Genomic DNA, 72,089 nt, shown 5'->3' with positions numbered 1-72,089 from the left:
TAGACCATTCAGCCGCTCGAGCTTGCTCCGCTATTCAATTTGTTCATGGCTGATCAATTTCTGAGTTGAATTCCACACTCCCATCTATGCCTGATAATCTTAGATTCCCTTGCCTAACAAGAATCTATCTACCCCTGCCTTAAAAATATTCAATTACCCCACCTCCACCACCTTCTGAGGCAGAGAATTCCAAAGTTGCACAACCCTCGGAGAGAAAGAAATCTCATCTCTGTCCTAAAATGGCGACCCCTAATTCGAAAACAGCACCCCTGAGTTCTGAACTCATCCACAAGAGGAAACATCCTTTCCCCATCCACTTGTTAAGACCATTCAGGATGTTATACACTTCAATCAAGTCTCCCCTCACTCTTCTAAACTCCAGTGAAGAAAAGCCCAGTCTGTCCAACCTTTCCTCATAAGACAACCCACTCATTCCAGGTATCAATCTAATAAACCTCCTGTGAAACGCCTCCAACACATTTACTTCCTTCCTTAAATATGGAGACTAAAACTGCACGCAGTATTCAAGATGTGGTCACACCAATGCCCTGTGAAACTGAAGCAGAACATTCTTCCATTTATTTTCAATTCCTCTCATGATAAAGGATAGTATTCCATTTTCCTTCTTGATGACTTGCTGTACCTGCATACTAACTTTTCATGACTCATGCACCAGAACACCTAGATCCCTCTGCACCTCGGAATTATGCAGTTGTTCTCCATTTAAGTAATACTTTGTTTTTTAAATCTTCCAGACAAAGTGAACAACTTCACATTTTTTCACATTATACTTCATCTGCCAGATTTCTGACCACTCACTCAACCATCTATCAAGGTCTGCAACCTCCTTCTGTCCTCTTCACAACACACTTTCCTACCGATCTGTGTGTCATCTGTAAATTTAACTGCCATGCCATTGCTCCCCTCATCTAGGTCATGGATATAAACTGTAAAAAGTTGTGGGCCCAGCACAGACCCCTGTGTTACTCCACTTAACACATCCTCCCGATCAGAATGTTTTCTGTCAGCCAGCCAATCTTCTATCCATGCTAATTAAGTTACCCACTACACCATGAACTCCTGCTTTTCACAATAACCTTTCATGTGACACCTTGACAAAGGCCTTCTTGAAAACCAAATACTGTATGTCAATGGGCTCTCCTTTATCCCCAGTGCATTTTCCTCCTTGAAAGAACTCTAATACTTTGGTTAACCATGATTTTCCTTTCACATAGCCATGCTGAACATTTCCAATGACCTTGTGTTTTTCTAAAGGCCCAGCTATAGCCTCCTTAATGATCAATTCTAATGCCTTCCCTGAATCAGGGGTCAAGCTAACTATCCTATAGTTACCCAATTTCTGCCTCCCCACCTTCTTGAATAGAAGGGTTATATTTGCTACTTTCCAGTCTGATGGAACCTTTCTAGAATCTAGCGAATCTTGAAAAAATAAGGAGTCAACTATTTCAGCAGCCATAACTTTAAGGACCCGAGGATGAAGCCCATCAGGACCCAGAGACTTGTCAGCCAGCAGCTCCATCAGTTTATTCAGTACCACTTCCCTGGTGATTGTAACTTCACCAAGTTCCTCTCTTCCTTGCACCTCCTGATTTACTGCTATTACTGAAATATTTTGTGTATCCTCTGGTGAAGACAGAAGCCAAATATTTGTTCATTTCAACCACCATTTCTTTATTATCTACTATTAACTCCCCATTCTCATTCTCTAAAGGACCAACACTCACTTTACTTACACTTTTCCTTTTTAAATACCTTTGGAAACTCTTGCTATCCGTTTTTCCATTTCTAGCTAGTTTGCTGTCATAATCTAATTTATTTTACCCTGATTAACCTTTCAGTCATTCTCTGCCATTCATTACATTCTGACCAATCATCTGACCTGCCACTTGTCTTTGCACAATTATATGCTTTTTCCTTAAGGTTGAGGCTATCCTTAACTTCTTTAGTTAACAATGGATGGTGGGTCCTCCCCTTGGAATTTTACTTTACTGTAGGTATATAATTCCTTTGAGTTTTCAGAAATATCACCTTAAATGTCTGCTACTGCTTCTCTATTGATTTATCTCCTAGCCTAGTAACCCAGTTCAATTCAGCCAGCTCAGCTTTCATGCCCACATAGTTGTCCTTATTTAAGTTTAAAATACTAGTCTTAAACCCACTCCTCTCAATTTCAAACTGGATGCAAAATTCAGTCATATTGTGGTTGCTGCTACCAAGAGGTGCCTTTACACTGAGGTCATTAATTAATCCTGTCAAATTACACAATACCAAATCTCATATAACCTGGTTCCAGAATGTACTGCTCGAAGAAACGATCTCAAAAGCATTCTATGAACTCCTCGTCAAGGCTGCTATTACCAATCTCATTTTTCCAGTTTATATGTTGAATAAAATCCCCATTATTATTTCCATCCCTTTATCACAAGCACCCAAAATTTGTTCTTGTATACTTCACCCTACATTGTCATTATTGCTCGGTGGCCAGTACACAACTCCTACTAGTGACTTCTTTCCCCGACTATTCCTCATCATCACCCAAACCGATTCTACATCCTGATCTCCTGAACCAAGGTCATCTCTAACTATTGCACCAATGCCATCCTTGATTAACAGTGCAACCCCTTCATCTTTATCTAGCTTCCTATTCTTCTTGAATGCTGTATACCCCTCAATATTCAGGACCCAACCATTGTTATCTTGCAACCATGTCTCTGTAATGGCTATTAAATCATCTTTATTTACTTCAATGTGCACTATCTGTTCCTCTACCTTGTTATGAATGCTATGTGCATTCACATACAGAGCCTTATATTTTTGTTATCTTTGTAACACCTCGTGTTGACTGTTGCTGTGTTCTTAGGTTTTTTTCTCTCTGTCCCTTCCACCATTCACTGGTCTTCATTTCCCATATTACTATTCTGCTCTCTTACCTTGACTCTGCCCCTTGATTTGTTGCACCTACCCAAGCTTGATCCCTCTACCCCTTTGTTTCATTCAAAGCCCTCTCTACTTCCCTAGTTATGCAGTTTGCCAGAACACTGGTCCCAGCACGTTTCCCTCTCAATTCCCTAGTCTACAATTTATCTCTGTCAGTTTCTGATTTTGAGTGTGAGTATATCTGTACCTGTTTTATGTGAGAACCGTCTTATTCTGTATCTTTCAGATTTTGATGTGTCTGTATGTCTGGCTTGCACTTGGTCCCCATCAGTTTAGGGTATGTGAGTGTGGATTTGACTGTTAATATTACATTCTTGGGAAAATATGCGTGGGGGTTTACACTTCATCTTTGAGTGTCTAGTAAGGTTTAATCTGTGCCCTTAAATTTCTAATGTGTAGCTGTGGTTTTTATCCTGTCGCAGTCACTATCTGTTATAAGAGTAAGGGGTACATTCTGGTTTTTGATTGTGGATTTTTCACCACATCTCTACATTGACTCGGATGTGAATGTGATTTTTAATCTCTACATGCCAGTTTCTGACATATGGCTCTGAGGTTTAATTTGTACATGTCATTCTCAGGTATGTGACTGCCAATTTTATTCTGAACCTCTCAGTTTCCTTTACCTGTGTGCGAGTTTTAGTCGGTATCTGGTATAAGAGTCTTCTTCCTTATGCGTATGTTTTGTTTTGTATTTGTCAGTGTCTGAAGTGCCAATTGTCAGGTTTTCTTGGTACCTGTCACTCTCTGTTATGCATAACAGACTTTCCCTCTCTAACTGTAAATTTCTTGCAATTCACTATGGATTTCACTCTGTGTCTGTCAGTCTCTGGTAGTTAAGTGTGGTTTTTATACTTCATCTCCTAATTTCTGATATGTGAATGGAGATTTTAATCTGTACCTTTTGGCTTCTAGTGTGCGAGTCTGTGTTTCAATCTGTATCTACCAGTTTCTCATATGTGAGGGTGGCATTTATTCTGTACCAGTTACTTTCTGAAATGTGTGAAGGTTTCAATCTTTCCCTGTCAGTTTCTGGTATGTGAATGTGGGTTTATTCTGGATCTTTCAATCTTTGGAATTTGAGTACATTCTTTATCCTATACCTTTTTGCTTCTGTTAAGTGAATGAAGGATTAGATCTGTACCTGTCCATTGATAGTAAATGAATATCTGTTTTAGTCTGTACCTGGCAGTTTATGGCAAAGTAAGGTGGTTTATTTCTCTACCTGCCAGATTCTGATATGTGACTGTTGTTTTATTCTGTACCTGTTATTTTCTGTGATATGAATCTGGTTTTTGATCTGTATCTGTCAGTTACTGTTACTTGACAGAGTTTCACTTTGCACCAGTTGGTTTCTGGTATGTGAGTGTCAGTTTTAAGTTGTACCTGTAAAGTTAAGGTATGACAGTGTGGGTTTATTCTGTATCTTTCAAACTCTGGTGTGTGATATGGGTTTTTTTTTCTCTGAATCTTTCGATTTCTGGTCTGTAAGTTTGTGTTCTTATCTGCATCTTACAGTTCCTTATAGGTGTCTGTGTGCACATTTCCTTTTTCTGCAGCTATTAACGTCTGCTACGTGAGTATGTGTAATGTGTGAAGACCAAGGCAAAATATTGGTATAAATTATTTGCCATTTCCCTGTTCCCCATTATCAGTTCTCCAGTTGCATCCTCTGAGGTCGCCTCACTCACTTTAGCTATTCTCGTAATTTTATATACCCAGAGAAGCTCTCGCTGTTTGTTTATATATTTCTTGCCAATTTACTGTCAGAATCAATGTTCCCCCTCTTTATTAACTTTTTAGTCATCCGTTGCTGATTCCTAAAATATTCCCAATTCCCTGGCCCACCACTAGTTTTTGCCTCTCTGTATGCCTTAGTTTTTGATTGGATATTCTCCTTGGCAGCATTTATTAACCACAGATGGTTCATCCTTCTCTTTTTGACTGGGATAAATTTTTGCTCAGCATTATGAAATATCTGTTTAAATATCTGCCACTGCTCATCCACTGACCTTCCCCTTAGTCCATTTTCCAAGCCCGCTTTAGACAACTCTTTCTTCATACCACAGCAATTGCCCTTGTTTCAGTTGAGGACACTGGTTTGAGACCCGAGTTGCTCGCCCTCAAACTGAATTTGAAATTCTACCATGTTGTGATCACTACCCCATAGAGGATCCTTCACTACAATATCTCTTGTTAATCCTATCACATTACACATTACTAGATCCAAAATAACCTGTTCCCGGGTATGTTCTGCAATGTATTGATCGAAGTAACAGTCCCTGATGCACTCTACAAATTCACCTTCCATATTACCTCTGCCAATCTGATTTCTCCTGTCAATATGCAGATTAAAATCATTCGTGACTATTGTAGCACCCTTCTTACACAGCTCCATTATTTCCCGATTTATACTTTGTCCTATCGTGAGACAGCTCTTCGGGGGCCTATGGATGACTCCCACCTGTGACTTCTTCCCTTTGCTATTCTTTATTTCCACCCAAACTGATTCCACATCATGATCTATTGCACCTATTTCACGACTCAACACCACACTGATACCTTCCTTTATTAACAAAGCTACCCCACCTCCTTTTCCTTTCAGCCTATTTTTCCAGAGCATTGTATAACCTTGAATATTGAGTTTCCAGTCTTGGTCACCCTGCAACTACGTCTCTGTAATAGCTATCAAGTCACATTCATTTATTTCTATTTGTGCCGCCAACTGATCTATCTTGTTACAAATGCTGTGTGCATTCAGATAAAGAGGCTTTGACTTTTTATCATTATTATTCATTCTGGTTCTAATTTCTGCTGAACTCTTCTGCTTATATTAGCTGCACCTTCCTGTCATACTTTGATTACCGTTTGCCTCTTCACTACTCTGCACCTCTGTTCTCTCGTTCCTTTTTGATTTTTTAAACTTCCCTTCAATTGAACGCCACCCCCCACCCCACACTAATAAATTTAAAGTCCTATCTAGAACCCTAGTTATATGATTCGCCAGGACATTGGTCCCAGCATGGTCCAAATGAAGCCTGTCCCAGTGGAACAGCTCTCTCCTTTCCCAGTACTGGTGCCAGTGCCCCAGGAATTGGAACCCGTTTCTCCCACACCAATCTTTGAGCCATACGTTTCCCTCTATAATCTGATTTACCCTACACCAATTTGCACATTGCTCTGGTAGCATTCTGGAGAGTATTACCTTTCTGGTTCTGCTTTTTAATTTAGCCCCGAGCTGCTCATTGGCCCTCAGCAGAAGCGGATTCCTTGTCCTACCGATGTGGACCAAGACAGCTGGATCCTTCCCCTCCCACTCCAAGTTACTCTCCAGTCAAGAAGAGATGTCGTTAATCTCGGCACCAGGTAGGCAACACAGCCTTTGGGACTCCCTGTTATTGATGCCAGAGAATGGAATCTTTTCCCCTAAATCTGCAATCCCCTATTACTAATCCCCCCACTTGAATAGCGCTCTGAACCACGGTGCTGTGGACAGTTTGCTCATCCTCCCCTACAGCCTGTGCCCTCGTCCACACAGGGAGCAAGAAGCTCATACCTATTGGATAAGGGCTAATGATATGTATATGAATGTGGGCCACATTCTGGACTTTCAGTCTCTGGTCCTATGTGTGAATGGAGGGTTTATTCTGAATTTGAGAGTCTCTGGTACTGAATGTGTGTTTGGAACGCATTCCTTATGTGTCTGTCTATGGGGGAGTTTGTAAGTGTGGCAGACATTCTGGATCTGCCAGTATCTCTACTGTGCACACAGGATAGACACATTCAATATATGTAAGTTACTGATACTGTGTCTGTATATGTGATTCATTCCTGATCTGTGAGGCTCTGGCACCCTGTTTGACTGTAGGATTCACTCTGCATCTATGAGTCTTTGTGCTGTATGTGAGTTGAGATACTGCTGTATTCAGGACTTAATATATATTTCAGGCATTGTGTTGTCAACGCTTTGTTTCACACATTAATGTATCAATATGTGTTTACTTGTGTTTAATTTAAAATATGGATTAATGATATTTTATTGCTGTAGGTTTTATTCAATTCTTGTTTGTGAGTTGCAGCTTGGTATCCAATTTGTAGCTCTGCAAAAGCAATTGTGAATGACAATCTTTCAATTTTCGAGCATGACCTGATATGTAATGTCAAATTCCATCGATTTGTGGAGAATGAATTATTCCTGTATGTTTTTGTCTGACCCTTAGTGACATGTCTGGACTGGTGTGTAATTTGTAGCTCAGTTTATATTGTTGGGTACGTTATTGGGATTCATTCTGTAGCTTTCAATTCGGTACATTTGTTCAGTTCTACTTGAGATTTGGTATTTGAATTGTAACCAAGGCAACACAATGTATTTAAATCTGATAATGTGTGTGTTTTTGGACTGTGATTGATATATCTACCAGTCAGTTGGAGTGAAATAGAAACAAATACTATCTCTAATGCTCTGTTTGACTATTGAATTGATAATGTGTCTCTTTGGGATCTGTGTTGGTCTGACTACTTCTTTTGTTTGTTGCAGTGGAAATGATGACCTGACCGTGTCACTGTGCTTTGTGAGTTACACTGTACCTACTGTGTATTGGAACGAGCTGGATGCACGTTTCCTTCTGTCGAGGAGTCATGCCTTTCCTTCTGGTTCCTTCAAGTGTTTGCCTGCAGGAAAAGAAAGGTAACTCTTATACTTGAATAACAGCTGAGTGAGAAGACAGAAAAGTGATCAAAGTAATCTTTTCAACAATAATCATTCTGAACAATCACAAAAGGAAAGTCAACAGCACAAGCAGTGTCAGTGTCTGAGTCCACTGCAGTACTCTGCTTCTGCTTGCCAGATATTTTATTTATTTTTTTATTTAGAGATACAGCACTGAAACAGGCCCTTCGGCCCACCGAGTCTGTGCCGACCATCAACCACCCATTTATACTAATCCTGCACGAATCCCATATTCCTACCACATCCTCACCTGTCCCTATATTTCCCTACAACCTACCTATACGAGGGGCAATTTGGAGCGGTTTTATAACAATTTTGTGAATTTCAAAAACACCCCAAGCCCCGCACTGCTCCATGAATTGGAATACCCGATCGAGTAGTGACATTTGTGTAAGCCAGATTTCTATTTCCATGTCCCATTGTTCAACGGACAACAAGTAAGCACTGTTTAAAAAAGTGTCTTTAATCTTCTCACCTGGTCCCTTCAAAGCTGCCGCATCTTTATTGTTCAGCCATTTTTTTCTGCTGTTCACTATCCAATAACAATAAATAGTGAGATACTGGATCTGAACCAGGAACATTCATTACTGAAGAAGGGTCACTGACCTGAAACGTTAACTCTGCTTCTCTCTCCAAAGATGTGAACAGACCTGCTGAGTATTTCCAAGATTTCTTGTTTTTATTTCAGATTTCCAGCATCCGCAGTATTTTGCTTTTTATTATCACATTCATTACTGTTTGGAGAGAGAAATCAGCAATGATTTTCAATAGTGAGTTCATCATATTCTGTCTCTCTCTCCCTGTCCAGACACTGCCTGAGAAAGACCTCTCCCTTCCCCCCCGGCTCACTCCATGTTCCAGGACCAGTTCCAGCTCCACAATGCACATTACAAACTGTCCCCCACTCCCGCTGAATGTACCCGGTAATCAATGCTAATCTATGAGCACATCGGCAGACGCGGGCCCAAATCTGTTGTACTGCTGTGAGCAGACACTGTTTGTTCACTTACCCCAGGCTTGTAATGTCTCCATTTGCAGCTGATTTAAACAATCACAGTGAATGGTGCTCAGAGGCAGAGCTGGGGGATGGGGTGCACATGCGCTCTTCTCCGCATTATGACATCATATTCGACAGGCCTATATCGCGCGTGAGCAGATCTCTGCAGCGAGAGCGGGAACAGGCGAGAGGAGCCGGGAGATAAAAGGAGCCGAAGCCAGAGACCAGAAGCAGCAGCGAGAGCCGCTCGGTTCTGTTCTGTGGACCTGCTTGACCAGCAAAAGGTGAAGTGTGACGTCACAGGAGAGCTGCTCAGTGATTGGTGGGTATTTCTTTCTTCCATTTGAGCAGTGGGAGTGGTGAGAGTGCGAGCCAGGGGGCAGCCGGGAAGGTAAGTTTCACTATAAAGTACTTACCTCGTGATTGGGCGGACACGGACACAGGGACTGCTGGGTAAGTGAACTTATATATTCAGGCAGTGGTTAAACCTGAAACACTACACGTGTAGTGTCTCCCACCCATCCTCCTCCTCCTCCTCTAACCAAAAAAAAAGGACTCTTGTGTGGAGGGTTCGGTCAGGTAAGTTTTTTCCTTTATTTTTTTAAATCTCTTTTGTCAATTTAGAGCAGAGGGGATGGAAGCTCGGGCAGTTGCTTGCTCCTCTGACAGGATGTGGGAGGTACGGGTCACCACTTGTTTAATATTGGCAGGCATCAAGATCGGCGCAGGCTTGGAGGGCCGAATGGCCTGTTCCTGTGCTGTACTGTTCTTTGAGGCAGTTCAGAGGAGGTTCACTGGACTGATTCCAGAGATGAAAGGTTTGTCTTATGAAGAGAGATTGAGCAGTTTAGGCCTTTGCTCTCTAGTGTTTAGAAGAATGAGGGTAGATCTAATTGAGGGATATATAAGATGATTAAGGGGATTGACAAAGTAGACAGAGAGGATGTTTCCTCATGTGAGGCAATCTAGAATGAGAGGCCATAGTTTCAGAATAAGGGGGAGCAGATTAAAAACAGAGATGAGGAGAAATTACTTCTCTCAAAGGGTCGTGAGACTGTGGAATTCACTACCCCACATTGTGCTGGATGATGGGACGTTGAGTAAAGTTAAGGAGGAGATGGTCAGATTTTCAATTAATAATGGGTTGAATGGTTATGGAGAATGGGAAGGAAAGTGGAGTTGAGGACGAAATGAGATCAGCCATGGTTGTATTGGATGGCGGGGTAGGTTTGAGGGGCTGAATTCTTCCTCCATTTCTCACCATCTCTTGCTCTCTCACTCTCTCCCTCTCACCTATTTTCTCTCAGTCTCTCCATCTCTCTATCACTCTCTCTCCATCTCTGTCCAATTGAGGAAATTCTTCCTCCATTTCTCTCCATCTCTAGCTCTCTCACTCTCTCCCTCTCACCTGTTTTCTCTCAGTCTCTCCATCACTCTCTCTCCATCTCTGTCCAATTGAGATTCTGCCTCCATTTCTCACCATCTCTTGCTCTCTCACTCTCACCTATTTTCTCTCAGTCTCTCCATCTCTCTATCACTCTCTCTTCATCTCTGTCCAATTGAGGAAATTCTTCCTCCATTTCTCTCCATCTCTTGCTCTCTCACTCTCACCTATTTTCTCTCAGTCTCTCCATCTCTCTATGATTCTTTCAAGCTCAGTTCTTCCTCTCTCTCTTTTCTATTTCCGTCTCTATTACTTGCTCTCCAACTGTCTTGCTCTGTCTGTCCATGTTGGGTCCCTTTAACAGTTTGGGACAGTTCTGCTGGTGCAGGGTCCCTTTAAGAGTCTGGTGCTGACCCCCTCCCCCACCCCATGGGGGATGGGGTCACAAGACGCCCAAACCGCGGCTGCGCGGAGGCTGGAGGCAGCTTTTGACCCCTTGACCTCCAGACACGTGGGGCGAGGCAGCCAATGAGACCTCACTGACGCCAAGGCACAAGGGGTCATCAGCCGCCATGTTTGCGTGACGTCACAAGCCGGCCACTTATTTCCGCAAACAGCAGCTGAAAGGAAAAGAAGAAGCGGCTTCAGCTCTCGATCTCGAGGGAGGAAAGTTGAATGTCTGAGCCGGGGGAGAATATAAAAAAGCGGCGGTTAACGCTCTTGTGGAGATGCGCATGTGCGGAGCATCTTCCCAGAGTGCAGCGCGGCCTTTTCCGCAGAAAGGGGCCGTTCCCCATCGAACGGCATTGTGGGAACCGCAGGACGCCATTGCTCCCTCATTAACTCAGTTAAAATTAACTCATTCCCTTTCAGCTCTCTATCCCTTCTTTTCTTATTGCAGGCGGACATGGGCTTTTTTGGCATCCATTACACCATCCCAGGTCTGATCAGATAGTCTGTCCCTTCGTAATCGATTTCCCGTCCCTCCAACAGCTTGTGCTTGTTGTTGGCTTTTCTCTTACTGAAATGGTTGCTGAATTTGTTGGTCTTTTTCTCCTGGCTTCATAGCTAACCCTCTCTCCTAGTGTCAGAGATAGCAGGAGGGAGAGAGAGAGGAAGACGGAGAAAGACACAGAGAACAACCCCAGCTTCTCCAATCTATCCACGTAACTGAAGTCCCTCATCCCTGGAACCTTGCTCGTGAATCTTTTATGTATCCTCTCTAAAGCCCCCACATCCTTCCGAAAGTATGGTGTCCAGAATTGGACACAATACTAGATGAGGATGAAGCAGTGTTTTATAAAGCTTCATCATAACCTCCTTGCTTTTATACTCTCAGTGTCTATTTACAAAGCCTGCATCCCATATGCCTTTTAACCACTTTCTCAACTCGCCCTGCCACCTTCAATTTGTGCACAGACATCCCCAGGTGTCTCTGTTTCTGCACCCACTTCCTTCTCTTCTGAGGTTCCCATGACAGAGAGGGACAGAAGGACAGGGAGGTCTAGAAATAAGGAGGGAGAGAGAGAGCAAACAAACAGGAAACACATATGGGAACACCACCACCTGCAAGTTTCCCTTCCAGTCTCACACCATCCTGACTTGGAACTATATCACCATTCCTTCACTGTCACTGGGTCAAAATCCTGGATCTCACTTCCTAACAGCACTGTGGGTGTATCTACCCCACATGGACTGCAGCGGTTCAAGAAGGTTCAACAGCAATTCGTGATGGACAATAAAATGCTGGCATAGCCAGTAATGCACACATCCAACAAATGAATAAAAAATAACAATTTGGCACCAAGTCACTAAAGGGGAGACCACTGGAGGGACAGAGACAGAGAGAGGAGAGAGATGGAGTGACAGGGAGGGAAGGACAGATGGAGGGATAGAGAGAGAGTGACAGAGAGAGAGGCAGAGACAGAGATAGAAGGAGAAAGATGGAGAGACAGAGAGGGAAAGACAGATGGAGGAACAGAGAGAGATACAGAGATAGGAGAGAGAGGGAGTGTCAGGGAGGGAAGGACAGATGGAGGGATACAGGGATAGAGAGAGAGACAGAGATAGAAGGAGAGAGAGGGAGTGACAGAGAGACAGGTAGAGAGAGATAGAAGGAGAGAGAGGGAGTGACAAGGAGGGAAAGACAGATGGAAAGACAGAGAGAGAGACAGAGAAAGAAGGAGAGAGAGGGAAAGACAGATGGAGGGACAGAGAGAGAAGGAGAGAGAGGGACTGTCAGGGCGGAAAAGACAGATGAAGGGTCAGAGTGTTCGGTGCTGTATCACTCTGTGACTCTAAGTACTCCAGATGATTCTCACCAAGGCCTTGTATAACTGCAGTAAGACATCTGTGCTCCTGTACTCAAATCCTCTTGCAACGAAGGCCAACATACCATTTTCCTTCCTAATTGCTTGCTGCACCTGAATGCTTGCTTTCAGCGACTGATGTACAAGGACACCCAGGTCTCATTGCACCTCCCCCTTTCCCTATCTATCACTATTCAGATAATAATCTGCTTTACTGTTTTAAAACCAAAGTGGATAACTTCACTTTTATCCAATTTATATTTCATCTGCGACACAGTTGCCTACTCACCCAACTTGTCCAAATCACATTGGAGCCTTTTGCATCCTCCTCACAGCTCACAATCCCCCCCCCCCCACAAACCCCACCCCCAGCTCTGTGTCATCTGCAAACCTGGAAATGTTACATTTACTTCCCTCATCCAAGTCTGTAAGATATATTGTGAATAGCTGGGGCTCAAGCACAGTTTCCTGCAGTACCCCACTGGACCCTGCCTGTCACCCAGAAATATACCCATTTATTCCTGCTCTGTTTCCTGTCTGTCAACTAATTCCCAATCCCTGCCAGTATATTACCCCCAATCCCATGTGCTTTAATTTTGCACACTAACCTCTTATGTGGGACCTTGTCAAAAGCCTTCTGAAAATCTAAATGCACCACATCCACTAGTTCTCCATTATCGAGTCTGCTAGTTACATCCTCAAAAAACTCCAGTGGATTTGTTAAGCATGACTTCTCTTTCGTAAAACTATCACATCCTTTATAATAGACTCCAGCATTTTCCCCACGACTGATGTAAGGTTCTGTCTGTAATTCCTTTTTTTTTCTCTCCCTCCTTGTTTTAAATAGTGGGGTTACATTTTCCACCCTCCAATCTGTACAAACTGCTCCAGAGTCTACAGAACTTTGGAATATCCGGTACTTCATATGTATCTCAGGCATTGTGGTGACAACTCTTTGTTTCACACGTTAATGTATCAATATGTATTTACTTGTGTTTAATTTAAAATATGGATTAACAATGTTTTATTGCTGTAGGTTTTATTCAATTCTTGTTTGTGAGTTGTAGCTTTTTATCCAATTTGTATCTCTGCAAAAGCAATTGTGAATGACAATCTTTCAATTTTAGAGTATGACCTGACATGTAATGTTAAATTCCATCAGTTTGTAGTAAATGAACTAATCCTGTATGTTTTTGTCTGACCCTTAGTGACATGTTTACACTGGTGTGTAATTTGTAGCTCAGTTTATATTGTGGGGTATGTTATTGGGATTCATTCTGTAGCTTTCAATCAGGTACATTTTGTCTGTTCTGTTTAAGATTTTGTATTTGAATTGTAGCCAAGCTGACACAGTGTATTTAAATCAGATAATGTGTGTGGTTTTGGACTGTGATTCATGTATCTATCAGTCAGTTGCAGAGAAATAGAAACAAATACTATCTCTATGCTCTGTTTGACTATTGGATTGATAATGTGTCTCTTTGGGATCAGTGTGGGTCTGACTACTTCTTTTGTTTGTTACAGTGGAAATGATGACCTGACCGTGTCACTGTGCTTTGTGACTGATACTGTACCTAATATGTGTTGGAACGAGCTGGAGGTACTTTTCCATCTATTGACGAGTCATGACTTTCGTTCTGGTTCCTTCGAGTGTTTGCCTGGCAGAAAAAAAAGGTAACTCTTACACTTGAAGAACAGGTGAGTGAGAAGACACAAAAGTAATCAATGTAATATTTTCAATAATAATCATTCTGAGCAATCACAAAAGGAAAGTTCACACATAAGTGAGCGAGTGAGCAGCTGGGAAGGTCAGTTTGAAAGTAAACTTAATTTCCTTTTGTTTCCGGCGGAGGCCGGGGGGCTGCTGGGTAAGTAAAACACTATATATTTGGGCGGTTTCTGAACCCGAGACACCACACTTGTAGTGTCTCCCACCCGCCCTCCTCCTCTAACCAAAAAAAAAGGACTCGGTGGGGTGTTTATAAGGTAAGGCTTTTTCCATTTCTCTGGTTTTATCGTGATTGGTAAAAACTTTTCGTTCCTTTTTCATTTAACTAAGTTAAGCTTAAGATTAAAAATGGCAGGAGATCTCAGACCCGTGTCATGCTCCTCTTGCTCAATGTGGGAGCTCAGGGACATGACTGATGTCCCTGACTCCTTCACGTGCAGGAAGTATGTCCAACTGCAGCTCTTGTTAGACCGCATGACGGCTCTCGAGCTGCGGATGGACTCACTTTGGAGCATCTGCGATGCTGAGGAGGTCATGGATAGCACGTTTAGTGAATTGGTCACACCGCAGATTAGGATTGCTGAGGGAGAAAGGGAATGGGTGACCAAAAGGCAGAGAAAGAGCAGGAAGGCAGCGCAGGAGTCCCCTGCGGTCATCTCCCTCCAAAACAAGTATACCGTTTTGGATACTGTTGAGGGAGATGGCTCACCAGGGGAAGGCAGCAGTAGCCAGGTCCATGGCACCGTGGCTGGCTCTGCTGTTCAGAAGGGCGGGAAAAAGAGTGGAAGGGCTATAGTCGTAGGGGATTCGATTGTAAGGGGAGTAGATAGGCGGTTCTGTGGTCGAAAACGAGGCTCCCGAATGTTATGTTGCCTCTCAGGTGCACGGGTCAGGGATGTCTCAGATCGGCTGCAGAACATTCTAAAGGGGGAGGGTGAACAGCCAGTTGTCATTGTGCACATAGGCACCAATGATATAGGTAAAAAACGGGATGAGGTCCTACAAGCAGAGTTTAGGGAGTTAGGAGCCAAGTTAAAAAGCAGGACCTCAGAGGTAGTAATCTCAGGATTGCTACCAGTGCCACGTGATAGTCAGAGTAAAAATGAAAGAATAGTCAGGATGAACGCGTGGCTTGAGAGATGGTGCAGGAAGGAGGGGTTCAGATTTTTGGGACATTGGGACCGGTTCTGGGGGAGGTGGGACTATTACAAATTGGACGGTCTACACCTGGGCCGGACTGGAACCAATGTCCTTGGGGGTGCTTTTGCTAACGCTGTTGGGGAGGGTTTAAACTAATGTGGCAGGGGGATGGGAACCAATTGAGGTCAGTTGACAGTAAGGAGGTAGTAACAAAAGCCTGTAAGGAACTAGATAATGAAATCAGTGTGACTAAGGGGAAGAACAGGCAGGGAGCAGATGATGAATATAAAGGGACTGGTGGTCTGAGGTGCATTTGTTTTAATGCAAGAAGTGTAATAGGTAAGGCAGATGAACTTAGGGCTTGGATTAGTACCTGGGAGTATGATGTTATTGCTATTACTGAGACTTGGTTAAGGGAAGGGCATGATTGGCAACTAAATAACCCAGGATACCGATGCTTCAGGCGGGATAGAGAGGGAGGTAAAAGGGGTGGAGGAGTTGCATTACTGGTCAAAGAGGATATCACAGCTGTGCTGAAGGAGGGCACTATGGAGGACTCGAGCAGTGAGGCAATATGGACAGAACTCAGAAATAGGAAGGGTGCGGTAACAATGTTGGGGCTGTACTACAGGCCTCCCATAAGCGAGCGTGAGATAGAGGTACAAATATGTAAACAGATTATGGAAAGATGTAGGAGCAACAGGGTGGTGGTGATAGGAGATTTTAATTTTCCCAACATTGACTGGGATTCGCTTAGTGTTAGAGGTCCAGATGGAGCAGAATTTGTAAGGAGCATCCAGGAGGGTTTTCTAGAGCAGTATGTAAATAGTCCAACTCGGGAAGGGGCCATACTGGACCTGGTGTTGGGGAATGAGCCCGGCCAGGTTGTTGAAGTTTCAGTAGGGGACTACTTTGGGAATAGTGATCACAATTCCGTAAGCTTTAAAATACTCATGGACAAAGACGAGAGTGATCCTAAAGGAAGAGTGCTAAATTGGGGGAAGGCCAACTATACCAAAATTCGGCAGGAGCTGGGGAATGTAGATTGGGAGCAGCTGTTTGAAGGTAAATCCACATGTGATATGTAGGAGGCTTTTAAAGAGAGGTTGATTAGCGTGCAGGAGAGACATGTTCCTGTGAAAATGAGGGATAGAAATGGCAAGATTAGGGAACCATGGATGACAGGTGAAATTGTGAGACTAGCTCAGAGGAAAAAGGAAGCATACATAAGGTCTAGGCGGCTGATGAAAGACGAAGCTTTGAAAGAATATCGGGAATGTAGGACCAATCTGAAACGAGGAATTAAGAGGGCTAAAAGGGGTCATGAAATATCTTTAGCATACAGGGTTAAGGAAAATCCCAAAGCCTTTTATTCATATATAAGGAGAAAGAGGGTAACTAGAGAAAGGATTGGCCCACTAAAGGACAAAGGAGGAATGTTATGCTTGGACTCAGAGAAAATGGGTGAGATTCTAAACGAGTACTTTGCATCGGTATTCACCGAGGAGAGGGACATGACGGATGTTGAGGTTAGGAACAGATGTTTGATTACTCGAGGTCAAGTCGGCATAAGGAGGGAGGAAGTGTTGGGTATTCTAAAGGGCATTAAGGTGGACAAGTCCCCAGGTCCGGATGGGATCTATCCCAGGTTACTGAGGGAAGCGAGAGAGGAAATAGCTGGGGCCTTAACAGATATCTTTGCAGCATCCTTAAACACGGGTGAGGTCCCGGAGGACTGGAGAATTGCTAATGTTGTCCCCTTATTTAAGAAGGGTAGCAGGGATAATCCAGGTAATTATAGACCGGTGAGCCTGACGTCAGTGGTAGGGAAGCTGCTGGAGAAGATACTGAGGGATAGGATCTATTCCCATTTGGAAGAAAATGGGCTTATCAGTGATAGGCAACATGGTTTTGTGCAGGGAAGGTCATGTCTTACCAACTTAATAGAATTCTTTGAGGAAGTGACAAAGTTGATTGATGAGGGAAGGGCTGTCGATGTCATATACATGGACTTCAGTAAGGCGTTTGATAAGGTTCCCCATGGCAGGCTGATGGAGAAAGTGAAGACGCATGGGGTCCAAGGTGTACTAGCTAGATGGATAAAGAACTGGCTGGGCAACAGGAGACAGAGAGTAGCAGTAGAAGGGAGTTTCTCAAAATGGAGACGTGTGACCAGTGGTGTTCCACAGGGATCCGTGCTGGGACCACTGTTGTTTGTGATATACATTAATGATTTGGAGGAAGGTATAGGTGGACTGATTAGCAAGTTTGCAGACGACACTATGATTGGTGGAGTAGCAGATAGTGAAGGGGACTGTCAGAGAATACAGCAGAATATAGATAGATTGGAGAGTTGGGCAGAGAAATGGCAGATGGAGTTCAATCAGGGCAAATGCGAGGTGATGCATTTTGGAAGATCCAATTCAAGAGTGAACTATACAGTAAATGGAAAAGTCCTGGGGAAAATTGATGTCCAGAGAGATTTGGGTGTTCAGGTCCACTGTTCCCTGAAGGTGGCAACGCAGGTAAATAGAGTGGTCAAGAAGGCATACGGCATGCTTTCCTTCATCGGACGGGGTATTGAGTAAAAGAGTTGGCAGGTCATGTTACAGTTGTATAGGACTTTGGTTCGGCCACATTTGGAATACTGCGTACAGTTCTGGTCGCCACATTATCAAAAGGATGTGGATGCTTTGGAGAGGGTGCAGAGGAGGTTCACCAGGATGTTGCCTGGTATGGAGGGCGCTAGCTGTGAAGAGAGGTTGAGTAGATTAGGATTATTTTCATTAGAAAGACGGAGGTTGAGGGGGGACCTGATTGAGGTGTACAAAATCATGAGAGGTATAGACAGGGTGGATAGCAAGAGGCTTTTTCCCCCAGAGTGGGGGATTCAATTACTAGAGGACACGAGTTCAAAGTGAAAGGGGAAAAGTTCAGGGGGGATATGCGTGGAAAGTTCTTTACGCAGAGGGTGGTGGGTGCCTGGAACGCGTTGCCAGCGGAGGTGGTAGATGCGGGCACGATGGCGTCTTTTAAGATGTATCTAGACAGATACATGAATGGGCAGGATGAAAAGAGATACAGAACCTTAGAAAATAGGCGACATGTTTAGATAGAGGATCTGGATCGGCGCAGGCTTGGAGGGCCGAAGGGCCTGTTCCTGTGCTGTAATTATCTTTGTTCTTTTGTTCTTTGTTATGCATTTACTCCCTCCACCACCAGTGCACAGTGTGTCCCATCTAAAAGATGTACTGCATCAACCTGAGGAAGTACCGTACAACAGCACCTTCCAAACCCATGACATCTGCTACTGACTGGAACATGGGCAGCAAGCTTATGAGAACATTACCACCTGCAATTTCATCTCTAGTTTGCACAACATCCTGACTTCAAAAATATAACACCATTCCTTCATCATCACTCAGCCCAAATTCTGGAACTCCCACTTTTATGAATGACATTCGTTCTGTAGCTGTTCATCAATGGTACATTCTGAGTGTAGAACGTATTCTGCATCTGCCACTCTGAAAGACAGGATCGGTTTGTTTATATTTTAGGAACAATGAAGGAGCTCTTACACACCTAGATCTGTCCAAATATCTGTCCCTCTTTGTATGGTATGTGTGTGAGGGATTCATTCTTTATCTCAGAATGTGGAATGTGACTATTTTGTTTTTTTCTCTGTCACTTACTGATATGTGCATGTGCACTTTTCACTCTATCTGCAGCTTCTGATGTGAGTGGATTGTTTTATGTACCTGTCATTTACTGATGAATTGAACGGTGGTTTTGGTTTGTATCACTCACTTTCTCTTACGTGAATATGAGTATTCCTTCGTACTTGTCAATTACTGGTATTGAAGTAAGATCTTTAAACTGCACCTAATACAAAGCAAAATACTGTTAATGCTGGAAATTGGAAATAAAAGCAGAAAATTCGGTAAATACACAGCAGGACTGCCAGCATCTGTGGAGACAGAAACAGAATTAGCCTTTCAGGTCAATGACCTTTCATCAGAAAGGTCTGTCCTGATCAAAGGTCATTGACCTGAAATGTGAACGGAATTTCTCTCTCCACAGGTGCTACCAGACTTGCAGAGTATTTCCAGCATTTTCCATTTTCATTTACACTGTACATGGACATGTACATTTTCTGGCAAGTGAATGTGGGATCAATATTTAACCTTTCAGTTCTGATATGCAAATGAGGATTTTACCCAACATGTTGTCAGTTCCTGCAGTGCAAATATCTGATTTATTCTGTAACTTTATGATTGTGGTAATTGATTGTGGGTTTGACCCTGCATCTACCAGTCTCTGTAATGTGAATGTGGCTATTACTCTGTATTTATCTGTGCACAATTTGTGAGTGTTTGTTTTCCTCTCTGTGTCTGTTTCTGACATGTAAATGTGGATTCTGCTATGTACCTCAGTTACTTTATGTGTATGTGCTTTATTCTGTTTCTGTCCATCTGTTGTGAGTGTAATATTTTCCCTGTACCTATCAGCATCACACTTCTTTGTATGGCCATTATTCTGCACTTGTTGGTTTATGGTAGTGCTTGAATTATTCTTTCCCTCTCATTCCCTGATATGCTACTGTAAATTTTCCTCTTCACTTGTCAGATTCCACTCTGTGATAATGTTGTTTCACTGTCTGTCTGCGTCTGTATGCTATTGTAAGATTTACTGTGTGCCCATCAGCTTCTGGTATTTAATTATGGAGTTCACATTGTAACATTCAATTTGATCTGTGTGAATCTGCTTCTGCCTTGAACTGACAGTTTCTATTCTGTAAGTGTACATTTACAAGTGCACTTGTTAATTTCTGCTAAATAACTGTTTGTTTTACTCTGTGCATGTCAGTTGCTGCAATGGGAAGATGGGAAAGGTTTTTAATTCTGAAAATGGCTATTACTGATAAGTGAGTGTGGGTTTTACTCTGTAACCCTCATTCTCTGGTATTTGAGTTTGTGTCTTTTTCTTCCGGTTAGCTGTTACGCTCACTTCTCTGAAGTAAACCTCCTTTGAACCGCCTCCAACACATTTACTTCCTTCCTTAAAGAAGGAGACCAAAACTGCACACAGTATTCTAGATGTGGTCTCACCAATGACCTGTATAACTGAAGTATAACAGGCTTGTCATTTTCAATTCCTCTCATAATAACTTTTTTGACTCATGCACGAGAACACCTAGATCCCTCTGCACCCCAGAATTCTGCAGTCACGCTACACTGATGTATCTTTTGATCTCCCTGACAAAGTGAACAACTTCACATTTTCTCACATTGTACATCATCTGCCAGATTTCTGCCCTGTCACTCAACCTATCTATATCAATCTGCAACCTCCTTCTGTCCTCTTAACAACATACTTTCCTACCTATCTTTGTTTCATCTGCAAATTTAGCTGCCATGCCATCGCTTCCCTCATCTAAATCATTGATATAAATTGTAAAAAGTGGAGATCCCAGCACTCATCACATCCTGTCAATCAGAAAAGGACCCATTTATGCATTCTCTGTTTTCTGCCAGCCAGTCAATCTTCTATCCATGCCAATATGTTACCCACTGCGCCATGAGCTCATACATTGCACAATAACCTTTTATGTGGCACCTTGTCAAATACCTTCTGGAAATCCAAGTACTTTATGTCAAAGGGTACCCCTTTATCCACACCGCATGTTAGTCCTTCAAAGAACTTCAATAAATCAGTTAAACATGATTTCCTCTTCACAAAACCATGCTGAATATTCCTGATGACCTTGTGTTTTTCAAAATGCCCAGCTATAGCCTCCTCATTGATCAATTCTACCACCTTCTTGATCACAGGGGTTAAGCTATAGGGGTCTATAGTTACCCTGATGAAGGGTCACTGACCTGAAATGTTAACTCTGCATCTCTCTCCACAGATACTGCCAGACCTGCTGAGTATTTCCCACATTTATTGTTTTTATTTCAAATTTCCAGCATCTGCAGTATTTTGCTTGAAGATTACTATAGTTACCCTTTCTCTGCCTCCCTACCTTCTCGAATAGAGGGGTTATATTTTCTACAGTCCAATCTGAAGCAACCTTTCCCGAATCTTGCGAATTTTGAAAAATTAACACCCACAAATCTATTACTTCAGTAGCCACCATTTTAAGACACTAGGATGAACACCAACAGGACCCAGGGACTTGTCAGCCCACAGCTCCATCAGTTTACTCAGTGCTGCTTCCCTGGTGATTGTAATTTCAACAAGTTCCTCTCTTCCATCCACCTCTTGATTTACAGCTATTACGGGAATGATTTTTGTCTCCGCTATTGTTAAGACAGAAGGAATTTTTTTATTCATTTCCTCTGCCGTTTTCTTATTACCAAACTTTAACTCCCAATTTTCATTCCATAGAGGACCAACACTCAATTTACTTAAACTTTTCCTTTTCAAATACCTGCAGAAACCCTTGCTATCCGTTTTTAGATTTCTAGCTAGCTTACTCCCATGCTCTAATTTCTTTTCTCCTGATTAACCTTTGGTCAGAATATATAGAATGGCACAGAATGACTCAATCATCTGACCTGCCATTCATCTTTGCACAATTCTCTGCCTTTTCATTCAGGTTGATGCCTTCCTTAACTTCTTTAATCAACCATGGATGGGGGATCCTCCCCTTGGAATTATTCTTTATAGTAGGGATATACTTATTTTAAGTATTCTGAAATATCCACTTAAATGTCTGCCACTGCTTCTCAATTGAACTATCTCCTGGCCCAGTAACCCAGTTCACTTCAGCTAGCTCAGCTTTTATGCCCACATAGTTGCCCTTATTTAAGTTTCCAATACTAGTCTTAGACACACTCCTCTCACTTTTAAACTGGATGCAAACTTCAGTCACATTGTGATCATTGCTACCAAGAGGTGCCTTTATCTGAGGTCATTAATTAATCCTGTCAAATTGGACAATATCCAGTCGAAAATAACCTGTTCGGCGGATGGTTCTGGAACATGCTGCTCGAAGAAACGATCTCAAAAGCACTCTATGAACTCCTCATACAGGCTTCGATTACCAATCTGATTTTTTCCAGTTTATATGTTGACTAAAATCACCCATGATTATTTCCATCCCTTTATCACAAGCACCCATTAGTTATTCTTGAAGACTTCATCCTACATTGTGATTACTGTCTGGGGGCCTGTCGACGACTCCCACGAGTGCCTTTTCCTCCGACTATTCCTCATCTCCAGCCAAACCGATTCTACATCCTGATCTCCTGAACCAAGGTCAGGTCTAACTATTGCAACAATACGATCCTTGATTAACAGTGCCACCCCTCCACCTTTACCACGCTTCCTATTCTTCTTGAATGTTATATATCCATCAATATTGAGGACCCAATCCTTGTCATCCTGCAACCATGTCTCCATAATGGCTATGAGATCATATTTATTTCCTTCAACGTGTGCTATCAGTTCCTCTACTTTGTTATGAACGCTACGTGCATTCAGATAAAGAGCCTTTGGTTTAACCTTTTTGTTATCTTTGTCACATCTAGTGTTGACTGTCGGTCTGCTCTTCGTTTTTTTTCCCTCTTTGCCCCTTCCTGCCATTCACTGGCCTTCATTTCCCCTGTTACTATTGTGTTCTCCTGCACTGACTCTAACCCTTGATTTGTTACATCTACTAAAGCTTGATCCCTCTACCCTTTTGTTTAGATCAAGTACCTCTCTACATCCCGAGTTATATGGTTTTCTCGAACACTGGTCCCAGCTCAGTTCAGGTAGAGACTGTCCGAACGGTACAGCCTCCACTTTCCCTAGTACTGGTGCCAGTGCCCCACAAACTGAACCTGACTTCTCCCACACCAGTCTTGGCGGGTGTAAGTTTCACTGTATATCTCTCAATCCCTAGTCTACAATTTACCTCTGTCAGTTTTGGATTTTGAGTGTGGCTTTATCTGCACCTGTCAGTTTGTTTTATGTGAGAAACATCTTATTCAGTACCTTTCAGCTTCTTGTGTGTAAAAGTATCTGGGTTGTACTTTGGCCCCATCAGTATATGGTATGTGAGTGCGGATTTGAAAGTTAATATTGCATTCTTGTGTACATGAGTGGGAGTTCACACTTTATCTTTGATTGTCTAGTAGCCAATTTAAGGTTTGACTTGTGCCCTTAAATGTCTCATGTGTAGCTGAGGCTTTTAACCTCTCTCTGTCACTGTCTGGTATAAGAGTAAGAGTTTCAGTCTGGTTTTTGAGTGTGGATTTTCCACCACATCTCTCCATGCTCTCGGATGTGAATGTGATATTTAATCTGTGATGCCAGTTTCTGACATGTGGCTGTGTGGTTTACTTTGTACATTGTCATTCTCTGATATGTGACTGCCAATTTTATTCTGAACCTGTCTGTTTTTCATTTCTGTTTGTGTGAGTTTTAACCTGTATCTGTCAGTATCTGGTATATGAATCTTCTTAATTATGTGCATGTTGATCTGTATCTGTGAGGGTCTGAAGTGCAATTGTTAGGTTTTCTTTGTACCTGTCAGTGTCTCTTATGGATGAGAGACTTTCACTCTCTAACTGTTAATTTCTTGCAATTCATTATGGATTTCACACAGTCTCTGTCAGTTAAGTCTGGCATTTTTACTGTATCTCCTAATTTCTGATATGTGAATGTTGGTTTCTCCTAGGTGAGTCTTTTTACAATCTGTTTCTGCCAGTTTCTCATACGTGAGGGTGGCATTTATTCTGTACCTGTTACTTTCCGAAATGTGGGAAGAATTTACTCTTTCCCTGTCAGTTGCTGATATGTGAATATGGGTTTATTCTGGATCTTTCAATCTTTGGAATTTGAGTCCATGCTTTACCCTATATCTGTTTGCTTCTGTTAAGTGAATGAGGGATTAAATCTGTTCCAGTGCATTGATTGTATATGAATGTAGTTTTCAGTCTGTACCTGTCAGTTTATGAAAATGAAGGTGATTTTATTTATCTTTCTGCCAGATTTTGTTATGTGACTGTTGATTTATTCTGTACCTGTTATTTTCTAGGATATGATTGTGGTTTTTGATCTGTACCTGTCAGTTTCTATTACTTGAGTGAGTTTTACTTTGCACCAGTTGTCTTCTGTTATGTGAGTGTCAGTTCGAAGCTGCACCGGTAAAGTTAAGGTAATATAGTGTGGTTTTATTCTGTATCTTTCAAACTCTAGTGTGTGACATGTGGCCTTTCTCTGAATCTGTCGATTTCTGCTCTGTAATTGTACGTTTTAAACTGCAACATACAGTTCCTGATAGGTGTGTGAGCACATTTTCTTTTTTCTGCAGCTATCTATGTCTACTACAATGTCTATGTGTGTTATTCCTAGATTTCAATTTCTGTTATTGAAGAATTGATTTTCCTTTGTACTTCTCAGTCTCTGCAATGTGTCCATGTCTGTTACTGGTAACTGTCTGTCTCTGTTAGGTGACTCTGGTTTTATTCTCTATCTGACAGTCTCTTGCCTGTGAGTGGTTTTATTTTCTTCTCTGTATCTGTCAGTTTCCTTTCTGTGGCTGAATGTTTTAATCTTTACTTAAACTTTTTAATAATTTGTAAATGTGAATTTCACTTTGTGCCTGTCTGTTTACATTATATGAATGTGTTTATTTTTATTTTGTCAACATCAGTTTCAGGCATGTGAGGGTGAGATTCACTGTCTCCAGGATGCACCCTCTTGTGAGATTGACAGAGTGCCTTTTACTCTGATAGTGGGTTCTGCTTTTGAACTTGACCTAACTTTCAGCAGTATTGATTTGGAATGGATTGGATACAATGTCTGTCTCTTCTGATTTGTTTGATTGCTGAATTGGAAATGTGTCTCTAAACTTAGGATCAGTGAGAGTTTGACTACATCTGCTTCTTGTGACAATGCCATGAACTGAAGGCCTATGGGAGTGTTACTGTACCTTGTCTGTGATGGAAGGAGCCGACTGCACTTGCCCTTGTGCCTGGGAATCATCACATTCATTCTGCTCCCTTGAACTATTTGCCGACAGAAAGGAAGAAAACTATGTCTTGTAAGTCACGATCAGTTGAGTTGGAAGCTAGAAAAGAGATTAATGTAACATTTCAATTAATAATATTTATGACTAATCACAAAGGCAAACCAAAAATACAAAGAATATCACTGTCTGATTCCACTGCAGCTCTCAGCATCTGCTGACGAGGTGTCTTGGCAGTTTCACAGCAATTTTGGGACATCCAGAAACAAGCCAACATCTACACTGCTCCAAGGTTGGGACGACCTGATGGAGCAGGGATATTTGTGCAGGTCAGGTTTCTATTTCCATCTGGCATTATAATGTAATCACCTAAGAACTAGGAGCAGGAGTCAGCCATTCAGCCTCTCCAGCCTGATCCACCATTCAATAAAATCATGTCTGATTTGATCTTGGCTTCAGCTCCATTATCCTTGCCTGGCTAAAAACCCATTACTCCCTTGTAGATAAAAAAACTCATCCTGGAATATATTTAATCATCAGTATCCACTGCTCTCTTAGGTATAGAATTCCTTAGATTAACGACGCTTTGAGAGATGAAATTCTTCCTTACCTCCGTCTAAAATGGGAGACCCCTTATTCTGAAACTGTGCGGCGTGGTTCTTGATTCCCTCAAGAGGGGAGATATCTTTGCAGCATCTACTCTGTCAAGACCCCTCAGAATCTTACATTTTTTCGATAAGATTAGATCTGATTATTACAAACTCCAATGAGTGTAACACAACCTGCTCAGCCTTTTCCTCACAACGCAACCTGTTCATCGCAGGAAGCAACCGAACGAACCTTGCCTGAACTGCATCCAATGCACGTATATATCCCTCATGAGCGAAGGAGACCACAACTGTATCCAATACTCCAGGTGAGGTCTCAACAACACCCTGCAGAGTTGGAGAAAGACTTTCCTACATTTATATTCCATCCCCCTTGCAATAAATGCCAACAGTCAGGCTCTGTTTTCACTATTCACTTTTCAATAACAACAAACAGCGTGAAATAGGAGCTAAACCAGGGACAAGTATTACAGGATGAGGAGAGAAAACAGCCATGAATTTCAACAGCAGCTTCTTCACCTTTTGTCTCACTTACGCAGTGCACACGCAGCCCGAGAAATACCTCTGCCTTCCGCCGCTCACTCCATGTTACAGAACCACTTCCTGCCTCACTCTGTCTCTTGCAAACAAATGACGTTCAGCAGCCGAGCTGGCGCAAGGAAGCGCATGCGCTCCAAAGGTAAGCAATAATTAGCGGTGTGGGCGGGGCCATACCGCGCATGCGCTTCTTTAGGCAACGTTGTGAAATTCAATAAAATCAATTGGAACTTTATCCAGTTGAGTTTTTTCACATTTTGAGCAATGAAACCGGGGCTGTGGGTAAGATAGTGATGTTTCCCTTCTGGGAGATTACCCCTTTGTGAAATTCAATTTGAGATTATTCTCTGCAGTATGTTTGCCCAGTTTCTCAAAGCAATCCTTCAAGGGAGTCGGTGTGTTTGCTGGGATCGCGCAGGATTTAATATCTGACAGTAACAGTCCTAGATTCATGTAATCACATTGAAAATGTCTGTCACTGAGTGTCAGAGCGAACGGTTCGAGCTGAAACATTGCAGAGACCTCAACAGGGCAGAAAAAAAGTTACATTTGGGACATTGTGTGACTCACTTTCGGACACGTCCTCAGATTGTGAGATTAATAATGTGGCTGCTTGTGGCACCATATAAGTGAGAGATAAGTTTGTATCGTCGGTCTCCCCGGGTGGATCTTTCGAGATAAAACGAATCTGACATTTCAGCCCACAACTCAATAATTACAGGCCAGTCAGTCTAACCTCAATAGTGAGCAAAATATTGGAATCATTCTGAGAGACAGGATAAACTGTCACTTAGAAAGGCATCGATTAGTCAAGAATAGTCAGCGTGGATTTGTGAAGGGAAGATCTCGTCTGACCAACTTGATCCAATTTCTTGAAGAAGTAACAAGGAAGTTGTATGAGGGCACTGTAGTTGATGTGGTCTACATGGAGTTTAACAAGGATTTTGACAAGTTCCCACATAGCAGACTGTTTCAAAAAGTAAAATCCCGGGGGATCCAGGAAAATACAGTAAGCTGGATGTAAATTAGGTTCAGTGGCAGGCAATAAAGGGTAATTATTAACGGGTGTTTTTGCGATTGGAGGGCTGTTTCCATTGGCGTTCCGCTCAGTACTGGGTCACCTGCTCATTGTGGTATATATTAATGATTTGGACGTAAATGTAGGGGACATGATCAAGAAGCTTACAGACGACACAAAAATTGGTCGTGTGATAGAAAGCGAGGAGGATTGCTGTAGGCTGCAAGAAGATATTGATGCTCTGGACATATGGGCAAAAAAATGACAAATGGAATAAAATTCGGATAAGTGTGAGGCGATGCATTTTGGGAGGTCAAACAAGGCAAAGGAATACATGATTAATGGGAATATACTGAGTTGTGTAGAGAATGTGAGGGACCTTGGAGTAAATGTCCACTGACCCAGAAGGTAGGAGGACAGGTCGACAAGGTGGTTAAGAAGGCATATGGAATCCTTCCCTTTATTAGCTGAGGTCTAGAATATAATAGCAGGAAGGTTATCCTGGAAATATATCAATCATTGGTTAGGCCACAACTTGAGGACTGTGTGCAGTTCTCGTCACCTCATTATAGAAGTGATGTAATTGCTTTCACATGCGTTCAAGTCCTGGGAAGAAGGAATTTTCCTCCACACAAGATCAGGACGCAGGTTGTTCAACCTTGCCCGTCTGAGTGCGAAGTCCAAAGTACGGAAAGTCCTCATCAGGGAACTCCTCTTTGCTGACGATGCTGCTTTAACATCTCACACTGAAGAGTGCCTGCAGAGTCTCATCGACAGGTTTGTGGCTGCCTGCAATGAATTTGGCCTAACCATCAGCCTCAGGAAAACGAACATCATGGGGCAGGACGTCAGAAATGCTCCATCCCTCAATATTAGCGACCACGCTCTGGAAGTGGTTCAAGAGTTCACCTACCGCGGCTCAACTATCACCAGTAACCTGCCTCTAGATGCAGAAATCAACAAGCGCATGGGAAAGGCTTCCACTGCTATGTCCAGACTGGCCAAGCGAGTGTGGGAAAATGGCGCACTGACACGGAACACAAAAGTCCGAGTGTATCAAGCCTGTGTCCTCAGTACCTTGCTCTATGGCAGCGAGGCCTGGACAACGTATGTCAGCCAAGAGCGACGTCTCAATTCATTCCATCTTCGCTGCCTCCGGAGAATACTTGGCATCAGGTGGCAGGACCGTATCTCCAACACAGAAGTCCTCGAGGCGGCCAACATCCCCAGCTTATACACACTACTGAGTCAGCGTTGCTTGAGATGGCTTGGCCATGTGAGCTGCATGGAAGATGGCAGGATCCCCAAAGACACATTGTACAGCGAGCTCGCCACTGGTATCAGACACATCGGCCGTCCATGTCTCCGCTTTAAAGACGTCTGCAAACGCGACATGAAATCCTGTGACATTGATCACAAGTCGTGGGAGTCAGTTGCCAGCGTTCGCCAGAGCTGGCGGACAGCCATAAAGGCGGGGCTAAAGTGTGGTGAGTTCCTGCAGTTGGCAGGAAATAAGATCGAGGCACATGGGAAGAGCCAACTGTGTAACAGCCCCAACAATCAATTTTTTCTGCAGCACCTGTGGAAGAGCCTGTCACTCTAGAATTGTCCTTTATAGCCACTCCAGGCACTGCTCCACACACCACTGACCACATCCATTGTCTGTGGAGATAAGGAGGCCAAAGAAGAATTGAATTATAGAGGGTACAGAGGAGATTTACAAGGATGTTGCCGGGACTGGAAAAAATGCAGCTATGAGGAAAGATTGGGTGGGCTGGGACTGTTCCCCTTGGAACAGAGAATGGTAGATCTGATTGAAATGTACAACATTTTGAGAGGCCTGGATAGAGTGGATGTCAAGGGCCTATTTACCTTCGTAGGGAGCTCAGTGACGAGGGGACAAAGACTTAAAGTGTTTGGTAGAAAGATTAGAGGGGAGATAAGGGAAAGTTTTCCTCACCCAGCAATGCAAAACTGGGCATCCATGAGGCTCTGTGGGCCATTCGGATTAATGTGTACAGTGCTGGTCTCCTTATTTAAGGAACGGTTTAAATGCGTTGGAGGCAGTACAGAGAAGGTTTACTAGGCTAATGCCTGGAATGGACGGGCTGTCTTACGAGGAAGGATTGGACAAGCTAGGCTTGTATCCACTGGAATTTAGAAGAGTAAGATGTGACTTGATTGAAACATATAAGATCCTGAGGGGTCTTGACAGGGTGGATGTGGAAAGGATGTTTCCCCTTGTGGGAGAATCTATAACTAGGGGTCACTGTTTAGAAATAAGGGGTCGCAAATTTAAGACAGAGATAAGGAGATTTGTATTTTCTTTCGGAGGCTCGTGAGCCTTTGGAATTCTCATCCTCGATATAAGCGGAGTCTTTGAATATTTTTAAGGCAGAGTAAATAGTTTCTTCACGAGCAAGGGAGTGGAGGATTACCGGGGGGTGGTGGAAATGTGAAGTAATCAGTAGAGACAAAAACGTATTGAATGGCATGGCAGAGCAGGCTCGAAGGACCGAGTGGCCTACTCCTGATCATAATTCGTATGTTCGTACATGAGGATCGAGTTACCAACAGCAGCAGAATTGTACTCAACTGCAATCTGTAATTTCATGGCCCGGCATATCCCCCACTCGGCCATTACCATCAAGGCAGGAGACCAAACGTGGTTCAATGAAGAGTACAGCAGAGCATGCCAGGAGCAGCACCCGGCATACCTCAAAATGAGGTGTCAACCTGGGGAAGCTACAACACAGGATTATTTGGGGGCCAAATTGCGTAAGCAGCATGCGATAGACAGAGCCAAGTGATCTCATAACCAACAGATCAGATCTAAGCTCTGCAATCCTGTCACATCATCCTGACTTAGAATTATATTGCTGTTCATTCACTGTCGCTGTGTCAAAATCCTGGAACTCCCTTCCTAACCTCACTATGGCTGTACCTACCTCACATGGAGTGCAGCAGTTCAAGAAGCCATTTCACCACAACCTCCTCAAGGGCAGTGAGGGATGGGCAATAAATGCTGGCCGAGCCAGCAACACCCACATCATATGAATGAATTTGAAAAAAAAGTGTGGCGGTTAGTTATTTAGTTAGAGATACAGCACTGAAACAGGCCCTTCGGCCCACCGAGTCTGTGCCGACCATCAACCACCCATTTTATACTAATCCGACACGAATTCCATATTCCTACCACATCCCCACCTGTCCCTATATTTCTCTAACACCTACCTATACTAGGGACAATTTATAATGGCCAATTTACCTGTCAACCTGCAAGTCTTTTGGCATGTGGGAGGAAACCGGAGCACCCGGTTCTGGAACTCACTACCTGAAAGGGTAGTTGAGGCATAAACCTTCAACTCACACAAAAGAGGTCTGGATATGCATCTCAAGTGCCGTAATCTGCGGGTTACGGACCAAATGCTGGCAGCTGGGATTAGAATAGGTGGAATTCTTTTCGGCTGGCACAGACACGATGGGCCAAGTGGCTTCTTTCTGTGCCATAAAATTTCGATGCTTCTGTGATTCTAAGTGACTACATATCTCTCTATCTCACCATCCTCCAAGCCTCTCCCCCAATCCAGATCTTTCTCTCTCTCTGCCTTTTTCTCGCTATTGATGCTGTCTCTCTCCCGCTGCCTTTGGTGCTGTATCTATGTTGGAGATACAGTTACTGAGTGTTATATGTATGCATTCTATTGCAGTACTGATAGTCTCTCTCTCTGAATATTCAGGTGAAGGTGAAATACTGTTATTCAGTGTGAAAGGGACACACAGTTGGAAATTGTAAGACTGAAACGGTCTGTCTCCCTCCCTCTCTCACCCCTCTCTCTCTTTCACTCTCCCTCTCTCTGTCGCTCTGTTGTTGTATATGAAAGAGGAATGAAGTTACTGAGCGTGTTATGGACACGCTGAAGAGACGTACGGTATTGGAACAGTGAACACGCCACCGGTGCCGCAGGTGAGACGGTCACTGTCACTTCTCCGCTCGGATGTTCGAATCTGACGGTGTATTTATCCATCTTCAGTCCTGAAACTAAGCACGGAGAGAACCAGCCTGTCACTGCCTGGAACAAAATAAAAACACTGTGTATGAATGTGGGATTATTGTGCAACTGGACGTCTCTCCTTGAGAATGGGATGTCCAGGACACCTAGAAAAAAATATGGATGGAAATACCCGCCGCGAATCCGCAGCACAGGCCGAGCGGAGGGGAAATCCTGTCCTGGAAACGCAAAATTGAGCGAACAGTTCGGCCTGAGATTGTGTGGATGTGAATATTGTGGAAGAGAGTGTATTAAAGGGGCGGGCGCGTTAGTCTAATGCCACTGTGTTTGTGGGTCTGGTCTCATCGCCGGATTTCCGAGTCCCTCTTGTGTAAAATGACAAGATTTTCCAGTCAAAGAAGCACTTTGCTCCCCTTCTAATCCTCAATGTGGGAATTCAGTGTTGTTTGTTTGTTTATTTCAAGATTTTAGTCGAAAAGTATGGAACATGTCAGCGATCGGCTGAGAGAGAGTCATCAGTGCAGCAATGAAACGGGTTTCAGTCGAAAATGGAGTCTTTACTTCAAGTGAAACCTTTGTGACAGCAAACATTCTGATGTCAGAGACAGGAAGGATCTAGCCTGGGACTCTGGAATACCCGAATTTCAGTGGAATTGGAGAGTTTAGGACCAGAGAGAAACACAGAGAGGCAGCAGGAGCCGGGAGCTGACAGCAGGTTGTCTCCGCCCCGTCCGCTCGCTGCCTTTAAGTGGCTCAGTGCCGCCACCACCAGCTTCATTTCTGACCCAGTTCTGACTGACAGAGAGACTTTGTGCAGAGTCCTGGACATGACCGAGACTGCAGCCGCCGAAACGGCTCCTCCAGCCGCCGCCGCTCAAGTCAAGACTCCCAAGAAGAAGAAGGCGGCTCCCCGGAAGGGGTCAGGCGGTCCCAAGTTGGGCGAACTGATCCTCAAGACTGTGGCGGAATGCAGTGTCCGCAGTGGGATGTCACTGCAGGCAATAAAGAAGGCTCTGCGTGTTAAAGGTGTCGATGTGGAGAAGAGCAAGTTCCCAATCAAGCAAAGTATCAAGCGGCTTGTGGCGAAAGACTTCCTGGTGCAGACGAAGGGCACGGGGGCCTCCGGCAGCTTCAAAATCGCGAAACAGGAAAAGAAGGGAAATGTGGTGAAGAAGATTAAGACAGGAGCAGCCAAGAGATCTTTAGTGAAGAAAACAGCTGCCAAGAAACAGATAACAAAGAAAACAGCCAAGAAATCCCCAGGGAAGAAAATAGTCGCCAAGAAAGTGAGCAGCAAGAAGACAGCAGCCAAGAAAGTGAGCACCAAGAAGGCGGCAACGCCAAAGAAGGCGGTAAAGAAAGCAACGCTTCCAAAAAAATCTCCAGCGAAGAATGCCAATAAAACCAAGAGGGCCACGGGCGGAAAGCCGCCCAAGAAAGTTCAATCATCAAGGGGCGGGAAGAAGCCGAAAGCAGCAAAGGCTCAGAAAGCAGCCCCCGGAAAGAAGTGAGACAGCACGGGAAACTTGTAGACATCTGAACCCAAAGGCTCTTTTCAGAGCCACCCACGTCTCTCAGGAAAGAGCTGATCCCCCGAACAAATGATCCCTGTCCCGCAGTCGTGTGCACATTTCACCTAGAAATGATTTGAAGTAAATCCAGGTTCCCTGGTGACTCTCAACCCAGCCCTTCCTCACTCTCTGCAACAAATCAGGGATGTCCGGGCCTCACTGTACCCGGGTATATGTTCGGTGAAGTCTCAGTTCATGCTCGTTTCAGGGCGACAGACAGTAACACAGTAACAAGGGCGAGATACCCCGCGTCACATCTCAAACCCCAATACATGATTTTGTATAATTCAGCTGGGGTTCGGTTTCAGTTAACTGCTCAATCCGTCTGGGAGGAGAGGTGTGCGGAAACAGGTTGACTTGTGATCGGAAGCACTGCACTTAGGCTTGTATATTACTAACTTTTATTTGTTACAGATCCGTATTTAGACCGCCGGTTTTCTGTTATCATTGGCGATCAAGGCCGAATCGCCATGTTTTATGCTGAGCTCTCATGTCGAGAACTGTTTTTTTTTGAATTGGCGGTTCGAGCAAGTGGGAGGCGGAGCGAGAGGATCAAAGACATTTCTCTGCTCTGTCTGTCACTCAGTTTCCTCCAGACCCGCCTCTGGCTCTCTGTCTCTTTCTCAGTCAGGTCGGGGCAGGCTGGATAAAAAGGCAGCAGAAACTACTCGTTTTTCATTCAGAATCGGTTTGTCTGAAGAAGCGTCATGACAGGAAGAGGTAAAGGAGGCAAAGGACTGGGCAAAGGCGGAGCAAAGCGGCACCGCAAAGTGCTTCGTGATAACATCCAGGGCATCACCAAGCCAGCAATTCGCCGCCTGGCTCGCCGTGGCGGAGTGAAGCGCATCTCGGGTTTGATCTATGAGGAGACCCGCGGGGTGCTGAAGGTTTTCCTGGAGAATGTGATCAGAGATGCGGTCACCTACACTGAGCACGCCAAGCGCAAGACGGTCACCGCCATGGATGTGGTGTACGCTCTGAAACGCCAGGGCCGCACTCTCTATGGATTCGGCGGCTAAACAAATCCACCTTGTCTACCAAAAACAAAAGGCTCTTATAAGAGCCACCCAAAACCTCATATAGAGATAAGTGACCTTGAAACTGCAGCGGGGATGTCTTGGGATGTGAAATTGTTGTAGCTCATCCAATGTTATGTGGACTTTATCAGATCAGTATTGCATTCTCTTATAGTCACTTTACGTGTCGCACATTTTTTCACTGTCTTCTTCTGTTCCATGTTTAATAACCGCGTCATGAATTAAAAGGTTGCATTTGATAATGTCCATTGCCGACCTGAACTGCCGGTAAAGATGTAGAAAAGGATTTACTCCCGTTAGAGTAAGAAATGGCCGGAGCTTTATTCCCGCCAAAGACCGAACAGGGAATGAATCCCAATTCAAACCGTGTTGGAAGACACAGAGGGGGATCCAGGGCGGAAAAAAATGACGCAAAAGCAGAGATTTTATAATCGTTCCCGCCAAATTAGGTTTTTTTTGCGTCGTTTATAATTTGAAAATGGCGGGCTTTTTGAAATTGATTCAATTTCAGTTGCAGTTCAACCGGATGTTGCCGGGACTGGAAAAAATGCAGCTATGAGGAAAGATTGAATGGGCCGTGGTTGTTTTCTGTGGCACAGAGAATGCTGAGGAGAGATCTGATTTGAATTGGATAACATTTTGAGAGGCCTGGATAGAGTGTAGGTGAAGGGCCAATTTACCTTAATACAGAGGTCACTGACTAGGGGTCAAAGACTTCAAGCATTTGGTAGAATAATTCGAGGGAAGATGAGGACAAGGTTATTTTCCCCTCTCATCTAGAGGATGGTGGGGGTCTGGAACTCAATGCCTGAAAGGGTAGTTGAGGCAGAAACCTTCAAATCATTCAAAAGAAGTCTGGATATGCACTTCAAGTGCATATTCTACAGGATTACAGACCAAATGCTGGCAGGTGGGATTAGAATGGGTGGAGAGCTTTCCGGCTGGCACAGACACGATGGTCCAAGTGGCTTCTTTCTGTGCCATAAACTTTCAATGATTTTCAGAAAAGAGAAGGCTGAGGGGGGACATGATTGAGGGATCCAAAATTATGAAGGTCATTGATAGGTTAGACAGGAGAAAACTTCTTGTTTTCCCTTAGCGAAGATATCAATAAGTAGGGGGAATAGATGTAAGGTAAGGGGCAGGAGGTTTAATGGAGATGTGAGGGGGAAAGAAACACTCATCATGTGGTTGGAATCTGGAACACACTGCCTGAATAGGTGGTAGAGGCAGGAACCCTCACAACATTTAAGAGGTATTTAGAAGAGCACTTGAAACGCCATAGAATACAAGAATACGGGCCAAGTGCTGGAAAATGGGATTAGAATAGTTAGATGATTGAAGAAATACTTGCAGGTTTATAGGTCAATTGCCCCTAGTGAAGATAGATGGTAGGAGAACGGTGGGGATGCCGTAGGGAATATGGGATTAATGTAGGATTAGTATAAATGGGTGGTTGTTGGTCGGCACAGACTCGGTGGGCCGAAGGGTCTGTTTCTGTGCTGTGTTACTCCATGATTCGATATTTAGTTATCGCGTCATGAATTAAACGGTTGCATTTGATAAAGTCCATTGACGACCTGAACTGCCGGTGAAGATGATGGATTTATTCCCGTTCGAGTCAGCAATGACCGGAGCTTTATTGCCGCCAGACAGCGAACATGGAATTAACTCCAATTCAAACCGTGTGGGAGGACAGAAGGGGATCTGGAGCGGGAAAAAATGACGCTACAAGCAGTGAGATTTTATAATTGTTCCCGATAATTTAGGTTTTCCTTCATTACGTAATTTGCTCGTTTGAAATTGGCGGGCTTTTTGAAATTTATGAAATTTCAGTTGCAGTTCAACCAATCAGGGAGCAGCAATTCCCGACGCCCATTCACTTCCCAAAGCGAGTTTCAAACTGAAATGAAGGACGGGGCTGCATCCAGTCACAACACTAGGGCGGTCCCTCAACTGTCTTAAATAGGCAGTCCCTGAGCAGCCTCCGCATTAACAGCGAATTTGTTCCAAGATAATGGCCAGAACCAAGCAGACAGCGCGCAAATCGACCGGAGGGAAAGCTCCCCGCAAGCAGCTGGCTACCAAAGCGGCCCGCAAGAGCGCTCCAGCCACGGGCGGAGTGAAGAAGCCTCACCGTTACAGACCCGGCACTGTGGCTCTGAGGGAGATCCGCCGCTACCAGAAATCCACCGAGCTGCTCATCCGCAAACTGCCCTTCCAGCGCCTGGTGCGGGAGATCGCACAGGACTTCAAGACAGACCTGCGCTTCCAGAGCTCTGCCGTCATGGCCCTGCAGGAGGCCAGCGAGGCTTACCTGGTGGGGCTCTTTGAGGACACCAACCTGTGCGCCATCCACGCCAAGCGAGTCACCATCATGCCCAAAGACATCCAGCTGGCACGCCGCATCCGCGGGGAGCGAGCCTAAACTGACCCTGCCCGGAACTGAGTTCGGCATCAAATACCACAACGGCTCTTTTAAGAGCCACCAAATCGACAAAAGAAAGAGTTGTGATCTCTTGTTCATTCCGGCACATAAACGTCTCAGAGGGATTTGACCACTTATTTACTCAAAGCCGGGAGACACAAATACTTCTGTCTGCATTCCGAAAGTGCCTTTCGAATATGGGCTGAGGCAATTTGAATGTATTTCATCTGATGAGCAGCTAAATGCCAAAATCCAGTACACTTCATTCCAACACAAAACAACGATAACAGTGTAATATTACAGTCTTTCAGACAGTAACCAGCCCTTTCACAGATAAAGTGGGTGGCTCTGAAAAGAGCCTTTGGGTTCACAGATTCAAGTCAGGCCGCTTCACTTGCCCTTCGTGCTCGGAGCGCTGGTTTTCTTGGGCAGCAGCACGGCCTGGATATTAGGCAGCACCCCGCCCTGAGCGATGGTCACCCCTCCCAGCAGCTTGTTCAGCTCCTCGTCGTTGCGGACGGCCAGCTGCAGGTGTCTGGGGATGATACGGCTCTTCTTGTTGTCCCGGGCCGCGTTGCCGGCCAGCTCGAGGATTTCAGCTGTCAGATACTCGAGCACAGCAGCCAGATAGACCGGGGCTCCGGCACCCACCCGCTCAGCATAGTTCCCCTTTCTGAGGTGGCGGTGAACACGGCCGACCGGGAACTGCAATCCAGCCCGGGAGGAGCGAGACTTGGGTTTGGCCCGAGATTTACCACCGGTCTTCCCTCTTCCAGACATTGACACAATCTCACAAACACTTTCACCAAGAATGCTGAGATCCGCCCACATTCCTCCTCCTTGTACCTTCTGGAGGAATGGTGTTGGGGACACTGCTGATTGGTCAGTCAGCACTCGGTGTCATTGTGCTGTACATGTTACCAATCAGAGAGCTGCTCAATTCACCAATCACAAGAATTGAGAGCGAAAAATAAGAGCGTGAATTTGTCAGCCTCCCAACGATTTTTCACATTTGAAAAGCCCGCCAATATATTTGGAAAACAAGGGGCGGCTTCAATGTTGAATATTACATTTATAGGTCATATTGTTTTACAGAAAACATTGTAAAAACTTTTTATTTTTTTTATTCCACATTTTGTCCCTGATTGTTCTAGATTCGCTTTTGTAATCCGCCATGTATTCTGCTTTATTCTTTTCTTTTTATGATACTGTCTGTAACCAGCGGCTGAAAGCCTCATTCACAGTATCCTGCAACCGGACACATTTCAGGTCAATTTTCATAATAATTCTACATCACTGATTATAGATTGATCCCTTTTCGTGGAGGACAAAAGAGGAGTAGAGATATTCTGTGTTATGTGCCAAAAAATCTATCTGCCGACATCCCTGACCTTCTGACTCCCTCTGTTACTGTCTCTTCAATTATTTCCATTTTGTTGGAACTGGCCTGTTACTTTTTCATTCTCTACATATCATTCCACCGCACATCTATTTAGGCCCAGGCAGACTAGGTGGTCGGGTGGTTAACGCGATTGACAACTAAGTCATTGAGCTCTGCCTGCGTCACTTCAAATCGTTTGTCTGTGAAATGTTTCTTTTAGCTGGTTGTCACTGAAGAGCACCGACTTCAGATGTCTTTTTAAGAATGTGCTGGGTCTTTCATTCTGAGCAAGAACAAAGAACAGTACAGCACAGGAACAGGCCCTCCAAGCCTGCGCCGATCTTGATGCCTGCCTAAACTAAAACCTTCTGCACTTCCGGGGTCCATATCCCTCTATTCCCATCCTATTCATGTATTTAATTAAAAGCAAAATACTGCGGATGCTGGAAATCTGAAACAAAAACAAGAAATGCTGGATTCACTCAGCAGGTCTGGCAGCATCTGAGTTCCGAAGAAGGGTCACTGACCCGAAACGTTAACTCTGCTTCTCTTTCCACAGATGCTGCCAGACCTGCTGAGTGAATCCAGCATTTCTTGTTTTTGTTTCTATTCATGTATTTGTCAAGTTGCCTCTTAAACGTCTCTGTGGTACCTGCTTCCACCACCTCCCCCGGCAACAAGTTCCAGGCACTCACCACCCTCTGTGTAAGGATCTTGCCTCGCACATCCCTTCTAAACTTTGCCCCTCTCACCTTAAACCTATGTCCCCAGGAAATTGACTCTTCCACCCTGGGGAAAAATCTTCTGATTATCCACTCTGTCCATGCCACTCATAACTTTGTAAACCTCAATCCTGTCGCCCCTCTACCTCCGTCGTTCCAGTGAAAACAATCCGAGTTTATCCAACCTCCACTCATAGCTAATGTCCTCCAGACCAGGCAACATCCTGGTAAACCTCTTCTGTACCCACTCCAAAGCCTCCACGTCCTACTGGGAGTGTGGCGACCAGAATTGCACGTGTGGCCTAACTAAAGTTCTGTACAGCTGCAGCGTGACTTGCCAATATTTATACTCTATGCCCCGAATGATGAAGGCAAGCATGCTATATGTCTTCTTGACTACCTGATCCACCTGCGTTGCCACTTTCAGTGACCTGTGGACCTGTACGCCCAGATCTCTCTGCCTGTCAATACTCCTAAGGGTTCTGCCACTTACTGGTTAATTCCCACCAGTATTAGATCTTCCAAAATGCATTACCTCACATTTGTCTGGATTAAACTCCATCTGCCACGATGGAAGACGAGAAAGAACTTTTTATGTACTGAATGGTAATGACCTGGAACTCACTGACCACAAGGGTGGAAGAAGCTGAGGCAGTTAATGACGTCAAGAGGATATTGGGATGGCATCTGAAGGAAATAAACTTGCAGAGCGACAAGGATCGTGTGGGGAAATGAGTGTGACTGGATTCATCTATGGAGAGCTGGCATGGAGTCGATGGGCCCAATGGTTTCCTTCTGTGCTGGAAATATCTGTACGTTTACTATTTGTTTGAGACTGTAACATGATTATTTTAAAGGCTTTTTCAATATATAGTAGCCATAAAAAGAAACCACAGGTCCATTTTATGTGAGAACTGCATGGATGATGAGAATTTTATCAATTGCTCTGACATTTTTAGATAGTTTAATTCAAGTTCCAGAATTAAAGCCTGACATTCAACAGGGCAATAAAGATGGTCATTGTGATGGCCAGGAATCAAAACTAACTCAACTGCTTGGAAAGCAGCTTTGCTCACCAATATAACAAGATTGTTTCTGGAAACAGGCCCCTCAGGCTTCATTTGTGGAGCAACTACACACAATAGCCTTCTGACTAATCAAATATTTTGCAAGCATTTTAATCAGAACCGTTTAGTTGATGTCAATCAAAGCAAAATACTGTGGATGCTGGAAATCTGAAATAAAAACAGAATGTAATGTAAATACTCTGATGTAAGATCACAGACCTGAAACGTTAAAACAGTTCCTCTCTCCGCAGATATTGCTAGTCCTGATGGGTATATCCAGCACTTTGTTTTCATTACCACGTTTATGTTACCATTGAAGGATAGAATCATTGAATGGTTGCATCACAGAAAGAGGACATTCGGCCCATTCTGTCTGGGCCAGGTTTCTGCAGAGCAGCTGACCTAGTCCCACTCCCCGGCCTTTTCTCCATAGCTTGGTAATTTTGATTTACTCTTCATATCATTATCCAATTCTCTTTGGAAGGGCTCTATTGAATGTGTCTCCACCACACTCTGTTATTTCTCTCCAATTAAAATAGTGACAAATGAATGGTTCTCTCGTTGCACAACTCACTTTCGGCCAGAAGATGGCACCAGCCACAATCATTTGCTCCTTACGGTTTTTGTATGCACGTCTCTATTGCGATGGACCTGTTGCTGCCTGGGGGAGCTTGCCAAGCCCACCATGTCGAAAGGGACAAAGGCAGTGAACAAGCACAACAGCTCCTTGTAGATCTCCACAATGTACAGAAATAAAGCACCAAGCACAACGGCTCTTTTAAGATCCACTGACAGCCTCTCTGAAATAATCGATTTGCTGAAGTGATTTCAATACCAACTGTTCAAATTTCAGCCAAGTTTACTTTGAGTTCTCAAACAAGCACGTTCACCAACCGGTTCAAACATTGTGTCACTTATTAATTCCCTGCCCTACAAACTAAATATCGTCCAATGATCGCCATTGTACCTGACTGTTTCTGGTACGGGAGTATTGATTTAGTCTGTATCTGTCAGTTTTTGGAGTATGATGTGGGGTTTGCACTGTACCTGTCATTCTGTGGTGTGTGAATGTTGGTTTTATTTTCTGGTATTTAAATATGTATTCTGTTCTGTAGCTGTCAGTTTCTGGTATGTGTGTAGTTTTCACTTCGCGTTTGTCAGTTTCTGATATGGGAGTATGGGATTTACTCGATATTTGTCTGCCACTGAAATGTGAGTGTGCGTTTGAACCTTTAATTCCTTTGTGCCTGACAGTATTGATCTTTACCTATCAGTCTCTGCAGTGTGTGTGGGGTTTGCTTCATGCTTCTCTGTTTCTGGTATGTTTGTATAATTTTACTCTGCTCTCACAGGTGAGTGTTGTTTTCTTGTCTATTTTGCTGTATCATTCAGGTTCTGGTATGCAAATGGAAGTTTCACTCTTTCTCTCTCAATCCCTAACCTGTAATTTGTCTGTATCTGATTGTGAGTGCAGGTTTTTTTCTGCTCCTGTCTGTTACAGGGAATGCAGAGTTTATAGAAAGGGAGAAACTTAAAACAATCATCACTAGGAAAAAATACTCAGCAAACCATTAGGATTGAAGGTAGACAAGTCCCCAGGTCATGATAGCCTTCATCCTAGGGTCTTAAAGGAAGTTGCAGCAAGATAGTGGATCCATTGGTTATAATATTTCAAAATTCCCTGGATGCAGGAAAGGTTCCAGTGGATTGGAAAAATGCCAATATAACGCCCTTCTTCAAAAAGGGAGGAAGGCAGAAAGTAGGAAACTATAAACCAGTTAGTTTCACATCCATCTGTATTGGGAAATTGTTAGAATCCATTATTAAGAATGTAATAACAGGTCAGTTGGAAAGTCAAAACGCAATACATCAGAGTCAGTATGGTTTTATGAAGGGTAAATCGTGTTTGACTAATTTGCTAGAGTTCTTCGAATATGTAACAAGCAAAGTGGATAATGGGGATCCTGTAGATGTAGTATATCTGGACTTCCAGAAAGCATTGGATAAGGTGCCGCACAAAAGAAAAGATCACATGTGGTTAGGGCCAATTTATGGGCTTGGATAGAGGATTGGCTAACCAACAGAAAACAGAGGTTCAGTATAAATGGGTCTTTTTCTGGTTGGCAAGATATGACTAGTGGAGTGTCACAGGGTTCGGTCCTTGTGACCCAACTATTTACAATCTATATTAATGACTTGGATGCAGGGACAGAAGGCACAATAGGCAAATTTGCTGATGACATGAAAACAGGTTGGATAGTAAGTTGCAATAAAGAAATAAGAAATTTACAAATGGATATGGATAGGTGAAGTGAATGGGCCAAAATGTGGCAGATGGAGTTTAACGTGGATAAGTGTGAGGTTATCCATTTTGGTCAGAAGAATAGAAAGTCAAATTATAATCAAAATGGAGAGAAACTTCAGAGTGCTTTGGAACAGAGGCATGTTGGCGTTCTCGTGCGTGAATTGCAGAAAGCTAGTATGCAGATGCAGCAGGTATTAAGGAACCCAAATGGAATTTTGGCATTCATTGCGAAAGGAAAAGAGTATAGAAGTAGGGAAGTGTTGCTGCAACTGTACAAGGTATTAGTGAGACAGCACTTGGAGTATTAAGTACAGTTTTGGTCCTCTTACTTGAGGAGGGATGTAGTTGCATTGGAGGCAGTTCAGAAGAGGTTCACTGGACTGATTCCAGAGATGAGGGGTTTGTCTTATGAAGAGAGATTGAGCAGTTTAGGCCTTTGCTCTTTAGTGTTTAGAAGAATGAGGGGAAATCTAATTGAGGTATATAAGATGATTCAGGGGATTGACAAAGTAGACAGAGAGGATGTTTCCTCTTGTGAGACAATCCAGAATGAGAGGTCATAGTTTCAGAATAAGGGGTAGCAGATTTAAAACAGAGGTGAGGAGAAATTACTTCTCTGAGGGTCATGTGACTGTGGAATTCACTACCCCAGAGTGTGGTGGATGACGGGACGTTGAGTAAATTTAAGGAGAAGATGGTCAGATTTTCAATTAATAATGTGTTGAAGGTTTATGGAGAACGGGCAGGAAAGTGGAGTTGAGGCCGAAATGAGATCAGCCATGATTGTATTGAATGGTGGAGCAGGTTTGAGGGGCTGAATTGCCTACTCCTGCTCTTAGTTCTTATGTTCTTTTCTGTGAGAAACATCTTAGTCTGTTTTTTGCAGCCTCAGATATATCTGCGTGTAGCTTGAACTCTGTCCTTGTCAGTTTCTGGTCTGTGAGTCTATCATTGTGGGTTCAATCATTACCCAGAGCTCAGTTTAACTGGTGAAATTTACAGGCTTCTTTTTTTTTCTCTATTTATCAAAGATCTTTGCCATTGTTTCTGATTTGGAACTCATTTATCAGTTTAAAGGCTGTGCTTTGGTTAACATAGTTCTCATTGAAAGAAAACTGAAGCTCAGCTATATGGGAGCTGCACATGGATGATGAGAGTATTTTGTCAATTTTATTTTTGAAATTACATTGACAATTAAGGTATCAATGCAGCTGGATGGTATTAGAATTGATACCTGAACTGCAGGAAGGAACCGAGGTCAACTGCTTGGAAGGCAGCTTTGGTCAGCATTAAACCACCATCACTCAATGAATTTGACACATGTAAATGTGTACTTTATTCAGTAACATTTATTATCTATTTTGTGATTATATCTGGTTCCAATTCATCATTTCAGGCTCCAGTACTCTGTGTGAGGTGGGATTAATGTGGTGTATGTCAGTTTCTGCTACTCCCTGTGAGTATGAATATACTTATGTACCAATCAGTCTCTCAAACTGAATATGTGTACGGATAAATTCATTTTTCATCAGTAACTGCCACTGACAGTGAGCCTGAGATTCATTCAATATCTCTGTCTCTGGTATTGTATGTGAATGTGTTGTTTATTCTGTGGCTCTCATTGTGCTTTTTATTCTCTACTACTCTATGTCAATGAAATTTGCCCTGTGTCCATCAGTTTCATGTACTGTAATTGAGTATGGGATGCATTATATAGCTGTCATTCTCTGATCTGCCAGACAGATTTTTGATCTACAATGGAATAAAGGGTTATGGGGGAAGCCAAGAAATTGAAGTTCAGACCACAATCAGATCAGCCATAATTTTAATGAATGGAAAGCAGGCAGGGGGGTCAAATGGCCTAGTCTTGCTCCTGTTTCTTATGTTATTTATTTCAGAACCTAAGAACATATGAAATAGGAGTAGGAGAAGGCTATTCGGCCCCTCAAGCCTGCCCCGAATTTCAATAAGATCATGGATGATCTGCCTCAGACCTCAACTCCTCTTTCATGCCAGCTCCTCATAGCCCTCAACTCTCCAACATTTCAAAGGTCCATCTACCTCCTCTTTAAATACTTTTAGTAATCTCGCCTCCACAACTCTCTGGGGTCGGGAATTCCAGACACTCACTACGCTCTGAGAGAAGAAATTCCTTTGCATCTCAGTTTTAAATGAGTGTCCCCTTATTCTGCAACTATGTCCCCCAGTTCGAGATTCCCCCATTAGTGGAAATATCTTCTCAGCATCTACCCTGTCAAGCCCCCTCAGAATCTTATACGTTTCAATAAGGTCACCCCTCATTCTTCTATACTGTAATGAATAAAGGGCTAACCTGTGTAGCTGTTCTTGATAAGTCAACCCCTTCATCGCAGGTATAAGCCGAGTGAATCTCTTTTGAACTGCTTCCAATGCTCGGATATCCTTTCTTAAATATGGGGTGAAAACTGTACACAGTACTTCATGTGCGGCCTCACCAACACCCTGTACAGTTGTAACAAGACTACCCTATTTTTAAACTCCAACCCCCTGGCAATAAAGGCCAAAATTCCATTTGTCTTTTTAATTGCTTGCTGCACCTGCATTCTAACTTTTGTGTTTCAAGGACAAGAACCCAGATCCCTCTGTGCTCCACTTTTTTGGAGTCTCTCTCCATTTAAATAATCATCTGCCTTTTGATTCTTCCTACCAAAGTACATGACCTCACACTTTCCGACAATAAACTCCATGTGCCAAGCTTTTGCCCACTGACTAAACCTATCTTTCTCCTTTGCAGATTCCTTACGTCCTCAAGAAAGCATGTCTTCCCACCTATTTTTGGATAGTCATCAAATGTGGATATATTACACTCTGCCCCCTCCTCCAAGTCATTCATATAGATAGTAAATAATTGAGGGCCTCGGACTGATCCTTGTGGGACTCCACTAGTTACATCTTTCCAACCTGAAAAAGACCCATTAATCCCGACTCTGTCTTCTGTGTGTCAACCCATCCTCAATCCATGCTAATACATTACCCCCAATACCCCATGAGCTCCTGTCTTGTGCTCTCATCATTAATGTAGCTCTTTATCGAATGCTTTCGAGAAATCCAAATACACCACAGCACAGTTTAGTTTAGTTTAGAGATACAGCACTGAAACAGGCCCTTCAGCCAATCGAGTCTGTGCCGACCATCAACCACCCATTTATACTAACCCTACACTAATCCCATATTCCTATCACATCGCCACCTGTCTCTATATTTCCCTACCACCTACCTATACTAGGGGCAATTCATAATGGCCAACTTACCTACCAACTTGCAAGTCTTTTGGCTTGTGGGAGGAAACCAGAGCACCCGGAGAAAACCCACGCAGACACAGGGAGAACTTGCAAACTCCACACAGGCAGTGCCCTGAATTGATCCCGGATCCCTGGAGCTGTGAGGCTGCGGTGCTAACCACTGCGCCACTGTGCCGCCAGAGTTTATCAACTCTGCTTGTTATACCATCAAAGAACTCTGGCAAATTTATCAAACATGATTTCCCTTTCACAAAACCATGTTGATTGGTTTGATTGCATTAAGCTTTTCTAAATGTCCTGCTATTTCTTCCTTCACAATGGACTCCAGCATTTTCCCAATGACAGATGTTCAACTGACTGGCCTATCGTTTTCTGCTTTTTTGTCTCCCTCCCTTCGTGAACAAGGGCATCACATTAACGGTTTTCCAATCTGCTAGGACCCTCCTGGAATCCACTGAGATCTGGAATATTTTGACCAATGTTTCCATTACCTCTGCAGCCACTTGGTTTAAAACCCTTGGATGTCAGCCATCAGGTCCTGGTGACTTGTCTGCCTTTAGTCCCATTAGTTTGTCAAGTACTTTGTCCCTCGTGATAGAGACTGTAACAAGATCTTTCTTCCTATTAGGCCCTTGATTATCTGATATCTGTGGGAAGTTTATACTGTCCTCCACTGTGAAGACAGATGCAAAGTATTGGTTTAAATTATCTGCCATTTCCCTGTTCCCTGTCATCAATTCTAGTCACATCCTCCAAAGTCCCACACTCTCTTTAGCTGCTCTCTTTTTCTATACCCGTAGAAGCTCTCGCTGTTTGTTTTTATATTTCTTGCCAATTTACTTTCATAATCATTTTTCTCCCTTTTTATTAGCTTTTTGTCATCCGCTGCTGGTTCCTAAAAAAATTCCCAATTGTCCGGCCTGCCACTAATCTTTGCCGCTTTGTATGCCTTAGTTTTTGATTGGATACTCTCCTTGACTGAATTAGTTAATCATGGGTGGTTCATCCTTCTCTTTTTGACTGGGATTAATTTTTGCTCAGCATTATGAACTATCTGTTTAAATGCCTGCCACTGCTCATCCACTGACTTTCCCTTAGTCCATTTACCAAGGCCGCTTTAAACAACTCTTTCTTCATACCACTGCAATTGCCCTTGTATCAGTTAAGGATCCTGGTTTGAGACCCGAGTTGCTCGCCCTCAAACTGAATTTGAAATTCTGCCATGTTTTGATCACTACACACCAGAGTATTCTTAATTACGATATCTCTTATTAATACTACCTTATTACACATTGCTGGATCTAAAATACCCTGTTCCCGGGTAGGTTCTGCAATGTATTACTCTAAGTATCAGTCCCTGATGCATGCTACAAATTTGTCTTCAATGTTACCTCTGCCAATCTGATTTGTCCACTCAATATGCAGATTAAAATTACCCATAACAATTCTGCCACCCTTCTTACATGGCACCTTTATTTCCCGATTTATACTTTGTCCTACAGTGAGCCAACACGGAAGGGACCTATAGTCGAATCCCACCCGTGACTTCTTCCCCTTGCTATTCCTAATTTCCACCCAAGCTGATTCTACATCATGATTTATTGCACCTATATCACCACTCACCACTGCACTGATACCTTCCTTTGATAACAAAGCTATCCTACCTGCTTCTTCTTTTTGTCTATTTTTCCAGAACATTGAATATTGAGTTTCCAGTCTTGGTCACCCTGCAACTACGTCTCTGTAACAGCTATCAAGTCACATTCATTTATTTCTATCTGTGCCATCAACTTATCTACCTTTTTCCAAATGTTGGGTGCATTCAGTTCAAGAGCCTTAAGCTTTGACTTTTTACCATTATTAGTCATTCTGGTTTTAATTGTTGCTGCACTCTTCTGCTAATATTTTCGACACCTTCCTGTCACACTTTGATTACCATATGTCTCTTCACTAGCCTGCACCAGTGCTTTCTCATTCCTTTTGATTTTTTAAACTTCCCTTCAATTGAAACCTTCTCCCGACTAATTACTTTAAAGTCATATTTACAACCCTAGTTATACGATTCAACAGGACACTGGTCCCAGCATGGTTCAAATGAAGCCCATCCCAATGGAACAGCTCTCTCCTTCCCCAGTACTGGTGCCACTGCTGCATGAATAGGAACCCATTACTCATACACCAAACTTTGAGCCACACGTTTACCTCTCCAATCTTATTTACCCTATGCCAATTTGTACATGGCTCAGGTAGTAATCTGGAGAGTACTACCTTTGATGTTGTGTTGTTTAATTTAGCCCCGAGCTGTTCCTTGTACCTCAGCAGAACCTCTTTCAAGTCCTACTTATGGCAATGATATCTATGTGGACCACGACAACTGGATCCTTCCCATCCCACTCCAAGTTCCTCTCCAGTCCAGAAGAGATGTCCTTAATCTTGGCACCAGATAGACAGCACAGCCTTCAGGACTCCCTGTCTTTGCTGCAGAGAACGGTATCTATTCCCCGAACTATGCTATCCCCTATTACTAAACCCCCACTTGAATGGCACTCTGAACCACGGTGCTGTGGTCAGTTTGCTCATCCTCCCTGCAGCCTGTGCCCTCGTCCACATGTGAAGCAACAACCTCATACCTCATGGATAAGGGCTAAGGATAATGATATGACTGTGGATCACATTCTGTACCTTTTAGTCTCTGATCCTGTGTGTGAATTTAGGCTTCATTATGAATTTGACTGTCTCTGGTACTGAATGTGTGTTTGGAATTCATTCCCTTTGTGTTTGTCTCTCGGGGAGTATGTACATGCGTGAGAAATTCTGTATCTGCCAGTATCTGTACTGTGCACACATGTTGGACTCATTCGATATATGTAAGTTACTGATACTGTGTCTGTATTTGTGATTCATTCTCGATCTCTGAAGCTCTTGTTCTCTGTTTGAGTGTAGGATTCATTCTGCACCTAGGTGTCTATGTACTGTATGTGAGTGTGGGATTCTGCTGTATTCATAGAAACATAGAAAATAGGAGCAGGAGAAGGCCCCCAAAGGGCTTGCTTCACCATTTAAATAGGGATCATGGCTATTTGTCCAATTCAGTGCCCTGTTCCCACATTCTCCCCATATCAGTTGATCCCTTTTGGCATTAAGAAATATATCTATTTCCTTCTTGAATATATCTAATGACTTGGCCTCCACTGCCTTCTGCGGTAGACAACTCCATAGGTTCACCATCCTCTAAGTGAAGAAATTTCTCCTCATCTCAGTTCTAAATTGCATACCCCGTATCCTGAGACTGTGACCCCTGGTTCTGGACTCCCCAGCCATCGGGAACATCCTCCCTGCATTCAGCATGTATCCTGTTAGAATTTTATAGGTTTCTATGAGATCCCCTCTCATTCTTCTAAACCAAAGTAAATGTAGGCCTACTTGACCCAATCTCTCCTCGTACATCAATCCTGCCATCCCAGGAAACAAGGTGAGAACAAAATTCCTCAGATAAAGAGACCAAAACTGCACACAATACGGTGGCACAGTGGTTAGCACCACAGCCTCACAGCTCCAGCGACATGGGTTTGGTTCTGGGTACTGCTTGTGCGGAGTTTGCAAGTTCTTCCTGTGACCATGTGGGTTTCCGCTGGGTGCTCTGATTTTCTCCCACAGCCAAAGACTTGCAGGTTGATAGGTAAATTGGCCATTGTAAATTGCCCCTAGTATAGGGTGGTGGAAGGGAAGGTGGGTCGAGGTAGGGAATATGGGATTAATGTAGGATTAGTATAAATAGGTGATTGTTGGTCGGATGGGATTAATGTAGGATTAGTATAAAAATGGGTGATTGTTGGTCAGCACAGACTCGGTTGCCCAAAGGGCCTGGTTCAGTGCTGTATCACTCTTTGACTCTAAATACTCCAGATGAGTCTCACCAAGGCCTTGTATAACTGCAGTAAGACATCTGTGCTCCTGTACTCAAATCCTCTTGCAACGAAGGCCAACATACCATTTTCCTTCCTAATTGCTTGCTGCACCTGAATGCTTGCTTTCAGTGACTGATGTACAAGGACACCCAGGTCTAGTTGCACCTCCCCCTTTCCCTATCTATCACTATTCAAATAATAATCTGCTTTACTGTTTTAAAACCAAAGTGGATAACTTCACTTTTATCCTATTTATATTTCATCTGCCACACAGTTGCCTACTCACCCAACTTGTCCAAATCACATTGGAGCCTTTTGCATCCTCCTCACAGCTCACAATCCCCCACCCCCCCCAAACCCCACCCCCAGCTCTGTGTCATCTGCAAACCTCGAAATCTTACATTTACTTCCCTCACCCAAGTCTGTAAGATATATTGTGAATAGCTGGGGCTCAAGCAGTTTCCTGCAGTACCCCACTGGACCCTGCCTGCCACCCAGAAATATACCCATTTATTCTTACTCTGTTTCCTGTCTGTCAACTAATTCCCAATCCCTGCCAGTATATTACCCCCAATCCCATGTGCTTTAATTTTGCACACTAACCTCGTATGTGGGACCTTGTCAAAAGCCTTCTGAAAATCCAAATACACCACATCCACTAGTTCTCCATTATCGAGTCTGCTAGTTACATCCTCAAAAAACTCCAGTGGATTTGTTAAGCATGACTTCTCTTTCGTAAAACTATCACATCCTTCATAATAGACTCCAGCATTCTCCCCACTACCGACGTAAGGTTCATTCGTCTGTAATTCCTTTTTTTTCTCTCCCTCCTTGTTTTAAATAGTGAGGTTACATTTTCCACCCTCCAATCTGTACGAACTGCTCCAGAGTCGACACAATTTTGGAATATCCGGTACTTCATATGTATCTCAGGCATTGTGGTGACAACTCTTTGTTTCACACGTTAATGTATCAATATGTGTTTACTTGTGTTTAATTTTAAATCTGGATTAACAATGTTTTATTGCTGTAGGTTTTATTCAATTCTTGTTTGTGAGTTGTGGCTTTTTATCCAATTTGTATCTCTGCAAAAGCAATTGTGAATGACAATCTTTCAATTTTAGAGTATGACCTGACATGTAATGTTAAATTCCATCAGTATGTAGTAAATGAACTAATCCTGTATGTTTTTGTCTGACCCTCAGTGACATGTTTACACTGGTGTGTAATTTGTAGCTCAGTTTATATTGTGGGGTATGTTATTGGGATTCATTCTGTAGCTTTCAATCAGGTACATTTTGTCTGTTCTGTTTAAGATTTGGTATTTGAATTGTAGCCAAGGTGACACAGTGTATTTAAATCAGATAATGTGTGTGTTTTTGGACTGTGATTCATGTATCTACCAGTCAGTTGGAGAGAAATAGAAACAAATACTATCTCTATGCTCTGTTTGACTATTGGATTGATAATGTGTCTCTTTGGGATCAGTGTGGGTCTGACTACTTCTTTTGTTTGTTACAGTGGAAATGATGACCTGACCGTGTCACTGTGCTTTGTGACTGATACTGTACCTAATATGTGTTGGAACGAGCTGGAGGTACTTTTCCATCTATTGATGTGTCATGACTTTCATTCTGGTTCCTTCAAGTGTTTGCCTGGCAGAAAAAAAAGGTAACTCTTACACTTGAAGAACAGGTGAGTGAGAAGACACAAAAGTGATCAATGTAATATTTTCAATAATAATCATTCTGAGCAATCACAAAAGGAAAGTTCACACATAAGCAGTGTCAGTGTCTGAGTCCACTGCAGTACTGCAGCACTCTGCTTCTGTTTCCCAGGTATTTGGAGCAGTTTTGCAACAATTTTGTGACATTCAGAAACAACCCATGCCCCGCAGTGCTCAATGACTCGGACGACTCAATGGAGAAGTGACATTTGCACAAGCCAGAGTTCTATTTCCATGTTCAATTGTTCAATAGACAAGAAGTAATAACTGTTTTTAAAAAGTGTCCTTAATCTCCTCTCCTGATCCTGCAATAGACAGTCTTTGAAAATCTGCCGTGTCTACATTATTCAGCCATTTTTATTCCGCCATTCATCGAGAGATATAGTACCTGAACAGGCCCTTCAGCCCATCGAGTCCTTCCTGACCACCAACCACCCATTTATACCAATCTATATTAATCCCATTTTTCCCTCTAAAGTCCCCACTATTCTCCTCCAACATACCTACACCAGGGGCATTTTTTTTTTCACAATGGCTAATTTACCTATCAACTTGCAAGTCTTTGGCATGTGGAAGGAAACCAGAGCACCCAGCGGAAACCCATGCAGTCACAGGGAAAATTTACAAAATCCACACAAGCAGTATGAAGAACCGGACCAATGTCACTGGAGCTGTGAGGCTGTGGTGCTAGTCACTGAGCCACTCTGCCGCCAAATTCACTATCCAACAACAACAAACAGTGTGATATTGAATCCGAACCAGGAACATTCATTGCAGTTTGGAGAGAGAAATCAGCAATGATTTTGAAAAGGGAGTTCATCATATTCTGTCTCTCTCTCTCTGTCCAAACAGTGCCCAAGAAAGACCTCTCCCTTTCCCCTGGCTCACTCCATGTTCCTGGACCAGTTCCTGCTTCACAGTGCATATTACAAACAGTCCCCCAGTCCTGCTGAATTAGCAGAAGTAGACCATTCAGCCGCTCGAGCTTGCTCCGCTATTCAATTTGTTCATGGCTGATCAATTTCTGAGTTGAATTCCACACTCCCATCTATGCCTGATAATCTTTGATTCCCTTGCCTAACAAGAATCTATCTACCCCTGCCTTAAAAATATTCAATTACCCCACCTCCACCACCTTCTGAGGCAGAGAATTCAAAAGTTGCACAACCCTCGGAGAGAAAACAAATCTCATCTCATTCCTAAAATGGCGACCCCTAATTCGAAAACAGCAACCCCGAGTTCTGAACTCATCCACAAAGGGAAACATCCTTTCCCCATCCACTTGTCAAGACCATTCAGGATGTTATACACTTCAATCAAGTCTCCCCTCACTCTTCTAAACTCCAGTGAAGAAAAGCCCAGTCTGTCCAACCTTTCCTCATAAGACAACCCACTCATTCCAGGTATCAATCTAATAAACCTCCTGTGAAACGCCTCCAACACATTTACTTCCTTCCTGAAATATGGAGACTAAAACTGCATGCAGTATTCAAGATGTGGTCACACCAATGCCCTGTCTAACTGAAGCATAACATTCTTACATTTATTTTCAATTCCTCTCATGATAAAGGATAGTATTCCATTTTCCTTCTTGATGACTTGCTGTACCTGCATACTAACTTTTCATGACTCATGCTCCAGAACACCTAGATCCCTCTGCAACTCGGAATTATGCAGTTGTTCTCCATTTAAGTAATACTTTGTTTTTTTAATCTTCCTGACAAAGTGAACAACTTCACATTTTTTCACATTACACTTCATCTGCCAGATTTCTGACCACTCACTCAACCATCTATCAAGGTCTGCAACCTCCTTCTGTCCTCTTCACAACACACTTTCCTACTGATCTGTGTGTCATCTGCAAATTTAACTGCCATGCCATTGCTCCCCTCATCTAGGTCATGGATATAAATTGTAAAAAGTTGTGGGCCCAGCACAGACCCCTGTGTTGCTCCACTTATCACATCCTCCCGATCAGAATGTTTTCTGTCAGCCAGCCAATCTTCTATCCATGCTAATTAAGTTACCCACTACACCATGAACAATAACCTTTCATGTGACACCTTGACAAAGGCCTTCTTGAAAACCAAATACTGTATGTCAATGGGCTCTCCTTTATCCCCAGTGCATTTTCCTCCTTGAAAGAACTCTAATACTTTGATTACCCATGATTTCCCTTTCACATCGCCATGCTGAACATTTCCAATGACCTTGTGTTTTACTAAAGGCCCAGCTATAGCCTCCTTAATGATCAATTCTAACGCCTTCCCTGAATCAGGGGTCAAGCTAACTATCCTATAGTTACCCAATTTCTGCCTCCCCACCTTCTTGAATAGAAGGGTTATATTTGCTACTTTCCAGTCTGATGGAACCTTTCTAGAATCAAGTGAATCTTGAACAAATAACGAGTCAACTATTTCAGCAGCCATAACTTTAAGGACCCGAGGATGAAGCCCATCAGGACCCAGAGACTTGTCAGCCAGCAGCTCCATCGGTTTACTCAGTACCACTTCCCTGGTGATTGTAACTTCACCAAGTTCCTCTCTTCCTTCCACCTCCTGATTAACTGCTATTACTGAAATATTTTGTGTATCCTCTAGTGAAGACAGAAGCCAAATAATTGTTCATTTCAACCACCATTTCCTTATTATCTACTATTAACTCCCCATTCTCATTCTCTAAAGGACCAACACTCACTTTACTTACACTTTTCCTTTTTAAATCCCTATGGAAACTCTTGCGATCCGTTTTTACATTTCTAGCTAGTTTGCTGTCATAATCTAATTTATTTTCCCCTGATTAACCTTTCAGTCATTCTCTGCCATTCATTATATTCTGACCAATCATCTGACCTGCCACTCGTCTTTGCACTATTATATGCATTTTCTTTAAGGTTGAGGTTATCATTAACTTCTTTAGTTAACCATGGATGCTGGGTCCTCCCCTTGGAATTTTACTTGACTGTAGGAGTATACTTTGAGTATTCTGAAATATCCCCTTCAATGTCTGCCACTGCTTCTCCATTAATTTATCTCCTAGCCTAGTAACCCAGTTCAATTCAGCTAGCTCAGCTTGCATGCCCACATAGTTGTCCTTATTGAAGTTTAAAATACTAGTCTTAGACCCACTCCTCTCAATTTCAAACTGGATGCAAAATTCAATCATATTGTGGTTGCTGCTACCTCGAGGTTCCTTTACTCTGAGGTCATTAATGAACCCTGTTAAATTACACAATACCAAATCTAATATAACCCTGGCTGGATGGTTCCAGAATGTACCGCTCTAAGAAACTATCTCAAAAAGCATTCTATGAACTCCTCGTCCAGGCTGCTATAACCAATCTGAATTTTCCAGTTGAAATGTTGAACAAAATCCTCATTATTATTTCTATCCCTTTATCACAAGCACCCAAAATTTCTTCTTGTATACTTCACCCTACACTGTCCTTATTGCTTGGGGGCCAGTACACAACTCCCACGAGTGACTTCTTTCCCCGACTATTCCTCATCATCACCCAAACCAATTCTACATCCTGATCTCCTGAAGCAAGGTCATCTCTAACTATTGCACCAATGCCATCCTTGATTAACATTGCAACCCCTCCACCTTTATCTAGCTTCCTATTCTTCTTGAATGCTGTATACCCCTCAATATTCAGGACCCAACCATTGTTGTCTTGCAACCATGTCTCTGTAATGGCTATTATATCATATTGATTTACTTCAATGTGCACTATCTGTTCCTCTACCTTGTTATGAATGCTATGTGCATTCACATACAGAGCCTTATATTTTTATTATCTTTGTAACCCCTCGTGTGGACTGTTGGTGTGTTCTTAGGTTTTTTTCTCTCTGTCCCTTCCGCCATTCACTGGTCTTCATTTCCCATATTACTATTCTGCTGTCTTGCCTTGACTCTACCCCTTGATTTGTTGCATCTACCCAAGCTTGATCCCTCTGTTTAGTTCAAAGCCCTCTCTATTTCCCTAGTTATGCAGTTTGCCAGAACACTGGTCCAAGCCGTTTCAGGTGCAGACCGTCAGAATGGTACAGCCCCCATTTTCTCCGGTAATGGTGCCAGTGCCCCATGAACTGAACCCCACTTCTCCCACACCAGTCTTTTGGAGTGTAAGTGTCAATGTATACCTCTCAATTCCCTAATCTACAATTTATCTCTGTCAGTTTCTGATTTTGAGTGTGTTTTTCTGTACCTGTTTCATGTGGGAATCATCTTATTCTGACCCTTTCAAATTTTGATGTGTCTGTGTGTCTGGCTTGTACTTTATCCCCATCAGTTTAGGGTATGTGAGTGTGGATTTGACTGTTAATATTACATTCTTGGGAATATATCGAAAAAAAAATATATATGGGGGTTCACATTTCATCTTTGATTGTCTAGAAGGCCAATTTAAGGTTTAACCTGTGCCCTTAAATTTCTAACATGTAGCTGTAGTTTTTAACCTGTCACTGTCACTATCTGTTATAAGAGTAAGGATATCATTCTGGTTTTTAATTGTGGATTTTTCACCACTTCTCTACATTGTCTCGGAAGTGAATGTGATTTTCAGTCTGTACATGCCTGTTTCTAACATATGGCTCTGAGGTTTAATTTGTACATGTCATTCTCTGGTATGTGAAGGCCAATTCTATTCTGAACCTGCCAGTTTTTGTCTGTGCGGAGTTTGCAAGTTCTCCCTCTGACCGCATGGTTTTCCGCAGGGTGCTCTGGTTTCTTCCCACAGCCAAAGACTTGCAGGTTGATAGGTGAATTGGCCATTGTAAATTCCCTCTAGTGTTGGTAGGAGAATGGTGGGGATGTGGTAGGGAATATGGGGTTAATGTAGGATTGGTAGAAATGGGTGGTTGTTGGTCGGCAGAGACTTGGTGGGCCGAAGGGCCTGTTTCAGTTCTGCATCTCTAAATAAAATAAATAAATAAATATATGCAAGTTACTGATACTGTGTCTGTATATTTGATTCATTCCTGATCTGTGAGGCTCTGGCACCCTGGTTGAGTGTAGGATTCACTCTGCATCTCTGTGTCTTTGTGCTGTATGTGAGTTGAGATCCTGCTGTATTCAGGACTTAATATATATTTCAGGCATTGTGTTGGCAATGCTTTGTTTCACACGTTAATGTATCAATATGTGTTTAATTTAAAATATGGATAAACAAAATTTTATTGCTGTAGGTTTTATGCAATTCTTGTTTGAGTTGCAGTTTGGTATCCAATTGTCGCTCTGAAAAAGCAATTATGAATGACGAGCTTTCAATTTTAGAGCATGACCTGATATGTAATGTCAAATTCCATCCGTTTGTAGAAAATGAATTAATCCTATGTGTTTTTGTCTGACCCTCAGTAACATGTTTGGACTGATGTGTAATTTGTAGCTCAGTTTATCTTGTGGGGTATGTTATTGGGATTCATTCTGTAGCTTTCAATCAGGTACATTTTGTCTGTTCTACTTAAGATTTGGGAATTGATTTGTAGTCAAGGCAACACAATGTATTTAAATCTGATAATGTGTGTGTTTTTGGACTGTGATTGATGTATCTACCAGTCAGTTGGAGTGAAATAGAAATGACTACTATCCCTAATGCTCTGTTTGACTATTGAATTGATAATGTGTCTCTTTGGGATCAGTGTGGGTCTGACTACTTCTTTTGTTTGTTACACTGAAAATTACGACCTGACCATGTCAGTGTGCTTTGTGACTGATACTGTACCTACTGTGTATTGCAACGAGCTGGATGCACGTTTCCTTCTGTCGAGGAGTCATGCCTTTCCTTCTGGTTCCTTCAAGTGTTTGCCTGCAGGAAAAGAAAGTTAACTCTTATACTTGAATAACAGCTGAGTGAGAAGACAGAAAAGTGATCAATGTAATCTTTACAATAATAAACATTCTGAACAATCACAAAAGGAAAGTTAACAACACAAGCAGTGTCAGTGTCTGAGTCCACTGCAGTACTGCAGAACTCTGCTTCTACTTGCCAGGTATTTGGAGCGGTTTTATAACAATTTTGTGACATTCAAAAACAACCCAAGCCCCGCACTGCTCCATGAATTGGAATACCCGATCGAGTAGTGACATTTGCGTAAGCCAGATTTCTATTTCCGTGTTCCATTGTTCAACGGACAACAAGTAAGCACTGTTTAAAAAAAAGTGTCTTTAATCTTCTCACCTGGTCCCTTCAAATCTGCCGCATCTTTATTGTTCAGACATTTTTTCTGCTGTTCATTATCTATTAACAATAAATAGTGAGATACTGGATCTGAACCAGGAACATTCATTACTGAAGAAGGGTCACTGACCTGAAGCGTTAACTCTGCTTCTCTCTCCAAAGATGCAGCCAGACCTGCTGAGTTTAGTTTCGTTTAGCTTAGAGATACAGCACTCAAACAGGCCCTTCGGCCCACCGAGTCTGTGCCGACCATCAACCACCCATTTATACTAATCCTACACTGATCCCATATTCCTACCACATCCCCAACTGTCCCTATATTTCCCTACCACCTACCTATACTAGGGGCAATTTATAATGGCCAATTTGCCCACCAACCTGCAAGTCTTTTGGCTTGTGGGAGGAAACCGGAGCACCCGGAGAAAACCCACGCAGACACAGGGAGAACTTGCAAACTCCACACAGACAGTACCCTGAATTGAACCCGGGTCGCTGGAGCTGTGAGGCTGCGGTGCTGACCACTGCGCCACATTTCTTGTTTTTATTTCAGATTTCCAGCATCCGCAGTATTTTGCTTTTTATTATAACATTCATTACTGTTTGGAGAGAGAAATCAGCAATGATTTTCAATAGTGAGTTCATCATATTCTGTCTCTCTCTCCCTGTCCAGACACTGCCTGAGAAAGACCTCTCCCTTCCCCCCCGGCTCACTCCATGTTCCAGGACCAGTTCCTGCTCCACAATGCACATTACAAACTGTCCCCCACTCCCGCTGAATGGACCCGGTAATCAATGCTAATCTATGAGCACATCGGCAGACACGGGCCCAAATCTGTTGTACTGCTGTGAGCAGATACTGTTTGTTCACTTACCCCAGGCTTGTAATGTCTCCATTTGCAGCTGATTTAAACAATCACAGTGAATGGCGCTCAGAGGCAGAGCTGGGGGATGGGGTGCGCATGCGCTCTTCTCCGCGTTATGACGTCATATTCGACTGTCCTTTCTCGCGCGTGCGCAGATCTCTGCAATAATTCAGCAAATAAACATCAATGGGAACATCCCCCAATGTCCACATTGAAAAGTCAAACATGGGGTTAGGGTGGAGGGAGGGAGGGGAAGTGTGGGGGAACATGGAACATAGAAAACTGGCAGCTGGTCCCATTTAGATGCTCAAATTGCGGACTCTGTCTGCAGGGTGTTTGTTACTATTGAGCCCCTCTTCTCAAAGCGACAGAAACATGGGAAGAATGAGGGAGCCGGTGTGTTTGCTGGGACTTTGCAGAGTTAATATCAGCCAGCAACATTTTATTTTACCCGAGTGAAAACCCAGGTCAATGAGAGTAATACCGGACGGCAATCTTCATCGTTTTATTTTAAACAAGAGACATGTGGAAGTACCGCGATTACACCGGACACACAAGCACAGTGAGAATAGAGCTGGACCGTCCCAGAGTCCCAGCTCCCGGTTGTTAAATGTCCTCATGTACACAGTCTTTGCTGTGATTTTCAGGGGTTAGTTGCCGATGCCTCGGTCTGTATCCCTTAAACACTCTGAGACAGGAGATTCTCGCAGTCCCTGTTGAAAGATTGATGGACAGGAATATTTCCAATCTTTGGCCGAGTCGATCATAACCTGCTGTTCAATCATAGTTTTAGTCAAAGAATTAATGAGACATTCTGTTCACTACTCAGGCCTTGAACTCGGTTTGAGCAGACCAAAAACTGAAAGGTTCAGCACTTTTGCAGATAGAGCAGGTAAAGCTGGATCGAGGGACTCAGGGTGAATCCTGCACACACAGGATAGAAGCAGTGACAGGTACTCAGGGAGGGGAACTGGTCTCCTTTCTGTTACCCACTCACCCAAAAAGAGACAGTTAGAGACTGATTAAACATCCACCCCACTGCAATTCAGTACTGGAGAAAGACATAGACTCATCTACTCCATCCTTCCTCACTGTATCTGTGACATGGTACAAGGGAAAGTTTTCCAGTGCCCCTCACTCACAGACAGCAACTGACGTGTGTTCAGTCAGTATTAGTCTATCACTTAGTCTGAACAGGGGTCTCTCCAAGAACCTGCAAATGCAGAATCCGGAAGCAGCTGTTTTGCTCAGAAATTGGTCGTAGCAGGAGAACCCCTGGCTGAGTGTGGAAACATTTTAGATATGTCCTCAAATCATCTCTCATTCGGGAAGATAGTTTACAGTTCAGGGAAATTTGTCGGTAACATGTGAAGTCGAGGCTCGAAGGCAGCATCCATACCTCCAAACGGGTCATTTACCTGAACCCTTCTAACACCACCTAACCCTCATGTGGCAGAGTCTGCAGATCATGCATTGGATTTATCAGCTATTTCAGAACCCATCAAACTGGAGTGTAAAAAGTCATCCATAATCGCAGGGGACTGTCTGAGATGGAGGAGAATAAATAGGTCAATATGACCATCATCAATAATAATAAAGTGCAGAGGGAGGAGAGCGAGAGGAGGGAGATAGAATAGAGAGGGGAAGTGGCGACAGAAAATGTCCTGTGATTATTGGCCAAGACAGACCTACAAGGTACAAACTCAAGTTCTGTGATCAAGTCAGAGAGTTTATTAGTCTTAACTAAGATAGATAAAGTGAATGTTTAACAACAGCAATAGGTTTGCAGCATCACTCAGCACCGGTTCTTGCATCTGTGCTTGCTGGGGCGTGGACTTCTCTCTTTCTGCTTCCCTTGCTGTTTTCTTGACCGCAGTCTATCTTCTCCTTCTAAGTGTGATAACGATGTTCCGTGGACCCCTCTGTAAGTGCCGACAATGTCCTGTAACACCCTTTCTTTTTACCCTTCTTTGGGTGCAAAGATGTCACCATATTAGCTTTGAATTGTTCGAAGTATCCTAATTGGACCAGGTTGACATCATTGTTTGACCCTAGTTAGTTAATGGTTCAATCTACACACATTACAGATACTTCCTGTTCCTTTCTATTTTAACAAGGATACTAAAGGTCACATTCTCGCTGATAGAAGCCATTTTGAGTTTGCATTTCTACAGTGTCCTATTTATCTCATCTCACCCCCTGTAAGGATGTTGTGGTCTTCAACCTATCTTTCCCATGGTTCTGACAGAGAGGTTTTAACGGACTATAGCCTTGTAATGTCATTTCATAATGAAACAAGCATTAGCTCAAACAGACTGTAATATATTGATGTACATAGAGTGTGGGAAAATGGCGCACTGACACGGAACACAAAAGTCCGGGTGTATCAGGCCTGTGTCCTCAGTACCTTGCTCTACGGCAGCGAGGCCTGGACAACGTATGCCAGCCAAGAGCGACGTCTCAATTCATTCCATCTTCGCTGCCTTCGGAGGATACTTGGCATCAGGTGGCAGGACTATATCTCCAACACAGAAGTCCTTGAAGCGGCCAACATCCCCAGCTTATACACACTACTGAGTCAGCGGCGCTTGAGATGGCTTGGCCATGTGAGCCGCATGGAAGATGGCAGGATCCCCAAAGACACATTGTACAGCGAGCTCGCCACTGGTATCAGACCCACCGGCCGTCCATGTCTCCGTTATAAAGACGTCTGCAAACGCGACATGAAATCGTGTGACATTGATCACAAGTCGTGGGAGTCAGTTGCCAGCATTCGCCAGAGCTGGCGGGCAGCCATAAAGACAGGGCTAAATTGTGGCGAGTCGAAGAGACTTAGTAGTTGGCAGGAAAAAAGACAGAGGCGCAAGGGGAGAGCCAACTGTGCAACAGCCCCAACAAACAAATTTCTCTGCAGCACCTGTGGAAGAGCCTGTTACTCCAGAATTGGCCTTTATAGCCACTCCAGGCGCTGCTTCACAAACCACTGACCACCTCCAGGCGCGTATCCATTGTCTCTCGAGATAAGGAGGCCCAAAAGAAAAAAAAGAAAGAACATAGCATACAATTAGTCCTATTATTGTGGCTGTCCTTATTATTCACAAAGGCAAAATATGTCATGATCCATCACCCCCACATTGTGGGACCCCTCCTGCTGCACGACTTTTCCTTTACGTCGTGACTAAGTGCATCATCCACACAGACACATCTCTCAACATGGCATTTTGACATATTCCTGTGAAGATGACCGTCACTGCTTTGCCATCCAGCCTTGACATAGCAGTTCTTGCATAAATGTAAGCCATGGAAATGCTCTAACCTTTACACAGAGTATAGCAGTGTTCAGGTGATACAGAAAATCCAGTGAATTGGGCAGAGACAATCAGTTGATCGATCAAAGTCTCTTAGTTTTATGCTCCTATCTATACTACTTACTCCACAACTATTCTTTTGCACCTGAAAAGCTTGGATAGATGGCTCTGGATTGTGTTCTGTAAGTAAGGGGTTGTTCTCCTTTGAGAAATGGAGATTGAGAGGAGGTTTGTTAGAGGTGTATATAAGTTAGACAAGGATAACCTGTTCCCATTAGCTGATGGTACAAGGACTAGGAGACACAGACTGATGGTTTATGGCAAGAGATGGAAGGGAATGTGAGGAAGAACTTTTTCTGTTTTACCTGCTGGACCTCGCTGTCCACAAGTGTGGTGGAAGGAGAGAGAATCAATGATTTCAATAAGAAACTGGATAAACACTTGAAGGAAACAAACTTGCTGCAGTTACTGATCAAGCAAGGAAGTGAATCTGATTGGATGTTGAGAATATTTTGGAAGCTTTCATTCTGAATTTGCATTGACATTTTTAAGCTGCAAAATTCCACAGCACACTTGACCATCAACTTTAAGTGAGAAGAGCATAATGTTGAGAATATTTGTCGACTTCAATTTAGTCATGGCTTTTCATTTGTCACATTCGATGGCAAGGTTGCAGAAATATCTTTGACCGCGAGTGGGCATTGCGATGACCGGGAATCTAATCTGGGTTAATTGTTTGGAAGGCAGATATACTCACCACTATACCAGCATCGCTGGCATACATGTAGCTCGTCATTTATACAGTATACACACCAGAGCTCATTGGAACTCAAATGTCATTTCAACCATTTCAAACTGCACCTTAACACCACGTTCATGTTCCCATTGGAGGATAGGATCATGGAATGGTAACAACATCTCCGAAAAACCGACAAAATTCTAACAGGACTGGACAGACCAGATGTAGGAAGGATGTTCCTGATGGCGGGGGAGTCCAGGACCAGGGGTGACAGTCTAAAGATAAGGGGTAAGACATGTAGGACTGAGATGAGGAGGGAGTTCTTCACCCAGGGAGTGGTGAACCTGTGGAATTCTCTACCACAGAAAAGAGTTGAGGCCAAATTATTGAATAAATTCAGAAAAGAGTTTGTACTACTAGATTCGGGCATTTAGATGCTGATCAGATGAAATGCATTTTAATTTCCTCTTATTTGTAAGGCTTTTTTTTTACAGTACTACCTTTTAAGGCCACACAGTGATCAACGCCGCAAACTCACAGCCCCAGCGACCAGGGTTCAGTTCTGGGTACTGCCTGTGCGGAGTTTGCAAGTTCTCTCTGTGACGTGGGTTTCCGCCAGGTGCTCCGGTTTGCTCCCACAGCCAAACACTTGCAGGTTGATATGTACATTTGCCATTGTAAATTGCCCCGAGTGCAGGTCGGAGAATTGAGGGAAGATAGGAATGTGATAGGTAATATGGGATTAATGTAGGAATAGTATGAACGGGTGGTTTAGTTTATTTTAGTTTAGTGATACAGCACTGAAACAGGCCCTTCGGCCCACCGAGTCTGTGCCGACCATCAACCACCCATTTATACTAATCCAACAGTAATCCCATATTCCTACCACATCCCCACCTGTCCCTATATTTCCCTACCGCCTACCTATACTAGGGGCGATTTATAATGGCCAATTTACCTACCAACCTGCAAGTCTTTTGGCTTGATGGTCGGCACAGATGGTGGGCCGAAGGGCCTGTTTCAGTGCTGTATCTCTCTGTGACTCTCTGTACTACGAAAGCGTGTCTTTAGTTCTAAAATGAACGCCGCTTATGTCTAAAGGGATCAAGGAAGACGCAGACAAAGCGCTAACAGGGTACTGAGTTTGGATGATCAGCCACGATCGTATTGACTGGCGGTGCAGGGTCGAAACGCCGAATGCTCCTGCTCCAACCTTTCTATATTTCTCTTAAGTTGGTCACTCGGCCCGTCGTGTCGCGGCCGGCTCTCTGCAAGACCAGCTCACCTCCTCCCACCGACCCGCCTTTTCTCCATTACTCTGCAGTTTTGGTTTATTCTCGATATAATTATCCAATTCTGTTTTCAGGGTCTCGATTGAATCTGCCCCCAACACACTCGATGTTATTCCTCTCCAATTTCAGATATTTCTGAAGGAATGGGAATATTCTTGCATGACTCACTTTTAACCAGTAGATGGCATCAGTCTACAATCATTTGGATCTTGTGATTTGTGTACACACATATCGACCGCAATGGGTCTGATGCTGCCCGGGGAGTTCTCCAAGCACGCCGCCTTGGCAGGGACAAAAACACTGACGAATTATCCCAGTTCCTTGTAAATCTCCAGAGTGTACAAAAATAAAACACGGAGCGCAACATCTCTTTAAATTCGCCTTCAGCTTCTTTGAAACAACTGCCCTGAAAAAAAAACTGACCCAGCCCGGAACTGAGTTTGACATCAGATAACACAACGGCTCTTCAAAGAGACATCAAATTGGCAAAAGATAGAGCTGTTATCTCTTGTTGATTCCAGCACATAAACGTCTCAGAAGGATTTGACCACCCTCTTTCCTATCCACTGATAACTCTCGAAGCAGAGTGACCCAGATTCCTTTGTCTCCATATTGCAGCTGGGAATTTCAGGACCTTACAGTTCGCAGTGTGAGAGCAGTGACACCATTGTATACAAGTCATTTTATCAGAGTAGCTCATTTTAGAACTCAAGACACGCCTTAGTGGTATATAAACGGTAGAATTGTAAAAAAAAAAGCCTTATAAATATGGCAAGAGAAAATTAAAATGCATTCCATCTGATGAGCAGATAAATGCTTGACTCCAGTACAATTCATACCAACACAAAATAACGCGAACAGTATAACATTACCGTCTCTCAGACAGTAACCAGCCCTTTCACAGATGAAGTGGGTGGCTCTGAAAAGAGCCTTTGGGTTGACAAATTCAGGTCTGGCAGCTTCACTTGCCCTTCGTGCTCGGAGCGCTGGTTTTCTTGGGCAGCAGCACGGCCTGGATATTAGGCAGCACCCCGCCTTGTGCGATGGTCACCCCTCCAAGCAGCCTGTTGAGCTCCTCGTCGTTGCGGACGGCCAGCTGCAGGTGTCTGGGGATGATACGGGTCTTCTTGTTGTCCCGGGCCGCGTTGCCGGCCAGCTCGAGGATTTCAGCTGTCAGATACTCGAGCACAGCAGCCAGATAGACCGGGGCTCCGGCACCCACCCGCTCAGCATAGTTGCCCTTTTTAAGGAACCTGTGAACACGGCCCACCGGGAACTGCAGTCCAGCTCGGGAGGAGCGGGACTTGGCCTTGGACCGAGCTTTACCACTGGTCTTCCCTCTTCCAGACATTTCCACAATCTCACAAGCACTTTCACGAAGAATGTTGAGATCCGCCCACATTCCTCCTCCTTGTACCTTCTGGAGGAATGGAGTGGTGGGCACTGCTGATTGGTCACTCTGCTCTGTGCTCTTCATGTAACCAGTCGGGGAGCTGCTGAATTCACCAATCAGGAGACGCCAAGGAGATGTGGGCGGAAAATAACGGCGCCAAATTGTCAGACTGCAACCGATTTTTCAAATTTGAAAAGCCCGCCAATATATTGGGGCGGCTTCAATATAAAATATCACATTTCTAGTTCTTTTTTTACGGTTAAATAAATAAAACCTTTTTCATATTGTGTTATTCTACATTTGGTAACAAGTTCCAGATTGGCTTTTACATTCTGACATCTATTCGGGTTTACTCTCTGTCCTTTTTGAAACCAGCGGGCAGAAAGTCTCTTTCACAACATTCTCCAACCGGGCACATTTCATGTCAATTTTCATAATAATACCGCATCACTGATGAACGATTGTTTGTTATTCGTGGGAGACAACAGCGGAGTGTAGATTTTCAGTGTCAGGTGTCAGCGTGTGAGACGGAGGGTTCCGACACCACCCGGGGTTCTAGATAATGTAATTATTAATTTTTGAGGTCAAACTTGAACTAGGGAAATAAGTGACTGCGAACTGATGTATGTGCGTTAAATCGGCTTTTATTGTCGAAATACAGAAAAGGGGCCGAATATGAACACGTCCGAGAACAAACCTCACAAATGGTCAGTGGTCAGTAATTTATTTACGGGACATTATTAGTTAGAGACAGAAAGATCGCACGAGCACTGAAACTGCATTAACCAGAATCTATGGGAGTAAAACAGAGATCACAAAGGCAAGGACACTTGATATATAAATCAATATAAGTCGATACTATACAGACAATGTTGTAGCTTTTTCAGAGAAGTTGTGGGTGGCTCTTAAAAGAGCCTTTTTGTGTTTTGGGTGTGTTTCAGTACATTGCGGATATTTACTTGGAGCTGGTGTACTTGGTGACCGCCTTTGTACCTTCCGACACGGCGTGTTTGGCCAGCTCCCCGGGCAGCAGCAGGCGCACGGCGGTCTGGATCTCCCGGGAGCTGATGGTGCTGCGTTTGTTGTAATGGGCCAGGCGGGAAGCCTCACGCGCGATTCGCTCGAAAATATCATTGACAAACGAATTCATGATGCTCATGGCCTTGGAGGAGATGCCGGTGTCAGGGTGAACCTGCTTCATCACTTTGTACACGTAGATGGAGTAACTTTCTTTCCTGGATTTTCTCCGTTTCTTGCTGCCCTTCACTGGCGCCTTCTTCAGAACTTTCTTGGCGCCCTTCTTGGAAGGTGCTGCAGTTTTCTTCTCGTCAACCATGATCACGATCAATTTCAGACACAGAATTACCGAAATTTCGCTCCAAGCTCGCATTTTATAGACATCCCCAGAACCCTATGCAAATAAAGGATGGGAGAAGGCCATGTTCATGATTGGCTGGTTTACAATGATGTCACTGCCTGATGTTCTGTATCTATCTGACTGGGTATCTAAAGCAACCAATCACATTTTGTGCTTCTCACAGTCACAAACTGTCGCAGCAGTCAGATCGTCCAAACCCCTTTGCCGGCCCTTATCCATCTACATCAGTGACTTGCTGAGTCCCTCTTCCTCATCAACCATTTCTATTTTGCTAGTACGAACTCGTCTCTTTTTTCACTCTACGTATAATTTCTCTATAGTTCCCTTCCTTATCAGGATGTAGCGCCCCTCTGCACTTCCGTCCATCAACAGGACCGAATCGTCCAGTATAGTGGGTGTCAGAGTGGGGCAAATGCGAGCATTGAAGTGCAAGTCCTTATCTCCATGTAGCGTGCCAAATAAGGTTGGTCAGCTGCAGTCACAAGTAACCACATGAAAGATTTATATGACAGCACTTCTGATATGTCTTCCTTTTTCCTCAACCGAGGATACCCTTGTCCTCACTTTCCACCCCATCAGCCTCCACATCCAAAGAATCATCCTCCGCCATTTCTGCCACCTCCAGCGTGATGCCACTACCAAATACATCTTCCCCTCCCTTCCCCTGTCAGCATTCCGAAGGGATCGTTCCCTCCGCGACACCCTCGTCCACTCCTCCATTACCCCCACCACCTTGTCCCCTTCCCACGGCACCTTCCGCTGCAATCACAGGAGGTGTAATGCCTGCCCCTTTACCTCCTCTCTTCTCACAATCCCAGGCCCCAAACACTCCTTTCGAGTGAAGCAGCGATTTACTTGTACTTCTTTCAATTTAGTATACTGCATTCGCTGCTCACAAAGTGGTCTCCGCTACATTGGGGAGACCAAACATATACTGGGTGACCGCTTTACACAACACTTCTGCTCAGTCTGAAAGCATGACCCCAAGCTTCCGGTTGCTTGTCTTTTCAACACTCCCCCCTGCTCTCATGCTCATATCTCTGTCCTGGGATTGCTGCAGTGTTCCAGGGAACATCAATGCAAGCTCGAGGAACAGCATCTCATTTACTGATTAGGCACAATACAGCCTGCCGGACTGAACATTGAGTTCAATAATTTCAGAGCATGGCGGGCCCCCCATTTTACTTTTATTTTTAGTTATTCTTTCTTATTTATATTTATTTTTGTGTTTATTTTATTTTATATCATCTTAGTTGGTACAGTTTGCTTACCCACTTTTTTTTTCATGTTGGCACTTGTGCCTATTCAATTTTCATCCATTAACACCCTATCTGTTCGAATGCTTTGTCTTTCAACACGCCATTAACATAATGTTTGCCTTTGCTCCATGACCTTCTGGTCAGCTATTCGGTGACGTTGTCCTTTCTACACCTTCTCCTTTGTTATCTCGTGCCCCACCCCCGCTTTACTTGCTTAAAACCTTTCACATTTCTAATATTTACCATTTCTGAAGAAGGGTCACTGACCTGAAACGTTAACTCTGCTACTCTCTCCACAGATGCTGCCAAACCAGCTCAGTATATCCAGAATTTCTTGTTTTTATTATGAAAGATTTATATAGTGGCAATTACATAATTCTGGCTGAACTTGGTGAGACAAGGGAACTTATTATTACTGGCAACAAATATTCAGGAAAGATAGGCCTGAAAAAATAAGGAGGGTTGTGGAGCGGAAAGAACTGATCAAATATAATATGATAACACTGGCAGGGATGACGTTTTGAGGTGTTAACAAAAGAATCTATTTGGTCATATATGCGGAATATGGCAGGAGGAAGTGCATGGACATTCTGAGTCGTGAAATGTTTGTCCTTCCCTGCAGGGCACGTGAGTGTGGGATTCATTCTATGCCTCTCAGTATGTGATATTTACCTGTGGCTTTTACTCTACGTCTGTCAAACTGATTTCATTCAATAATTTCAATCTTCAATCGGTGATTCTGTTTTTTTTTCTCTGTAACATTCAGTTTCTAAATGGGTGATGATGGGTTTTGTTCTCTGAGTGTGGGTTTTGTTATGCATCTGTTAATATCTGATTTTGGAGTCTGGGCATTTCTCTTTATCTGTTAATTTCTGAATTGTGAATTTGGATTTTAATCTGCACCTGTCAGTTTCTGGTATGAAAGGTTGTTTGGTTTTGTCTCTGTACCTGTCAGTAAGTGGCATTTTTGTGTCGCTTTACACAGCACATGTTAATTGATGACATGCCAGCGTTGTTTTCACTCGACATGTCAGTCTCTGGTTTGGAGACCTCACCTGTGTTCTGTACCCATCAGATGTCTACATATAAGGATGGGTTTTAACCTGTTTCTTTCAATCTGTTGTATGTAAGTACTGTTTATTATCTGTATCTGTAAGTTTCTGATGAACGAATGTGGACTGTATCGTCTCCCTGTTAGTGGTTCATTAAGAGATATTTTACAAGGTACCTGCCCGTTCTGATATGTGAGTGTGGGTTGTGATCTACATCTGGCCATTTCTGGTATGAGACATGAGCATTGTTTTCACTCTGTGTACGTTAGCCTCAAGTGTCAGAAGCTGGGTTTAGTCATACATCTCATTCTCTGCTGTATGATTGTGGATTTACATCTGTACAAGTTAGTTTCTGATACGGGCGTGTGAATTTTATTCTGTATGCCAATTTCTGGTATGTGAGTGTGTGTTTTTTCTGTCCTGTCACTTTCTGCTGAACTGTCTGGTGGATTTGCTTTGGATCTGTGAATTTCTGCTATCTGAATGTTGGCTTTCCTTTACATTTGTCATAGAGTTATACAGCACAGAAACAGGCCCTTTGGCCCACTGTGTCTTTGCCTCCCATCAAGCATGAATCTATTCGAATCACATTTTCCAGCACTTGGCCCATAGTCTTGTATGCTATGACGTTTCACGTGTTCATCGAAATCCTTCTCAAATGCTATGAGGGGTCCTGCCTCTACCAGCCCTTCAGGTAGTGTGTTCCAGATTCCAACCACACTCTGCGTGAAGTATTTTCTCCTCAAGTCCCCTCTAAACCTGCTGCCCATTACTTAAATCTATCTCCCCTGGTTGTTGATCCCTCCACTGAGGGAACGTTTTCTTCCTATCTGTACCATCAATGTCCCGTGTAATTTTGTATACCTCAATGAGTTCCCCCCTCAGCCTTCTCTGCTCCAAGGAAAACAACCCTTGCCAATCCAGTCTCTCTTCATAACTGAAATGCCACAGCCCAGGTAACATCCTGGTAAATCTCCTCTGCACCTTCTACATTGCAATCACGTCCTTCCTTTGGTGAGTTGACCAGAACTGTACACAGTACTCCAGCTGTGGCCTAACTAGCATTTCATTCAGCTCCCTCATAACCTCCCTGCTCTTATATTCTATGCCTCGGCTAACAAAGACAAGTATCCCATATGCCTTCCTAACCACCTTATCTCCCCGTGCTTCTGCCTTCAGTGATCTATGGACAAGTACACCAAGGTCCCTCAGACCTTCTGTACATCTTAGGATCTGGCCATTCATTGTATATTCTCTTGCCTTGTTAGGCCTCCCAAAATGCATCACCTCACATTTTCGCACTTCTCTGGATTAAATTCCATTTGCCACTGCTCCACACATCTTACCAGCCCATCTATATCATCCTGTAATCTAAGGCTTACCTCCTCACTATTTATGACACCAATTTTCGTGTCATCTGTGAACTTACTGATCATATCTACTGCATTCACGTCTAAATCATTCATGTACACTACAAACAGCAATGGTCCCAGCACCGATCGCTGTGGTACACCACTGGTCACAAACTTCAACTCACAAAAACAACGCTCAACCATCACCCTCTGCCTCCTGCCACTAAGCCAATTTTGTATCCAAATTACCAAATTGCCCTGGATCCCATGGGCTCTTACCTTCTTAACCAATCTCCCATGTGGGACCTTATCTGAAGCCTTACTGAAGTCCATTTAGATAACATCAACTGCCTTACCCTCATCTACACATCTAGTCATCTCCTCAAAAAATTCAATCAACTTTGTTAGACACGATTTTTTTTTTCAAGTCACCTCCTCACTCTGCTTATTATTAAATATTTTTATTAATTACCACCTCCCCCCCACCGCCCCACTGCCACTCCCCGACATTTTCTATACTCCTCTGGCCTCCGCTGTTTTCTGCCCCAAGCCTCTTTTTTTTTTTCCTTATCCAATCCTCTATTTCATTTGACATCCAGGGTTCCCTGGATTTGTTGGTCCTACGCTTCACATTTATGGGAACATGTTGGCCCTGAACTCTCATTATTTCCTTTTTGAATGACTCCCACTGGTCTGATGTAGACTTTCCTATAAGTAGCTTCTCGCAGTCCACTTTGGCCAGATCCTGTTTTATCATATTAAAATCGGTCTTCCCCAAATTGAGTACATTTATTTCTGGTACCTCTTTGTCCTTTTCCAAAACTACCTTAAATATTACAGAGTTAATGCCACTATCCCCGAAATGCTCCCCCACTGACACTCCTACCACTTGTCCGGCTTCACTCCCTAGGATTAGGTCGAGCACGGCTCCTTCTTTGGTCGGACTTTCTACCTGCTGGCTCAAAAAGATCTCCTGTATGCACCTTAAGAATTCTGCCTCCTTTAAGCCATTTGCACTAAGACGATCCCAGTTGATATTGGGTAAGTTGAAATCCCCGACAATTATTACCCTATTATTTTTACACCTCTCTGAGATTTGCCTACATATCTGCTCCTCTATCTCTCACTGACTGTTTGGAGGCCTGTCGTACACTCCCAGCCAAGTGATTGCCCCCCTTTTTGTATTTATGTTCTACCCATGTGGATCATTTGAGGAATGTTCGAAGATATCATCCCTCCTTATACAGTAATTGACTCCTTGATCAACTGTGCACTGCCACCTCCTATTTTATACCCTCCCCTGTCATGCCTTAAGATTCAATACCCTGGAATATTGAGCAACCAGTCCTGCCCTTCCCTCAACCATGTCTCCGTGAAAGCAATAATATCATATTCCCATGTGTTAATAAATGGCCTCAATTCATCTGCCTTACTAGTAAGATTCCTTGCGTTAAAATAGATGCAATCCAGCCTTGCAGTGTTAATTTGTGTCTTAACATGTCTGCATTTTCTCTGCCTTCCAGCCTGACTCAGTTTCTCTTCTATATTTGACTGTGCATCAACCCTTACTGCACCTCCCCTCTGTATCCCACCCCCTTGCCAAATTAGTTTGCAACCACCACCCACCCCCCACCCCCTCCCCCAAAAGCACGTGCAAACCTCCCAGCAAGGCTGTTGGTCCCGATCCAGTTCAGGTGCAATCTGTCCAACTTGTACAATTCCCACCTTGGCCAGAAACAGACCCAGTGATCCAGGAAATTAAAGCCCTCCCTCCTGCACTATCTCTTCAGCCACACATTCATCTGCTCTATCCTCCTATTCCTATACTCACCTGCACGTGGCAGCGGGGGTAATCCAGCGATTACAACCTTTGCGGACCCCTTTTCTTTAATCTGCTACCGAGCTTCCGAAGTTCATGTTGCATGACCTCATCCCTCTTTGTACCTGTCAGTTTCTGGTATGGAATAAAGATCTTTACTCTGTACCTGCTAGTTGCTGGCAAGTGATTGTGGCATCAATCCATATCTGTCAGAGTGTGATGTTACTTCAGATTTTACTCTTCAGCTGTCAGTTTCTGACATGTGAATATGGATTTTCCTCATTCTGGTCACTTACTGCAATGTAAGTCACTCCTTTATTCTGTGCCTGTCAGTTTCAGGTCTGGAAGAAAGATTTTTTTCATTACCTTTTATAATCTGCCAAGTGAATGTGAGATCACCCTGTATCTGTCAGTTTGTGACATATTACTGTGACTTTTACTCTTCACTTGTCAGTTTCTGATACGTGAATGTTTATTTTATTCTGGGTGCCTGTCAGATACTAAAATGCAAGCATGTTTGTTACTTGTAATTAATTGGAGTGTTTACTCTTGATCTGTCAGTCTCTGGAATGTGAATGTGGCTCTTGCTCTGTGTCTGTCTGTATTGGATTTGCCAGCAAGTGTTTTTCTTTGCCTTTCTGTTC

At 43.4% G+C, this 72,089-nt stretch overlaps 1 protein-coding gene and 2 long non-coding RNA genes across 3 annotated transcripts in view; 1 reads left to right on the top strand and 2 right to left on the bottom strand.

Moving 5' to 3' along the window:
• Positions 1 to 8,779, bottom strand: part of LOC137356445 (uncharacterized) — a 9,702-nt gene extending 923 nt beyond the window's left edge. The window contains exons 1-2 of the long non-coding RNA XR_010971047.1: positions 8,698 to 8,779; positions 7,550 to 7,629 (exon numbers count right to left, since the gene is read on the bottom strand). This is a non-coding gene — a long non-coding RNA (uncharacterized lncRNA). The remainder of the gene's footprint in view (positions 1 to 7,549; positions 7,630 to 8,697) is intronic.
• A 17,666-nt stretch (positions 8,780 to 26,445) lies between these two features.
• LOC137356420 (histone H1-like) lies at positions 26,446 to 32,894 on the top strand. The gene is made up of 3 exons (XM_068022311.1): positions 26,446 to 26,494; positions 27,231 to 27,361; positions 32,256 to 32,894. The coding sequence occupies exons 1-3, from the start codon at positions 26,446 to 26,448 to the stop codon at positions 32,892 to 32,894; spliced, it is 819 nt and encodes a 272-aa protein (XP_067878412.1).
• A 6,792-nt stretch (positions 32,895 to 39,686) lies between these two features.
• Positions 39,687 to 57,936, bottom strand: LOC137356326 (uncharacterized). Its single transcript, XR_010971031.1, has 4 exons — positions 57,863 to 57,936; positions 56,539 to 56,618; positions 50,655 to 50,738; positions 39,687 to 39,757 (listed from the first exon to the last, which is right to left on the bottom strand). It is a non-coding gene; the product is annotated as an uncharacterized lncRNA (long non-coding RNA).
• Positions 57,937 to 72,089: the final 14,153 nt, after the last annotated feature.

Source organism: Heterodontus francisci, chromosome 45 (assembly GCF_036365525.1).
Source record: "Heterodontus francisci isolate sHetFra1 chromosome 45, sHetFra1.hap1, whole genome shotgun sequence".
NCBI classification, from domain to species: Eukaryota; Metazoa; Chordata; class Chondrichthyes; order Heterodontiformes; family Heterodontidae; genus Heterodontus; species Heterodontus francisci.
Note: the sequence above shows the minus strand (reverse complement) of the source record. Positions and strands in the feature narration are given on the sequence as shown.

Bases quoted from the DNA above. Each gene is read 5' to 3' on its own strand.
- LOC137356420 (XM_068022311.1), top strand. From the start codon at position 26,446: ATGACGTTCAGCAGCCGAGCTGGCGCAAGGAAGCGCATGCGCTCCAAA. The intron at 26,495-27,230 runs GTAAGCAATAAT...AATTTCTTGAAG, and splicing joins GAAGCGCATGCGCTCCAAAG to AAGTAACAAGGAAGTTGTAT. The intron at 27,362-32,255 runs GTAAGCTGGATG...CCAGCCGCCGCC, and splicing joins GGGGGATCCAGGAAAATACA to GCTCAAGTCAAGACTCCCAA.